At 38.6% G+C, this 72,089-nt stretch overlaps 1 protein-coding gene across 1 annotated transcript; it reads right to left on the bottom strand.

Moving 5' to 3' along the window:
* Positions 1 to 38,281: 38,281 nt before the first annotated feature.
* On the bottom strand, positions 38,282 to 64,867 carry MYOZ1 (myozenin 1). The gene is made up of 6 exons (XM_075842747.1): positions 64,714 to 64,867; positions 57,227 to 57,329; positions 54,239 to 54,429; positions 42,602 to 42,869; positions 41,193 to 41,370; positions 38,282 to 38,926 (listed from the first exon to the last, which is right to left on the bottom strand). The coding sequence occupies exons 2-6, from the start codon at positions 57,294 to 57,296 to the stop codon at positions 38,695 to 38,697; spliced, it is 939 nt and encodes a 312-aa protein (XP_075698862.1). The 5' UTR covers positions 57,297 to 57,329; positions 64,714 to 64,867; the 3' UTR covers positions 38,282 to 38,694.
* Between the last annotated feature and the right edge of the window lie 7,222 nt (positions 64,868 to 72,089).

The following is a 72,089-nucleotide window of genomic DNA, read 5'->3' as shown; positions in this document are numbered from 1 at the left end:
CTGACCTGGGCAGGTCGGCACCCATCCATGATTCACAGGTTGTGCGGCTGACATTGTATTTGGACTTTATCTATCTATCTATCTATCTATCTATCTATCTATCTATCTATCTATCTATCTATCTATCTATCTATCTATCTATCATCTATCTATCTATCTATCTAATCTATTTCTCTCTCTCTTTCTATCTCTATCTCATGATTTCTTTCTATCTCTATCCTCTTTATCTTATGATTTCTCTCTACCTATTTCATGATTTCTTTCCCTCTGTCTCATGATTTCTCTATATATCTATTTTTATCTTTATCTCTCTCTATCTCATGATTTATTTATATTTCTGTCTCTATCTATCACTATTTATATCTCATTATTTCTCTCTATCTCTCTCTCCCTCTCTATTTCTCTCTATCTCACTCTTTTCTCTCTCTCTCTCTCTCTCTCTCTCTTTCTATCTCTCCCTTTCTATCTCTAACTCTCTGTTTCTATCTCTCTATCTTTCTCTCTATCTATCATTTATCTATCTATCTATCTATCTATCTATCTATCTATCTATCTATCTATCTATCTATCTATCTATCTATCTATCTATCTATCTATCTATCTATCTATCTATTTCTCTCTTTCCATCACTATCTCATGATTTCTTTCTATCTCTATTCTCTTTATCTCATGATTTCTTTCTATCTCTATCTTCTATATCTCATGATTTTTCTTTCTTTCTTTCTCTCATTATTTCTCTATATCTCTTTCTATCTTTATCTCTATCTATCTCATTCTTTCTTTCTTTCTTTCTTTCTTTCTTTCTTTCTTTCTTTCTTTCTTTCTTTCTTTCTTTCTTTCTTTCTTTTTTTCCCTCATTATTTATCTCTATTGATCTTTCTGTCTATATCTCTCTCTCATGATTTCTCTCTATTCTATCTCTATTTCTCTCTATCTCATGATTTATTTATATTTCTGTCTTTATCACTGTCTATTTCTATCTCATGATTTCTCTCTATCTCTCTCTATCTCCATCTTTATCTCTCGATTTCTCTCTATCTCCCTGTCTATCTTTCTCTCCATTTTTCTATCTCTCCCTTTATATCTTTATCTATCTATCTATCTATCTATCTATCTATCTATCTATCTATCTATCTATCTATCTATCTATCTATCTATCTATCTATCTCCCCTACCCCCTCTCTCGCTATCTTTCTCCATCTCTCTCTATTTTTCTCTCTCTTTCCATCTCTCATTCCATCTCTATCTCATGATTTCTCTCTATCTCATGATTTTTCTCTCTTTTCCTCTATCTCTATCTTATGATTTCTATCTCTCTCTATCTCATAATTTTTCTCTACCTTTCTCTGTCTCATGATTTCTCTCTATCTCACTCTATTTTATGATTTTTCTCTATCTATCTCATGATTTCTCTTTATCTTTATTTCTCTTTCCATCTTGTGATTTTTCTCTATTCTCTATCTCTCTCTCTCTCTCTCTTTACCTCTCTATCTATATCTCTCTTTCTTTCTCTATTTCTATCTCATCATTTATTTCTATCTCTTTCTCTATCTTTCTTTCGCTATTTCTATCTGCTAAATTCTCTCTATCTCATGATTTCTCTCACTCTCATGATTTCTCTCTATCTCTATCTTTCTCTCTATCTCATGATTTCTCTCTCAATCTTTCTCTCTATCTCTATTTCTCTCTTTATCTCATTATTCCTCTCTATCTATATTTGTGTCTCTTTCTCTATCTCTACATATCTCTTTCTCTCTATCTGTCTCTGTCTCTATTGCTGTTTATCTCATGATTTCACTTTAGCTCTCTCTTTTTTTCTCTCTTTATCTCATAATTTATCTCTATCTCTCTCTATCAGGATTTTTCTTCTCTCTCTCTATCGCTATCTCTATCTCATGATCTCTCTTTATCTCTCTAACTTATGATTTTTTCTCTCTTTTTCTCTGTCCCTCCACCTATCTTATGATTTCCCTCTATCTCTCTCTATCTCACAATTTCTCTCTATCTCTCTGTCTAATGATTTCTCTCTCTATCTCACTCTATTTTATGATTTTTCTCTCTCTCATGATTTCTCTCGATCTTTATTTCTACTCTGTCGCTATATCTCTATCTCTTTCTCTCTCTGTCTCTCTATCACATGATTTCTCTTTATCTTTCTGTCTTTCTTATGCTTTCTCTTTCTCTGATTATTTCTCTCTATCTCTTTCTCTATTTCATGATTTCTCTCTATTTCTATCTTTATCTCATGATTTCTCTCTATCTTTTTCTGTCTCTAGCTATATTTTTATCTCTTTCTCTCTTTCTCTCTCTATCTCTCTCTCTGTCTCTATCGCTGTTTATTTCATGGTTTGTCTTTGGCTCTCTCTTTCTCTCTATCTCATAATTTGTCTCTCTATATTTATTTCTCTATAATGTGATTTCTCTCTCTATCTCTCTCTCTATCTCATGATTTCTCTTTATCTCTATCTCTCTCTATCTCATTATTTTTTTTCTATTTTTCTCTATCTTATGATTTCTCTTCCTATCTATCTCTCTCTATCTTATGATTTATCTCTCTCTCTCTCTCTATCTTTATCTCATGATTTATCTCTATCTCTCTCTGTTTTTCTCTATTTCATGATTTCTATCTCTCTCTATCTCATGAGTTAGCTTTAACTCTATCTCATTATTGCTCTTTATCTCATAATTTCTCTTTATCTCTATCTCTCTCTATCTTATGATTTCACTCTCTCTGATGATTTCTCTCTATCTCATGATTTCTTTCTATCTCTTTCTCTATCTGATCATTTCTCTCTATCTATCTCTATCTTATAAACAAAATAGAAAAAAGAGGCAGCACTCCAGTGTTCGTATCAAAAATAGAAAAGGTTTTTCATTCACCCATCAGTGAGAAAGGATAGCAAAGTTTCAGCTGCTCCATACCTGGAGGCTTGCACCCTGATACCCTTAAGGTTTATGTTCTGCTTTGCTGCCCATACTCTCTTTGGATATCTCTATCTTATGATTTCTTTCTCCCATAATTTCTTTATATCTCTATCTCATAATTTTTCTCTCTCTATCGATAGCTCTCTTTCTATATCTCTCTCTATTTCTATCTCATGATTTATTTCTACCTGTCTCTTTCTCTATTTCTATCTCATGATTTCTCTCTCTTTCTCATGATTTCTCTCCATCTCATGATTTCTCTCTATCTCTATCGCTATCTCTCTTTATCTCATGAGTTCTCTCTATCTATATTTTTATCTCTTTCTCTCCCTATCTCTCTCTCTGTCTCTATCGCTGTTTATCTCATGGTTTCTCTTTAGCTCTCTCTTTCTCTCTCTATCTCATAATTTCTCTCTCTCTATTTCTTTCTCTATAATGTAATTTCTCTATCTCTATTTATTTCTCTCTCTATCTCATGGTTTGTCTTTATCTCTATCTCGCTCTATCTCATTATTTTTTTCTATCTTTCTCTATCTTATAACTTCTCTCCCTTTCTATCTCTCTCTTACTTAGAATTTATCTCAATCTCTCTATTTATCTTATGATTTCTCTCTATCTCTCTCTGTCTTTCTCTATTTCATGATTTCTATCTCCTTCTCTCTCTATCTCATGATTTTGCTTTAACTCTATCTCATTATTGTTCTTTATCTCACGATTTCTCTTTATCTCTATCTCTCTTTATCTCATGATTTTTCTTTATCTCTATCTCTCTCTATCTTATAATTTCTCTCTCTCTGATGATTTCTCTCTATCTCTCTATCTCATTATTTCTTTCTATCTCTCCCTATCTTATGACTTTTCTCTATCTCTTTTTCTATTTCATGATTTCTCTCTATTTCTATCTCTATCTCTCTCTGTCTCTCTATTTCATAATTTCTTTCTATCACCCCTATCTGATTATTTATCTCTCTCTCTGTGATGATTTATCTCTCTCTATTTCTCTCCTTATCTCATTCATTTCTCTCTATCTTTATGTCTAACTCTCTCTCTAGCTCTATATCTCTATCTCTCTGTCTCTATCTCTTTTTATCTTATGATTTTTCTTTATCTCTTTATCTCCCTCTCTCATAATTTCTCTCTATCTCTCTATTTCTTTCCCTAGCTAATGATTTCTCTCTATCTCATGATTTCTCTTTCTCTCTATCTCTCTATATTATGATTTCTCTCTGATTTCTCTCTATCTCTCTATCTCATTATTTCACTCTATCTCTCATGATTTCTCTCTATCTCTCTCTCTATATCTTATGAGTTCGTTCTATCTCTATCTGTTTCTCTATTTCATGATTTCTCGCTATCTTTATCTCATGATTTCTCTCTATCTCCCTCCCTATTTCATGATTTCTTTCTTTCTCTATCTCATCATTTCCCTCTATAGCACTCCCTCGCTATCTTATGATTTCTCTCTATCTCATAATTTCTTTCTATCTCTATCTGATGATTTCTCTCTCTTTATAGCTCTCTTTCTATCTCTCTCTCTATTTCTATCATATGATTTATTTATATCTGTCTCTATCTCTCTTTCTCTACTTCTATCTCATGATTTCTCTCTTTCTCATTATTTCTCTCTATCTCATAATTTCTCTCTCTTTCTCATGATTTTTCTCTATCTCCATCGCTATCTCTCTCTTTCTCAGGATTTCTCACTTTATCTCATGATTTCTCTCTCTTTCTCATGATTTTTCTCTATCTCCATCGCTATCTCTCTCTATCTCAGGATTTCTCACTTTATCTCATGATTTCTCTCTCTATCTCTCTATCTCTATCGCTGTTTATCTGATGATTTCTCTTTAGCTCTCCTTTTCTCTCTATCTCATAATTTCTCTCTATCTTTCTATAATGATTTCTCTCTCTTTCTCGCTCTATCTCTCTCTGTCTCTATCGCTATTTATCTTATGATTTCTCTTTAACTCTCCTCTTTTCTCTCTATCTCTCTCATTTTCTCTAATGATTTCTCTATTTCTATCTTATGATTTCTCTCTTTCTCTCTGATGATTTCTCTCTATCTCTATCGCTCTATCATGATTTCTCTCTATCTTTTGATTTCTCTCTATCTCTTTCTCTATTTCATGATTTCTCTCTATTTCTATCTCTATTTCTCTTTCTATGTTTATCTCATGATTTCTCTCTATCTCTATCTGTCTTTCTCTATTTCATGATTACTTTCTATCTCTTTATCTGATAATTTCGCTTTCTATTTCTCTCTTTCTGCTCATTTCTCTCTAGCTCTATCTCTCTCTATCACATAATTTCTTTCTATCTCTAGCTCTTTCACTATCTCATGATTTCTCGCCCTCTTTAATTCTCTATCTCTATCTTTCTCTATCTCATGATTTCTCTCTATCTCTTTCTCTATTTCATAATGTTTCTCTATTTCTATCTCTATCTCTCTTTCTATCTATCTCATGATTTCTCTCTATCACTTGCTCTCAATGTCTCTATCTCTTTCACTCTCCCTCTACTTCATGATTTATTTCTATCTTTATCTCTCTATCTGATGATTTCTCTATCTCATGATCTCTCTCTATCTCGTGATTTCTCTCTCTCTCTATCTCATGATTTCTCTCTCTCTATCTCATGATTTCTCGCTATCTCTATCTTTCTCTCTATCTCATGATCTCTCTTTATCTCTCTCTATCCCTATCGCTATCTCTCTCTATCTCATGATATCTCGTTATCTCATAATTTCTCTCAATCTCTGTCTATCTCTCTCTATTTCTTTCTCTATCTCATGATTTCTCTCTCTATTTAGATTTCTATTTCTCACTCTTTCTCTCTATCTCTATGTCTCTATCTCATGATTTCTCTTCATCTCTATCTCATTATTTCTATATATCTCTATCTTATGATTTCCCTCTCTCTCTCTATTTCTCTCTCTATATTATGATTTATCTCTCTCTATCTTAGGATTTCTCTCTAACTCTTTCTGTGTTTCATGATTTCTCTCTATTTCTATCTCTATCTTTCTTTCTTTCTTTCTCTCTATCTTTATCTCATGATTTCTCTCTCTCTCTATTTTATTATTTCTTTCTATCTCTCTATCTGATCATTTCTCTCTTCCTCTCTCTGATCATTTCTGTCTATCTCTCTCTATCTCATGATTTCTCTCTCTATCGTATGATTTATCTCTATCTCATAATTTCTTTCTATCCCTATCTCTCTCTCTATCTCATAATTTCTCTCTATATGATTATTATCTGATCATTTATATATCTCTCTCTATCTCATGATTTCTCTCTCTATCTCTCCTTATCTCATTATTTCTCTCTCTCTATCTCATGTTTTCTCTCCATCTCTATCTATCTCTCTATATCATGATTTATCTCTATATCTATCTCACTTTCTATCTCACTCCCTCTATCTCATGATTTATTTATATCTCTGTCTCTTTCCCTCTCTCTATATTTCTATCTCATGATTTCTATCTATCTATCTATCTATCTATCTATCTATCTATCTATCTATCTATCTATCTATCTATCTATCTATCTATCTATCTATCTATCAATCTCATGATTTCTCAATCTCTATTTCGCTATCTTTATTTCTATCTTTCCCTCTATCTCTATATCTGACGATTTCTCCCTATCTCTATCTGTTTCTATGTTATAATTTTTCTCTATCTGTCTATTATGATTTCTCTCTCTATCTCTCTCTCGCTAATGATTTCTCTATCTCATGATTTCTCTCTAGCTCTTTTTCGATCTCATGTTTTCTTACTCTCTCTTTTTATCTCATTCTCTCTCTTGTGATTTATTTCTATCTATCTCTTTCACTCTCTATTTCTATCTCATGATTTCTCTATCTCATGATTTCTCTCTATCTCTCTTAATCTTTATCTCTCTATTTCTCTCTTTATCTCATGATTTCTCTATCTTTATTTCTATCACTTTCTCTTTCTATATTTTCCCCTCTCTCTCTGTCTCTATCTCTTTTTATCTCATTATTTATCTTTATCTCTCTCTCTCTATCTCAGAATTTCTCTCTATCCCTATCTCTCTCTATTTCTATCTCTATCTCGTTTTATTTCTATCTCTATCTCAGAATTTCTTTCTAGCCCTATCGCTCTCTATATCTCATGATTTTTCTCTTTCTGTGTCTCCTATCACTCTCTCTTTCTCTCTTTGTCTTATGATTTCTCTCTCTCTATCTCATGATTTCTCTCTATCTCTCTATCGCTATCTCTCCCTGTCTCTCTATTTCTTTCTCTATCTCATGATCTCTTTTTCTCTTTCTCTCTTTTTTTCTCTCTCTATCTCATGATTTCTCTCTATCTATCTTATCTCATGATTTGTCTTTATCTCTATCTCTATCTTATGATTTCTCTCTCTCTGATGATTTCTCTCTATCTCATAATTTCTCTCTATCTCCCTATCTCTATCTCATGATTTCTATCTATCTATCTATCTATCTATCTATCTATCTATCTATCTATCTATCTATCTATCTATCTATCTATCTATCTATCTATCTATCTATCATCTATCTATCTATCTATTTCTCTTTACCTCTATCTCTCTCTATTTCTTTCTCTATCTCATGATTTCTCTCTCTCTCTCTCTTTCTCTCTCTCTATCTCTCTATCCCATGATTTCTCTTTATCTCTCTATCTTATGATCTCTTTTTCTCTGATGATTACTTTCTATTTCTCTCTATCTTAAGATTTCTCTCTATCTCTTTTTCATGATTTCTCACTATCTTTATCTCATGATTTCTCTCTCTCTCTCCCTATTTCATGATTTCTTTCTTTCTCTATTTGATCGTTTCTCTCTAAAGCTCTCTCTCTGTCTCTATCGCGCTCTCTCTCTATGTGTTCACTTCTCTCTATCTCTCTCTATCTTATGATTTCTCTCTATCTCATAATTTCTTTCTATCTCTATCTCATGATTTCTCTCTCTTTCTATCTATATCTCTCTTTCTATCTCTCGCTCTCTATTTCTAGCTCATGATTTATTTCTATCTGTCTCTATCTCTTTTTCTCTATTTCTATATCATGATTTCTCTCTAACTCATAATTTCTCCCTCTTTCTCATGATTTTTCTCTATCTCTATTGCTATCTCTCTATGTCAAGATTTCTCTCTTTATTTCATGATTTCTTTCTATCTCTGCCTATCTCTCGCTCTTTCTCTCTCTATCTCATGATTTCTCTTTATCTCTCTCTCTTTCTCTCTCTCTCTATCTCATTATTTCTATCTATCTCTATCTTATGATTTCTCGCTCCATTTCTCTGTCTATCTTATGATTTCTCTCTCTATCTTATGATTTCTCTCTATCTCTTTCTGTGTTTCATGATGTCTCTCTATTTCTATCTCATGATTTCTTTCTCTCTCTATCTCATGATTTCTCTCTATCTTTCTCTCTATCTCATGATCTCTCTCTATCTCTCTCTATCCCTATCGCTATCTCTCTCTGTCTCATGATATCTCGTTATCTCATAATTTCTCTCAATCTCTGTCTATCTCTCTCTATTTCTTTCTCTATCTCATGATTTCTCTCTCTCTCTATTTATATTTCTCACTCTTTCTCTCTATCTCTATCTCATGATTCCTCTTCATCTCTATCTTATTATTTCTATATATCTCTATTTTATGATTTCCCTCTCTCTCTCTCTCTATTTCTCTCTCTATATTGTGATTTATCTCTCTCTATCTTAGGATTTCTCTCTAACTCTTTCTGTGTTTCATGATTTCTCTCTATTTCTATCTCTATCTTACTTTCTTTCTCTCTATCTTTATCTCATGATTTCTCTCTGTCTCTCTCTATTTTATTATTTCTTTCTATCTTTCTATCTCTCTATCTGATCATTTCTCTCTCTGTCTCTGATCATTTCTGTCTATCTCTATCTCAAGATTTCTCTCTCTATCGTATGATTTATCTCTATCTCATAATTTATTTCTATCCCTATCTCTCTCTATCTCATAATTTCTCTCTATATGATTATTTCTCTCTATATCTTTCTGTGTTTCATGATTTCTCTCTATTTCTATCTATCTTTCTCTCTATCTTTATCTCATGATTTCTCTCTCTCTATTTTATGATTTCTTTCTATCTGATCATTTATCTCTCTCTCTATCTCATGATTTCTCTCTCTACCTCTCCTTATCTCATTATTTCTCTCTCTCTATCTCATGTTTTCTCTCCATCTCTATCTATCTCTCTATATCATGATTTATCTCTATGTCTATCTCACTTTCTATCTCACTCCCTCTATCTCATGATTTATTTCTATCTCTGTCTCTTTCCCTCTCTCTCTATTTCTATCTCATGATTTCTATCTATCTATCTATCTATCTATCTATCTATCTATCTATCTATCTATCTATCTATCTATCAACCTCATGATTTCTCAATCTCTATTTCTCTATCTTTATTTCTATCCTTCCCTCTAACTCTATATCTGACGATTTCTCCCAATCTCTATCTCTTTCTATCTTATAATTTCTCTCTATCTGTCTATTATGATTTCTCTCTCTATCTCTCTCGCTAATGATTTCTCTATCTCTTTCTCTATCTCATGATTTCTCTCTCTCTTTTTCGATCTCATGTTTTCTTACTCTCTCTTTTTATCTCATTCTCTCTCTCGTGATTTATTTCTATCTGTCTCTTTCACTCTCTATTTCTATCTCATGCTTTCTCTATCTCATGATTTCTCTCTATCTCTCTTAATCTTTATCTCTCTATTTCTCTCTTTATCTCATGATTTCTCTTATCTTTATTTCTATCACTTTCTCTATCTCTATTTTCCCCCCTCCCTCTCTGTCTCTATCTCTTTTTATCTCATTATTTATCTTTATCTCTCTCTCTCTATCTCAGAATTTCTCTCTATCCCTATCTCTCTCTCTATTTCTATTTCTATCTCTCTTTATTTCTATCTCTTTCTAGCCCTATCGCTCTCTACATCTCATGATTTTTCTTTTTCTGTTTCTCCTATCTCTCTCTCTCTCTTTGTCTCATGATTTCTCTCTCTCTCTCTATCTCATGATTTCTCTCTATCGCTATCTCTCCCTATCTCTCTATTTCTTTCTCTATCTCATGATTTCTCTCTCTATCTCTTTTTCTCTTTCTCTCTTTTTTTCTCTCTCTCTATCTCATGATTTCTCTCTCTCTATCTCATGATTTCTCTCTATCTCTCTATCGCTGTCTCTCCCTATCTCTCTGTTTCTTTCTCTATCTCATGATTTCTCTCTCTATCTCTTTTTCTCTTTTTTCTCTCTCTCTATCTCATGATTTCTCTCTATCTATCTTATCTTATGATTTGTCTTTATCTCTATCTCTATCTTATGATTTCTCTCTCTCTGATGATTTCTCTCTATCTCATAATTTCTCTCTATCTCCCTATCTCTATCTCATGATTTCTATCTATCTATCTATCTATCTATCTATCTATCTATCTATCTATCTATCTATCTATCTATCTATCTATCTATTTCTCTTTACCTCTATCTCTCTCTATTTCTTTCTCTATCTCATGATTTCTCTCGCTATCTCTCTCTATATCCCATGATTTCTCTTTATCTCTCTATCTTATGATTTCTCTTTTTCTCTGATGATTTCTTTCTATTTCTCTCTATCTTAAGATTTCTCTCTATCTCTTTTTCATGATTTCTCGCTATCTTTATCTCATGATTTCTCTCTCTCTCCCTATTTCATTATTTCTTTCTTTCTCTATTTGATCATTTCTCTCTAAAGCTCTCTCTGTCTCTATCGCGCTCCCTCTCTCTCTATCTGATCACTTCTCTCTATCTCTCTCTATCTTATGATTTCTCTCTATCTCATAATTTTTTTCTATCTCTATCTCATTATTTCTCTCTCTTTCTATCTATATCTCTCTTTCTATCTCTCGCTCTCTATTTCTAGCTCATGATTTCTTTCTTTCTGTCTCTATCTCTTTTTCTCTATTTCTATATCATGATTTCTCTCTAACTCATAATTTCTCCCCCTTTCTCATGATTTTTCCCTATCTCTATCGCTATCTCTCTCTATGTCATGATTTCTCTCTTTATTTCACGATTTCTCTCTATCTCTGTCTATCTCTCGCTCTTTCTCTCTCTATCTCATGATTTCTCTTTATCTATCTCTTTCTCTCTCTCTCTCTATCTCATTATTCAATTCAATTCAATTCAAAGAAGCTTTATTGGCAGGACCAAATACATTATTTTCTATCTATCTCTATCTTATGATTTCTCTCTATCTCTTTCTGTGTTTCATGATGTCTCTCTATTTCTATCCCTATCTCACTTTCTCTCTATCTTTATCTCATGATTTCTCTCTCTCTCTATTTTATGATTTCTTTCTATCTCTCTATGCAATCATTTCTCTCTATATATCTCTCTCTCTATCTGATCATTTCTTTCTATCTCATTATTTTTCTCTATCTCATTATTTCGCTCTATCTTATAATTTCTCTTTCTATCTTATCATTTCTTTATCTCTCTCTATCGCTTTCTATATTCCATCATTTCTCACTATTCCTGTCTCTATCTCTCTCTCTTTTTCTCTATCTCATGAATTCTCTCTCTCCGTTCTCTCTCTATTTCATGATATCTTTCTATCTGATGATTTCTCTCTCTATCCCTCTTTATCTCATGATTCATATCTCTCACTTTCTCATGATTCCTCTCTCTCCCTCTCTATCTCTCTCTATCTCATGATTTCTCTCTCTATCTCTCTTTATCTCATGAATCCTCTCTCTCTCTATCTCATGATTTCTTTCTATATCTATCTCACTTTCTGTCTCATTCTTTCTATCTCATGATTTATTTCTATCTCTGTCTCTTTCTCTCTATTTCTAGCTCATGATTTCTATCTATCTCTCTAGCTCATGATTTCTCTATATATCTCTTTCACTATCTCTCTATCTCATGATTTCTCTCTATCTCTCTCAATCTCTCTTTCTCTATCTCTATTTCTCTCTTTATCTCATGATTTCTCTCTATTTATATCTATCTCTCTTTTGCTCTATCTCATGATTCCTCTCTATCTGTTTCTCGATCTCATGTTTTCTCTCTCTCTTTCTATTTCATTCTCTCTCTCATGATTTATTTCTATCTGTCTCTTTCTCTCTCTATTTCCATCTCATGATTTCTCTATCTCATGATTTCTCTCTCTCAATATGTATCTCTCTATTTCTCTTTATCTCATGATTTCTCTATCTTTATTTCTATCTCTTCCTCTATCTCTTTCCATCTATCTCTCTCTATCTCTTTCTATATTTCATGATTTCTCACTATTCCTGTCTCTATCTCTCTATCTCTATCTATCTCATGATTTCTCTCTATATCTATCTCACTTTCTAGCTCATTCTTTCTATCTCATTTATTTCTATCTCTGTCTCTCTCTATTTCTATCTCATGATTTCTATCTATCTCTCTATCTTATGATTTCTCTCTATCTCATGATTTCTCTATCTCTATATTTCTCTCTATCTCATGATTTCTCTATATCTCTCTCGCTCTATTTCTCTCTTTATCTCAGGATTTCTCTCTATTTATATCTCTATATCTCTTTCGCTCTATCTCATGATTCCTCTCTATCTCTTTCTCGATCTCATGTTTTCTCTCTCTCTTTCTATTTCATTCTCCTTCTCTTTCATGATTTATTTCTATCTGTCTCTTTCTCTCTCTTTTTCCATCTCATGATTTCTCTATTTCATGATTTCTCTCTCTCAATATTTATCTCTCTATTTCTCTTTATCTCATGATTTCTCTATCTTTATTTCTATCTCTTCCTCTATCTCTTTCCATCTTTCTCTCTCTATCACTTTCTATATTTCATGATTTCTCACTATTCCTGTCTCTATCTCTCTATCTCTCTCTAGATTTCTCTCTCTATCTCTCTTTATCTCATGATTCCTCTCTCTCTATCTCATGATTTCTCTCTATATCTATCTCACTTTCTATCTCGTGATTTATTTCTATCTCTGTCTCTCTCTATTTCTATCTCATGATTTCTATCTATCTCTCTATCTTATGATTTCTCTCTATCTCATGATTTCTCTATCTTTCTCTCTATCTCATGATTTCTCTATATCTCTCTATCACTATCTCTCTATCTCATGATTTCTCTCTTTCTCACTCTCTATTTCTCTCTTTATCTTATGATTTCTCTCTATTTATATCTCTATCTCTCTTTCGCTCTATCTCATGATTCCTCTCTATCTATTTCTCGATCTCATGTTTTCTCTCTCTCTCTCTATTTCCATCTCATGATTTCTCTATCTCATGATTTCTCTCTATCTCTCTCAATCTTTATCTCTCTATTTCTCTTTATCTCATGATTTTTCTATCTTTATTTCTATCTCTTTCTCTATCTCTTTCCATCTATCTCTCTCTGTCTCTATCTCTTTTTTTATCTAATTTCTTCTCTGTATCTATCTATCTATCTATCTATCTATCTATCTATCTATCTATCTATCTATCTATCTATCTATCTATCTATCTATCTATCTATCAATCTTCTCTTTCTTTCTCTATTTCATGGTTTCTCTTTATCTCTCTCTCTATCTCATAATTTCTCTTTATCCCTATCTCTCCCTATTTCTTTCTCTATCTCATGATCTATCTATCTATCTATCTATCTATCTATCTATCTATCTATCTATCTATCTATCTATCTATCTATCTATCTATCTATCTATCTATCTATCTATCTTCTCTTTAGCTCTATCTCTCTCTATTTCTTTCTCTATCTCATGATTTCTCTCTCTATCTCTATCTATCTCTCTATCCCATGATTTCTCTTTATCTCTCTATCTTATGATTTTGCTTTTTCTCTGATGATTTCTTTTTATTTCTCTCTATCTTAAGATTTCTCTCTATCTCTTTTTCATGATTTCTAGCTATCTTTATCTCATGATTTCTCTCTCTCTCTCTCTCTGCCTATTTCATGATTTCTTTCTTTCTCTATTTGATCAGTTCTCTCTAAAGCTCTTTCTCTGTCTCTATCGTGCGCGATCTTTCTCTCTATCTGATCACTTCTCTCTATCTTTATCTTATGATTTCTCTCTATCTCATAATTTCTTTCTATCTCTATCTCATGATTTCTCTCTCTCTTTCTATCTATATCTCTCTTTCTATCTCTCACTCTCTATTTCTAGCTCATGATTTATTTCTATCTGTCTCTATCTCTTTTTCTCTATTTCTATATCATGATTTCTCTCTATCTCATAATTTCTCCCTCTTTCTCATGATTTTTCTCTATCTCTATCGCTATCTATCTCTATGTCATGATTTCTCTCTTTATTTCATGATTTCTCTCTATCTCTGTCTATCTCTCGCTCTTTCTCTAGCTCATGATTTCTCTTTCTCTCTCTCTATCTCATTATTTCTATCTATCTCTATCTTATCATTTCTCTCTCCATTTCTCTGTCTATCTTATGATTTCTCTGTCTATCTTATGATTTCTCTCTATCTCTTTCTGTGTTTCATGATGTCTCTCTATTTCTCACTTTCTCTTTATCTCATGACTTCTCTCTCTCTATTTTATTATTTCTTTCTATCTCTCTATGCGATCATTTCTCTTTATATATCCCTCTCTCTATCTGATCATTTCTCTCTATCTCATTATTTCTCTCTATCTCTCTCTATCTCATTATTTTGCTCTATCTTATAATTTCTCTATCTCTTTCTATCTTATAATTTCTTTATCTCTCTCTATCTCTTTCTATATTCCATGATTTCTCACTATTCCTGTCTCTATCTCTCTCTTTTTCTCTATCTTATGAATTCTCTCTCTCCGCTCTCTCTCTATTTCATGATATCTTTCTATCTCTATCTCTCTATATCTGATGATTTTTCTCTCTATCCCTCTTTATCTCATGATTCATATCTCTCACTATCTCATGATTTCTCTCTCTCCGTCTCTATCTTTCTCTATCTCTCTTTATCTTGTGATTCCTTTCTCTCTCTATCTCATGATTTCTCTCTATATCTATCTCACTTTCTGTCTCATTCTTTCTATCTTGTGATTTATTTCTATCTCTGTCTTTCTCTCTATTTCTATCTCATGATTTCTATCTATCTCTCTATCTCATGATTTCTCTCTATCTCATGTTTTCTCTATCTTTCTCTCTATCTCGTGATTTCTCTATATCTCTCTATCACTATCTCTCTATCTCATGATTTCTCTCTGTTTCTCTCAATCTCTCTTTCTCTATCTCTATTTCTCTCTTTATCTCATGATTTCTCTCTATTTATATCTCTATCTCTCTTTCGCTCTATCTCATGATTCCTCTCTATCTCTTTCTCAATCTCATGTTTTCTCTCTCTCTTTCTATTTCATTCTCTCTCTCATGATTTATTTCTATCTGTCTCTTTCTCTCTCTGTTTCCATCTCATGATTTCTCTCTCTCAATATTTATCTCTCTATTTCTCTTTATCTCATGATTTCTCTATCATTATTTCTATCTCTTTCTCTATCTCTTTCCATCTGTCTCTCTCTATCTCTTTCTATATTTCATGATTTCTCACTATTCCTGTCTCTATCTCGGGGGTTTTCTTCGCCTTCCTTTGGATCATTGGGTTGTGGCTCTTACCTCAGGACCTTAGAATGTTGCTTGTCATTTTTGACACTTGCTGGACGGTCAGATTGGCTGTCACAAGAAGTTTACACTCCCCATTACCTGAATTAAGATTCACAACTCTCATTATTTAATAGAATAAAAAAGTCATTATCATTATGACACTTCTGCTTATTGGTAAAAACAACCGTCTCTCGTGTCATTATTCTTTGGAATTTTTCCATAACACAGGTACAATATAATAAAGAGCAGAGAGGCAGATTTATGTAAAGTAACGTTTCAAATACTAGTATAAAACAAAAGTTTGTCGCAAATTTTAAGACAAATATGACACGCGTCGATACTTGCATCATTTCTATGCCAGAAATCTGGCGTTACTCGATTGATAAATTCTCCCCAGAATCAATAGAGTTTGTAATCATCCATATTTTATTAACATCTGGAGTACAACCTAGTTAGTCCTCTCTCCAATATCCACCATGTCCTGCAGTTTAGAATGTCTGGACCAGGATTTCCACAATGAAATTTAAAGATAATGTGTATATGTTCTTCATAGATGGAGGATGGGACCTCAGATTTCTTTCCACTGCTGGACCTAAGAGCCTCAGTCTAACAGTGTAAAAACATAGTAGATAAGGTTGAAATCCATAGTTCTGCCAATTTCTTATGTTTTCAATTTTTGTCTTGAAATTTGGCTTGTTTAGCTTAAGCCTAAGTTTGACTATTGTGTCTCAGTATTTCTTTGTTATGCAAATGTATTTAAAACTTTTTGTTTTAATTCCTCACCATTTCCAAGATCTCTGCTTGCTGTCAGTAAATGGAAACATTTTTCTTTACATCGAGAGGTTACAATCCTGTACAGATGTAATACTGCTCTTATGTGAGAGGTGGATACAGTTCCATCTAGTTTAGTCAATTCTCTATTAACTAACACCTTAGTGACCAGCCTATATTTGGCTTTAATGACCAAGCATTTTTTTTTTAATTTTTCCATCGTCACATTCAAAAAGCAATAACGTTTTTATTTTTTAGTCGACATAGCTGTACGAGGACTTTATTTTGTATGAGGTTTTATTTTTTAATGACACCAATTTGAGGTACATATAATCTATTGATTAACATTTATTAGCTGAAATTTCGCTATTCTTTTTTTCATCTTAAATTTACGCCATTTCCCGTGTGATATAAATAACATAATAATGGTTTTTCCTGCGGGTCATCACGATTACAGCGATACCAAATTGATATTGTTTTTTTTATATTTTACGACTTTTGCTTTTTCTGTAAAAATATTTGTTTTTGTGTCACCATATTCTAAGAGCTAATACTTTTTTCTGTTTTAGCCGATGTAGCTATATGAGGGCTTATACTTATTAGTACCATTTTGGCATACATACGACTTTTAGATTTTTTATTTTTTTTTGTAAGGCGAACAGAAAGCAATTTTGGCAAAGTGGGTTGAATAGCATAATAGTTTTATCATACGGGTCATTACGTATGCGGCAACACCTATTATGTGTAGCTTTTTAATTTCTTTTTAGATTAAAAAAAAAAAAAAAAGGTCTCGTTCACATCAGCGTCTGGTTCCATTCATGTCATTTGGCTAGACCTTTCCATCGGAGGAACCCATGAACGGAAAGACAAACGGAAACTGACGGAAAGGTCTAACGGAACCCATGAATGGAACCCGATGCTGATGTGAACGAGGCCCAAAGCATTTTGTAGGGAGAAAAAGTGGGTTGTTATTTTTTTTCTTTTACTTGTTTTTATTACTTGTTTTTTAATTATTTATTATAAACTTTATTAATAACAATAATAAACATTTTTAATTTTTTTTTGTAACACTAAAGGGACTTTACTATGCGATCATTTGATCGCTTTTATAATACACTGCAATACTTTTGTGTTGCAGTGTATTATGCCTGTCAGTGTAAAACTGACAGGCATCTATTAGGCCATGCCTTTGGCAGGGCCTAATAGGCATTCACTGAAGGCAGACTTGAGCGCCTAGGTTAGGGCCCTGGCCCCATAAAAAGTAGGATAAAGAGCAAAGAACCACGGCACCACTTGGTGTGGATCAAAGAAGGTGGAGGTGAGAAATAGAGGAGATATATATGCTCACCGTGAGGCTGGGGTCCATGGGGTAGCTGCTGCCAGATCCGAGCCGGTTACCGAGGTGACCGCTTGGGTACGAAAGATGCAGGTAAAAACAAAAGGATCTATGTTGGCGCTGCTGCTTAATGTGGACAAGGTACAGATCCAGAAGATCAGTTTTGAGTTTTATAAACTGTTTAATTGCAACGCGTTTCAACGCCGAACTGGCGTTTTCATCAGGCATAGGGATACAGAAAAAAAGACACATGCTTATATATGGCCAGTTCAGACTAGACAATTAGGTAAAAAACCGCGAAAATACTTCAGCAGGTCAAAGTTCAGATGGAACGATCTATTGCAATGTCAGTATTAGTTTTAATACAAACACATGAATAAAAGGACAAATAAAAGTATATAAGTAATAAAAGACGGGATGTCACATCAAAGAGTGATTTTGGAACGGAGTAGATTAAAACATTGTGTAGTGTATACGGGACAGGCACCATTCTGTTGCTTATATCGTTAGCTAGTGTCATCGGGAGAGAGGGGTGAGCAAATTGTATCTGATTTTATTATTTGTTTGTTATGTTAGTTGTGTGTTGTGTTTGGGAAGTAAACGATTCAGTTTGATGGTTATATTGTTTACACGTTGCCTCGGAAACCAACTGTGTTACGTAAGCCGATGCGCTCCACACGAAGATGGAACGCATGGTGAACCGCATCGCGCGAGGGATCGTTGAGCTGCTCAGAGGGGACCATGAACAGAGAGCGTATCTGCTAAAAAGAAAAGAAAAGAGAAGATCGGGCGGAGGGTGAGAAAAATGAAGTACCATACGTGGATATGGACAAAATGCCTTGGTTAGTATGATGATTTGTTAATTGTAGGTGTTAGTTTGAGGGAACGCTGACCAGTGTTAAGGGGTAAGGATGGTTTTGTTAAGATGGTCCATACCTATATTCTTTAATGGTTGGTTTCGATATATGTGTGACTTGTGTACTTCTTACAGGAGGATTGAATATATTTCGGTTTAATGCGAGATGAAAACCGCAAATAGAAAAATGGGTTAATGTATAGTTGTTGCTAAAAGGACAGGATGAAGATTATTAGGGTGCTATTAGGAGATATGATGTCTTGATTTACATTGTGTACTAATATACAGACAATTTCATTGGTCTATGTGGCGTTATAGTTTTACATGGGTACCGAAGGGATCCAAGAGGTGTTTATTGTCGGATATTTTTTGGATATTATTCATTTTGGAGTCAGTCAATTAATTAGTCCAAAGATGACTCTGTGATGTCATTTAGACCCAAAGGGTGTAGTGTATTCATTTTAAAAATCCAGTAGTTTTCCCTTTGTTTTAATTTGCTGAATCTGTTTGGGACGTCAAAATTGATATGTTCTATGGGTGTGATTTTAATTTTATTAAATTGGCACTCATGCACTTGAGAAAAATGACGGGATATACTGTGTTTGAGGTAACCAGTGTTTACATTGAACCGTTGGTTGTTAACTCGGGTTCTTAAACATTGGGTGGTTCTTCCGATGTATTGCAACTGGCACGGGCACTCCAATAAGTAGATGACGTAGGAGCTGCCACAGTTGAGGAGAGTTTGAATTGTGAAGGTTTCGTTGGTGACTGTGGATGTGTAATCATATTTTTTGTGGCTGATGGAATTGCAGCAAAGGCAGCGTGAATGTCCACATTTGTAGGACCCTTTGAGGCTGGAGAGAAAATTTGCATGAGGTGTAGGATGTTTTTTCACTCTGCTAGGGGCCAAAATATTTTTGAGGGTTAGGGACCGTCTGAATGTGATATTTGGTTTATATGATAATGTGTCTTTTAGGTGCGGATCATTTTTTAGGATGTGCCAATGTTTGGAGAGGATGTTCCTAATTGTTTTATTGCCTCTGTTGTAGGTGGTGATGAAGTTGAGATTAGAGTTAGTAGTACCTGATTTGGAATTCTTGAGGGAGGGGTTTAGACAGGACATTTGTGTAAGTTCTGAAGCTTTTGATCGTGCGCCTTTTATAAGATTAGTGGGGAAACATTTGTCTTTGAATCTTTTTTCAAGGACTAAGCACTATTTGTTGAAGTCCTTATCAGTGCTACAATTTTTCCTTATCCTCCTGAATTGCCCAAAGGGTATATTTTTCAGCCAGGGGCGGTAGTGGGCACTTCTGAAGTCAATGTAGCTATTAACGTCTACTAGTTTGAAGTGTGTTCTCGTTATGAATTTATTGCTGACATTGTCGTAGTTGATGGTGAGATCTAAAAAGTCTATAGAGGTGGGGGAGAATGTATGTGTGAATGATAGGTCATAGTTGTTTTTATTTAGGGTTTCGATGAAGCGCACGGCTTCCTCCTCGGTGCCATTCCATATTATAAACAGGTCATCGATGTACCGTTTATATAGTAGTATGTTGTTTTTGTAGGGGTGTTCACCATGGATGTGTGTCTTTTCGAAGGATCCCATATACAAGTTTGCATAGGATGGTGCAAAACGGCTTCCCATTGCACACCCTTTTATCTGATGGTAAAAACTGCTGCCAGAGCTGAAAATATTGTGTTTGAGAATGAAGTCGATACAGTTTGTTAGGAAATCAACCTGGGGTTTAGAGATAGTGTTAATTGAGGAAAGGAATGAGCGGGCTACTTCTATACCTCTATCATGTGGGATGTTACTGTACAGTGTGGTTACGTCAATCCTGATATAGCAGCTGACTCTATAAGGTTCTGGTATTCAAGTATAATTATTAAATTATTTAATCTGTCACTACACACTTTAAGTAGCTCTGAACACAGCCTTTTGAATAGAGGCCTCTCCTTTTGCCCCACAGCTTCAACCAACAACTTCGAACTTTTCATGGACCTCAACAGGTTCAGGGATTCTCTAGTGACTGGTATAGTGCCAAAGGACTGGCGCAGGGCAAATATGGTGCCTATTTTCAAAAAGAGCTCTAGGTCTTCCCCGGGTAATTATAGACCAGTAAGCTAAACATACATCGTGGGGAAAATGTTTGAGGTGCTATTGAGGGACTATATACAGGAATATGTGACACAAAATAGTATTATAAGTGACAGCCAGCACGGTTTTACTAAGGACAGAAGTTGTCAAACTAACCTGATTTGTTTTTATGAAGAGGTGAGAAGAAGCCTAGACAGAGGGGCCGCTGTGGATATAGCGTTTTTGGACTTTCAAAGGCATTTGACACTGTCCCTCATAGACGTCTAATGGGTAAATTAAGGACTTTTAGAAAGTATAGTTTGTAATTGGATTGAGAATTGGCTCAAGGACCATATCCAGAGAGCTGTGGTCAATGATTCCTACTCTGAATGGTCCCCAGTTATAAGTGGTGTACCCCAGGGTTCAGTGGGGGACAGAAATAACTGAACTAAGCTCTTCAAGAACTCTAGGATGTAACCCATCTGGTCCCGGGGCCTTGTTTACATTTATTTTATTTTTATTTAGCTTGGACCATATCTACATTCATCCAATTCAGTATATCAACTGATATATTAACAGCACTGGCAGCGGCTACATCAGCCGCTCTTTCTTCTGTTGTATATACAGAGCTGAAGAACCCATTTAGTAACTCTGCCTTCTCTTGCCAACTCCGCATTACCACTATCTAGGGATCCTACATGTTTAGACCTTGGCTTTTTTGCATTTATATACACTATCGTTCAAAAGTTTGGAGTCACCCAGACAATTTTGTGTTTTCCATGAAAACTCACACTTATATTTATCAAATGAGCTGCAAAATGACGAGAAAATATAGTCAAGACATTGACAAGGTTAGAAATAATGATTTTTATTTGAAATAATAATTTTCTCCTTCAAACTTTGCTTTCGTCAAAGAATGCTCCATTTGCAGCAATTACAGCATTGCAGACCTTTGGCATTCTAGCTGTTAATTTGCTGAGGTAATCGGGAGAAATTTCACCCCATGCTTCCAGAAGGCTCTCCCACAAGTTGGATTGGCTTGATGGGCACTTCTTGCGTACCATACGGTCAAGCTGCTCCCACAACAGCTCTATGGGGTTGAGATCTGGTGATTGCACTGGCCACTCCATTACAGATAGAATACCAGCTGCCTGCTTCTTCCCTAAATAGTTCTTGCATAATTTGGAGGAGCGCTTTGGGTCATTGTTCTGTTGTAGGATGAAATTGGCTCCAATCAAGCGCTGTCCACAGGGTATGGCATGGCGTTGCAAAATGGAGTGATAGCCTTCCTTATTCAAAATCCCTTTTACCTTGTACAAATCTCCCACTTTACCAGCACCAAAGCAACCCCAGACCATCACATTACCTCCACCATGCTTGACAGATCGCGTCAGGCACTCTTCCAGCATCTTTTCAGTTGTTCTGCGTCTCACAAATGTTCTTCTGTGTGATCCAAACACCTCAAACTTCGATTCGTCTGTCCATAACACTTTTTTCCAATCTTCCTCTGTCCAATATCTGTGTGCTTTTGCCCATATTAATATTTTCCTTTTATTAACCAGTCTCAGATATGGCTTTTTCTTTGCCTCTCTGCCCTGAAGCCCAGCATCCCAGAGTCGCCTCTTCACTGTAGACGTTGACACTGGCGTTTTGCGGGTACTATTTAATGAAGCTGCCAGTTGAGGACCTGTGAGGCGTCTATTTCTCAAACTAGAGACTCTAATGTACTTGTCTTGTTGCTCAGTTGTGCAGCGGGGCCTCCCACTTCTCTTTCTACTCTGGTTAGAGCCTGTGTGTGCTGTCGTCTGAAGGGAGTAGTACACACCATTGTAGGAAATCTTCAGTTTCTTGGCAATTTCTCGCATGGAATAGCCTTCATTTCTAAGAACAAGAATAGACTGTCGAGTTTCACATGAAAGCTCTCTTTTTCTAGCCATTTTGAGAGTTTAAGCGAACCCACAAATGTAATGCTCCAGATTCTCAACTAGCTCAAAGGAAGGTCAGTTTTATAGCTCCTCTAAACAGCAAAACTGTTTACAGCGGTGCTAACATAATTGCACAAGGGTTTTCAAGTGTTTTCTAATCATCCATTAGCCTTCTAACACAGTTAGCAAACACAATGTACCATTAGAACACTGGAGTGATGGTTGCTGGAAATGGGCCTCTATACACCTATGTAGATATTGCATTAAAAACCAGACGTTTGCAGCTAGAATAGTCATTTAGCACATTAACAATGTATAGAGAGTATTTCTGATTAATTTAATGTTATCTTCATTGAAAAAAACTGTGCTTTTCTTTCAAAAATAAGGAAATTTCTAAGTGACCCTAAACTTTTGAACGGTAGTGTATATTCCTACGTACCTGTAGAGGTGCAGTTAAAAACCGCATCTAAAAAAAACGCATGTAGTTTTACCGTGATATGCCAGTTTTGTCATGCAGCAATTGGCCGCACTGTTTTCATAGTTGAAACATATATAAATGAGTGGCACATCTTCTGGAAGAAAGCAGCTACGTTTTTTAATCTCATAGTGTACCCTAGATTGACAGTGTAATGTAGTTATAAGGTGGATTAATATCTTCTGTTCTAGCAAGATGTCGATGATGGACTAAATTTTGCACTTACCGTATTTTTTGGACTATAAGACGTACTTTTTGTCCTAAAATCTGAGCTGCAATCTTGTGCTGCGTCTTATAGTCCGAATGCAAACAGCTGCCTGCATATGAAGAAGCAGGAGACTGAGCTCCGTGATTCAGAGGTCCTTGCAGTGCACTGTTATGGAAGCAGCTCTGATGTGTGTAAAAATATTGCTATTATCTGCACACTTAACAGTCACATCTTACACTCAAAATTCTGTAAAATATGACTGTTAAGTGAGCAAATATCAGACATTTGTACACATAGCATAGTAAATCTAGGCAGGTACTGATCTGCAAGTACCTTCTTGCCATGCCCCCTCCTCCTATGAATAGCAGCATCAACTCTAAAGCAGTGACCTGAGCAGCTTCATCCCCATTAACACTTACCTCTCCACTCCTCTGATGTCTGATGAGTTCAGGAGAGGGTGAGAGCACAATAGCTGCCAATATATTGTATCACTGTGGCTGGCATTGTATTGGGGCACTGTGGCTGGCATTGTGGTGGGGTACTGGATCTGTACCCTATCGCCTGAGAAATTTGCTGTTTGCACTGCAAATATGATGCTTTACCTTCACATCACCATTTTTGTCTCAGAGAAGAAAACACAAAAATGCTGTGTGTGTACCCAGCCTCTGATTACTGCTTTGCTGTGATCATTTTCCTCTGTCCAAATAGCTTTTATTGAGTCACTTTTCACAAACTCTCTCAATAGATTTTCTGGCCTTCATGTCAGTAAGCAACACTTGTCGCTCTTTCTAGTTGGGTGAATCTGCCTGGGGCTTTGCTAGTAGAGTTTTTAGTGAACAGACAAACACAGCAAACCGTGTATTAAACAATGAACATACAATACTTTCTGACCACCATGTGAATTATTTTCAGATTGCATGTCATTTTCGATGTCACATGGCATTTTATATATTTTAACCGGATCAATTTGTGAATAATCCCGGTAAGCCCAGTCTGATTAAGAACTGGATTTTCCTGCCTGCTATTTTGTGAGTGCAACATGAAAGCAAACATGGAAACAAGTAAATGCAGTGAGTGACTGATAGATAGAAATCTTTAATAAAATACATAATTACTTCCTCCATTTCTATAGCTTTAGTTGAATACTTGTGAATTTACTGTGCCTTTTCACATCATTACTATTTCATTATATGTGAGTAACATTCTCTAGGTAAAATCAATCACCCATTTAGCTAGTATTATAAGCAATTAAATATTATACTGTTAACTTCTTCAAAGTAAGGTGTATTAGAAAAATAGAGGCTGTACTAACCTATCTTTCATAGATTCCAGAATGGTATACCGGCTTAGTAATGCAGCAGTATATTCCATGCCTCTCATTTTCAATACAGGACCCCATTAAAGCTTGATGACAGCCCCAGTGTCCTTGCGATAGCAGCCATATTGGTTGTCATCAGAAACAGATGTGATATGGCTGAATAACACGTTCAACATCTATATAGAATGCAACAGCTCAAGGACCAAGGCTCAGACTAAACTAACATTGCAAATGCAACAGTCACAGTCCATAGGAATATATTGACAGTTGCGTGTACATGTGACTTTAATACATTATTCGTGCAATGTTTCTATTAAATTTTTTTTATCACAAATCATGGGGGGTGGGGGGGTGGGTGGAGCCGTATAGGCAAAGCCCTGGGTGGGCTGAGAGATGTGCAGTTTACAAAAAAACTAACTTCTGAAGCTTATGCATCACAGTGCAGTGCTATTGATCATCTATTCATAGCTACAGGTAGTTGGAAACTACATGTCACAGCACAAAGGAACAAACACAAGAGGGTTGGTGACTATATTGAACGAAACTTCAGTTTTCTATTCAAGCATAGTTGGCTGCTTATAAAAGATTCGGTTACCTATTTAGTTACATAGTACGGTTGAAAAAAGACATACGTCCATCAAGTTCTACTAAGGGATGGGAGAAATGGAAGGAATGGGAGAAATTATAGAGCTCTCTTTTTTGCCCCTTTTGATCCAGAGGAAGGTTTTAAAAAAAATAATAATAAATGATGTAAATAAATATAGAAATTACCCATAAGGCATTAACCAATCTTCCATAAAAAGGAAAAATTCCCTCCTGATCCCAAGTGGCAATCCGACTGTATCATTCTAGAAAATGATCTAAGCCTTTTTTGAAGCTATCAACTGTTCCTGCTGTGACCAGCTCCTGCGTAAGGCTATTCCACAGATTTACAGCTCTCACAGTAAAGAAGGAGATTGAAAATTTTTTCTCCAGACGGAGGGAGTGCCCCCTTGTTTTTTGAGGGGGTTTTATATGGAACAGATTTTCACTATATTTCTTGTATGGACCATTCATATATTTATTCAAGTTAACCATGTCCTTAGTTGTCTCTTTTCAAGGCTAAACAGGTTTAATTCTTTTAATCTTTCCCCATAACTTAGATTCTCCATGCCCCTTATTAGCTTTGTTGCTCTTCTTTGTATTTTTTCCAACTCCAGGGCATCCTTTCTATGAACTGGAGCCCAGAGCTGAACTGCATATTCTTGATGAGGCCTCACTAATGCTTTGTAAAGTGGTAATATTATATCCCTGTCCCCGAGTCCATGCCTCTTTCAATGCATGACAATATCTTGCTGGCCTTAGGAGCAGCTGATTGACATTTCATGTTGTTATTTTGTCTATGATCTAAAAGTACAACCAGATCCTTTCCAGCATGTGACTCTACTAGTTCAACTCCCCCTAGGACATATTGACTGTTTTATTATAATATAGCAGAAGAGCAGCAGACACACTGGTCCAGAACTACTAAGACTGACGTTTCATACTTTTTAGACTAAAAGACAGTCTTAGACTAAAGCCCTCTGGAGTAAGATTCGAGAAATTTATTAACAGGCGCACACCTCTTGTAAATTGTCCCATCTTGGGCTGTCTGTGCGCTACAAAGTGAAATCTAGAAACGAGCTGGTGTAGATTTCCACTATGATTTATACCAACTTCTGGTATAAGTTATACTAAATTTGTTGGAACGCGGGTGGTCCCGCCACCTTCCGCTAACCCACATCCACTTTTTTGAAAGTATGAAGAACGGCGACAAGGATACAAAGTCATAATACCATACTTGCCAACTCTCACAAAATATCTAGGAATAAGGGCAGTCCATCTGGTCTCCCTGAAAGAGAGGTGTCAAGTCTCCCAGTGCACTGCATTCTAAGTACTTACCTCTCCTCTTTTCGGCAGTCCTCTTAACTCCCTGATGCCTCCGCAGGGAAATTATCAGAACATCGTGTGCGGCGGCGCTAGGGAGCAAAGAGTGCTGCAGGAATGTGAAGAAGTGAGTATATTGAGTCTGGTCTAAGGTCTGTATTATTTTATGGGATCTGATCTGGGGTCTGTATTTATTTAGGTAGTCTGGTCTGGGGTCTGTATTTGTTTAGGTAGTCGGGTCTGGGGTCTGCGTTTGTTTAGGGAGCCTAGTCTGGAGTCTGTATTTATTTAGGTGTTTGGTTGTATTAGTTTAGGTGGTTTGGTTGGGGTTTGTATTGGTTTAATGTGTTTTGCCTGGGGTCTATACTTTTGGCTGAATGATAAAGGGGGGGTCATATGCACTATTTGTGATTCAGATGTTTTAGGTTGTGGGCATGCCATAAATTAAAGGGTGAGGCATATGTTAAAAAAAAATTATATAGCATGTTTCTTAATACATAACTTCTCAGCATCTCTCTGATGTCACCTCTCAAAAGTTGGCAAGTGTGTGTAATTCAGATCCTAAAATTCACCAATATTACGGCTGTCTGAAAATAGGCTGAGGCCACTCAAAGAGTTTTTGTAGCATGCAACTTTTTTAGCCCAGTATATGATCATATACTGAACATGGAGTTTAATCTATTCCTGTAGACTGAAGCTGTTGCCCAACCAAATGTTTTGTGTATCACCAATTTACTGTCCCTCCTTTTTTCGCTAGGGTTTCATATTGTTCAAAAAGCATCACACAAGATGCTCCCTGAATATTTTTTCGTTTCCTCTGATGATCAGAATGTAGATGAGGTAAACAGTAGTGTAGTTAGTCTTAGAATCCTAGAGGCTCTTATGTTTAAACCAGAAGTCAGTTTCTCTATGCAACCTTATGAGATTCTCAATGTAGTTCTCATAGCAGTTCATTGTGGGAGCCCGGATGACAATTACACAGTTGGAACTGATCTGTAATTTATGTTGTTTTCCCTATACATCTACAAAGTTGTTTTCAAAGCTCATTCAAACTTCTACTAATTTTGTAGTTTAATCTTAGGCCAAAATTGATGTAAAACCGGAAGATGTTTTTTTCTGCCCAAATCGCTTCTAAAAACGCAATATGACCACATCACGTAAATATACCCTAAGGTTACATGTCTGATGGCATAATGTAGATTAACTTCGGTTCAGATAAAACAAGCAGAATTTGGAATGAGCCTTGAAAGCAACTATGTAGACAAATAGGGAAAACAACATAAATGAAACAAAAGTCAATACATAAACAATAAAGCAAAGTATTTACAAAGTGACTCCACTTCTTTATTTACATTGTAACTGGGTAATTTTCTTAAAAGGTATAACTCTGCTTTAATAATCTCCATTTATTTTGTTAGTTATCTTAGAATTTAACAGCACCTGCCATTCCAGCCATTATTGCAGTGGGTCATCTCTTAGGTTATTAAAATATCATATGACTAACTCAAAGACAATTTATATCCAAGTAAACACATACTATACTATACTATACTTTACTATACTATATCAGTCAATGGTGTTCTCATGGCATCATTGTAAGTTCCTCCCAGTAACCTGCAAACTCACTTTACCTGGACACCCTTTTCCCAGTTTTCATGGTCAGCTCAATCCTCTGACTCACTATATTTTAATGGAAAGGTCGGGCACCACATGCAATGACATTTTGTGTCCATGAGAATGGCCAGGACAGGCCTATTACTGCTCCAGACATAAACTGCTACGTGGTTTATCAACTGTTAATCAACTTAAACATAAGTAGAAGGAAGAAGGAAAAGTCTGGCACTGTTGAACCAGTAAATATTTTGATTGGAGTATTTCAATGGCCTTTACTAATGGATCTCAGCAGTCAAATTGCTCCGGAGGTGCTCATCGACAAGTATAGCACAAACAACTTGATATCAACAGATAGAAAGTATCGAGGCACTCACCGACTTTGCAACAAATTTCTTTATTAATAAAGAAATTTGTTGCAAAGTCGGTGAGTGCCTCGATACTTTCTATCTGTTGTTAATCAACTTAAGACAGGTCAGAAAGTAGCACTTGTGAAGATGAGCTCGCAATTCCAAAGGGGTTCTCTAAGGCTGGGTTCACGCGACCTATTTTCAGACGTAAAAGAGGCGTATTATGCCTCGTTTTACGTCTGAAAATAGGGCTACAATACGTCGGCAAACATCTGCCCATTCATTTGAATGGGTTTGCCGATGTACTGTGCAGACGACCTGTCATTTACGCGTCGTCGTTTGACAGCTGTCAAACGACGACGCGTAAAAATACAGCCTCGTCAAAAGAAGTGCAGGACACTTATATACATTATATGCAGGACACTTCTTTCAGACGTAATTTGAGCCGTTCTTCATTGAACTCAATGAAGAGCAGCTCAAAATTTACGGCTGTCAGAGAAGCCTCGCAAAATGCGAGGAGGAGCATTTACGACTGAAACGAGGCAGCTGTTTTCTCCTGAAAACAATCTGTCTTTTCAGACGTAAATGCCTGCTATCGTGTGCACATACCCTAATGATGATATCCTCTATTCAAATGCCCTATTAGTGCATAAGGACCCTTTCTCTATCACCTGAACAGAGAGCCGCTATGCAATAGAGGCTCCCACTCTGGCGAACCTGGTCCATCCATGCATAATAATGATTCTTACAATAGCACAAACGATCAAGATCAACAATATTAAACCTTTGATCTTTGATTTGATCTTTGATCTTTTTCTTCATTCACCCTCGCCAATTATAGTAATACTGGAAAAGAGCATATTATGTGTATTTTAGTAAATACTAATAGCATTTCTGGAGCATCTTTCCTTGGTTGTGCCATTCCTTCTGAAAATGTATGGATAAATTGACATCTGGGTGTTACCATTACCCTGGCCAAATGGGTGTGCCCCTACACACTCTGGCACTATCCAATAAGTGAGGATTGTAGCATATTGACAAAGGGTATGGTAACATCCAGTTGTCAATGTATTCATACATTTTCCTGAGGAATAACAGAGGAACAACACAATGAGTTCTAAGTAAAGCTTCAGAATTGTTATTTCGAGGGCAATACAAGTATCTTTTTTAAGATGTAATATTCTTCCTTATTAACACTAAGCAAATATATCACAGGGGTTATACAGTGACAAAAAAATGTATGTCCTATCCTCACTTGAATGGGAGGAAGTTGTAATACTATGCTCCGCCACTACAAATCTGTCAGCGTTGTACAGTATGGAGCAATATAATTGATGATGGTGAAGCAGATCGGTGGGTATGCCAAGAGTTGGACCCCGTCTGATCAGATATCCTGAGGATAGGCCATCAGTTTTCTGGCACCGGACAACACCTTTAAGTTGGTCACAGTGCTGGATCGTTCATAACAAGTTTGAAATAATGTAGATATATTAATTTCTGTGAAAAGGTTGTTGAATGAGACGAGAGCTGGTAAAGGTCATGTAAAATAATTGCTGGAATGTAATTGGCCTCAGCTATTATAATAAATTATTAAGGCATTATGCAAATAAGCAGATCTAATTCTAAAGAATAGACTTGTGGGAAATGTCACAATCTTGGCAACCATTCAAGTTAATGCATTTTACTGTAATTTTCACTACAAGGGTGGCTAATTCGAATACCAACCCTGGGAAATAGCTTTAAAGTTTTGCAAATCTAGGCAAAGTCAACCTATGTGCTGGAAAGTCAAGTAATGTAAAGATATATCGGTACCATGATTAATGCTTGGTCCGCTCTAGTTTAAAAAAAAAAATTTGCTCTTTCATTTAATATTTTTGACAGGGGGGGTGTGGTGCTATCTACAGGGTGTGTGTGGCGCTATCTACAGGGGGATGTGCATGTTGCGCTATCTACATGGGGTATGTGTGGCACTATCCACAAGAGGCTGTCTGTGGCACTATCTACAAGGGGCTGTGTGTGGCACTATCTACAGAGGGAACTGTGGCACTCTCTACAGAGGTCACGGTGGCATTATCTACAGAGGGCACTGTCACATTATCTACAGAGGGCACTGTGGCATTATCTACAGAGGGCACTGTATATATGGGGGCACAAACTTGGGGCCTAACTTCTATATGGGGACATAAAGGGGCCTAACTTTTATATGGGGGCATAAAATGGGGGCCTAACTTCTATATGGGGGCATAAACAGGGCCTAACTTCTACATAGGGACACAAACTGTGTTCCTCTGCAATGGGGCCCATTAAGTCTGTATTGCCCAAGGGCCCACATAATACTGGAGCCGACCCTGCACCAATTATACAAAAACAACTTGGTAAGTGAAAGCATTACAAGCTGGCAGTTATGTCTCTGAAACCTAGAATGGCTGCACCCTCTATAAGTGAAGAAAGGCAGTGCAAAAGTGTTTGAGTGTGAGAGTGTGTCTTAGGGCTCATGCACAGAGCCATATTGAGGATCAATGTTGTACTGATATGTAATATAGCAATAAAGACTGCCATGGGCCCATACTGTATGTGCATGTTTTTTATTTCATACAGAGGCAAACAAAGTTTTTTTCTTATCGCTTCATATGAAATCTATACAGAATCTCATGCTGCTGTACAGACTCTGTGCACTTGAACTTGCCGTGAGCATGAATCCTAAGATGATAGATAGATAGATAGATAGATAGATAGATAGATAGATAGATAGATAGATAGATAGATAGATAGATAGATAGATAGATAGATAGATAGATAGATAGATAGATAGATAGATAGATAGATAGATAGATAGATAGACAAATGTCTAGCCGATAGCTTTCAGCCCTGATTTATCTATTTATTTGGCTCTGCTTAACATGTGTATAATGTCCATATACATAGGAACAGTTCTGTACCCTTTGCCTTCAAAAGAGAATCAATTCTTCTAAGCATACTTGCTGCAAAAAGTCATGGATTTTGTAGGATTATAGTCAGGTGTACGATTAACCAATTATACCAAACAGGTATGAAGGAAGAATTGATGCTGTTTTGAAGGCAAAAGTTGGGCGCACAAAATATTGTAATTACTGTTAAACATCGGCAGCTGGGCGGTGGAGCGGCAGCATATGAATACGCCGTTCTTTTTCTTACAATTGCTTGCATCGTGCTGCAACATTCAAAAGTTATCCAGGCTCTGTCACCAGATTATAAGTGCCCTATCTCCTACATAATCTGATCGGCGCTGTAATGTAGATAACAGCAGTGGTATTTATTTTGAAAAACGATCATTTTTGAGCAAGTTATGAACAATTTTAGATTTATGCTAATTAGTTTCTTAATGCCCAACTGGGCGTTTTTTAACTTTTGACCAAGTAGGCGTTGTAAAGAGAAGTGTATGACGCTGACCAATCAGTGACCAATCAGCGTCATATACTTCTCTCCATTCATGTCCATTTGTACTCAGCACAGTGAGATCTCGCTGTGCTGTCACATACACCCACATTAACTTTACTGAAGTGTCTTGAGAGTGAATAGACATGACCTTCAGCCAGGACGCGATGTCTATTCACACTCCCAACACTTTGGTTAAGTTTGTGTCGGACTTAATCACAGTACTGCGTGATCTTGCGAGATCACGCTGCTCTGCGAGTACAGTTAAACATGAATGAAGAGAAGTGTATGACGCTGGTTGGTCAGCGTCATACAATTCTCTTTACAATGCCCACTTGGTCAAAAGTAAAAAAACGATCAGTTGGCTATTGAGAAACTAATTAGCATAAATCGAAAATTGCTCATAACTTGCTCAAAAATTATAGTTTTTCAAAATAAAACACTGTTGTTATCTACATTACAGCGCCGATCAGATTATGTAGGAGGTAGGGCACTTATAATCTGATGAGCCTCTTTAATGACTAAATTATCAGACATGAGTGACAAACCACTGAAATCAGTGTGTCTATCACTACTTCATGCTGCCTTCAAAAAGGGCAGCATAAAGTCAGCAACAGGTTCGCCTTAAGCCCTGCCATTATTACTCTCCTGGCTGCCATAGCAACCCATCAGCACCCTGCGTTCACGTCATGGGTGGGCCAATGGGCTGTCAGAGGGTGGCTGCCTTCTCTGAATCCGCTTAGATGCCGATGTCACTATTGATAGCAGCATCTTGGTGGTTAAACAGCTGGCGTAATATTAAGTCAAGCTGCGGGAACTACTAGTTCCCATATAGTAATAGTAGAAAAACTCCCATATGACTCTGTGCTTGAAACCTGGTCATATAGGTGTTTAGAGTTTAAGAATACACCTATATGTTTTTACAGCTATCACAGAATATATTTGAGCAACATCCAAAGAAGCACTTTCAATTTACATGCAAAAGAAATGAGAAAAAAAATGTCATGTCTGGTTTTGTGCCAGAGTTAATTTATTGCCCATCAGCGTAGGTGGGGAAGCGTGCTTACATATCCTTCATCTTGTGCTGCTACATTTTCAGGAAATGTCATTGTGCAGTTATTTGCTAATAATGTGTCAATTTGTATGAATTTCCGTTTCATTTAGTGATAAAAGGAGTTTCCATCTGAAAACACAGATTGTATTTTCTAAAGTGTGACACATCCTGTGTAGGCGACTAGGAAAGGAAACCTTGAATAATTATTTTTCTTAACAGACAGCTAGACAGATGAAATATCAACTTATAAGACATTGCCAAAACACATGATTAAGTAGTGCGGTGAGTCTATATCAGGGTTCCTAATCTGTGAGGTGCCCCAAAGTTGCAAGGTGCTGGGGAGCCAGTCACAAGAGGAGGAATAAATGTAAGAAGGCCCTCAATTTGCTTGCTAAAAATAAGCAACAAGGTAAAAAGGCACTATATTTATGGCTGACACTGGGCTGTTTGGATTGCCCTATACTTGAGAATTATAGGAGACACTCGACAGTGTTGCTAGTACTTTATGTGCTGACTATATTCGATAGCGTGGCTGGCACCAATGTTGAACTGGGGTTTCTTGGACCCACCAGAGGAAATGATCCATAGATCTATTCAGAACATGTGCACGTCTACTTTTAATTGCATTTTCAACTTTATTGATATAAAGGACATATAGTCAATTAGCTGTAATAAGTTATTTGTAACTTACCCCATAAGAAAATGTGCATAGGGACAACTGATTAAAGTAAAGGTTGTCTTTTGCTGGAACTTTTTGGCCCAATTATTAGGTCAGAACAGGGCCCACCAGAGAATCCTCTGGTACATTGGTTGGCGATGCCTACCCTGGCTGGCACTGTATACGTATGTAGACTATAACAGACACTGGGCTGTACGGCTGGCTCTATATGTGGTCTCATAGATTGACATTACTGGGCACTATGGCTGATATCTCCAGTGCAAGTAACAGAACACAACGAAAAGACTGTATGGTCTGTGACACGGATCTCCCATTAAGTTGAACATGCTACTGAACCACCTCTACTACTGTTGACTGCAAATAGTCAACAGCACACGACCGTAAAAATTGTCCGTAATTGCGGACCGTAATTACAGACGCATTCATTTCTATGGCCGATGGACACCTTCCCGTATATTTACGGAAGGAATCCGTGCAGTAGAAACCTTCTGTAAAAAATAGGACATGTCCTATTTTTTTATTTTTACGGACCGTGTTCTCATACTTTATTATAGGGGCATGGCCCGCAAATGCGGAGGTCTGACTGAGGCCGGCCGTGCCCGTAATTATGGTCGTGTGCATGGGGCCTGAGTTGTTTTTTTTTCAGATACAGATTTTAATAACATTGTTGCCTCTGTTAGTGTTTATTGTAATGTAATCCTGAATTCAATAGCCAACTGAAAAATACATTGAGTAAGTGGAGTTCGACCACTGGTTAGTCCAAGTTTCACTATACTTTAGCTGCTGAATATATCATAGAAACATTTTGAGAAACCCTGTTTTATACTCATCGAATCTTTATGCCATATCACATTTCTCTACACAATTTCTCACAATCCAATGCGCATGCATAGCATGCCTCACAATCATGTGAAAATGTATAGTCTATTAAAAAAGGCCTGTCTGAGCTGATCTTCTAATACCTTAGTTCCTCTTGTGCGATTAAAATTTAGTTTTATTCCATAGTCAATGGTGGATCATCATTGGGCTTTTTGGGCTGCCGCCCGGGGCTTGAAGCTCCCGGGGGAACCCAAAGCCGTCCCAAGTACAATGCATTTTTGCCGTGATTTTGCTGCAAATTGAGGCAAAGAACGCAACAAAACGGCATTGTGTATATCCTGTAACGGACCTGCAGACATAAAGGTCACATGACCTTATGTCTGCAGTTCTTGTTACTGATTAGAGACCTGCTGGTCACATGACCGCAGCTCCTAGAACAGCAGCGAGAGAGAAGACCGTGAGATGAGCTGTGAGGTAAGTATAAGGGGATGATGGATTTGTTTAAGGGGTCTGTGTTTAGGGGGTCTGTATTTAGGTGGTTTGGGGTCTGTATTAGTTTAAGGGGTCTGTATTTAGGGGGTCTGTAGTAGTTTAAGGGGTCTGGTCTGGGGTCTGTATATTTAGGGGGTCTGGTCTGGGGTCTGTATTTTGGGTCTGGTCTGGGGTCTGTATTTAGGAGGTCTGGGGTCTATATTTAAGGGGTCTTGTCTGGGATCTGTATTAGTTTATGGGGTCTCTTTTTAGGGGACCTAGTCTGGGGTCTGTATTAGTTTAGGGGGTCAGGTCTGGGGTCTATATTTAGGGGTCTGGTCTGGGGTCTATTAGTTTATGGGGGTCTGTATTTAGGGGGACTGGTCTGGGGTCTGTATTAGTTTAGGGGGTCTGGTCTGGGGTCTGTATTAGTTTAGGGAGTCAGGTCTGGGGTCATTATTAGTTTAGGGGTCAGGTCTGGGCTCTCTATTTAGGCGTCTGGTCTGGGGTCTGTATTAGTTTATGGGGTCTGTATTTAGGGGCCTGGTCTGGGGTCTGTATTAGTTTAGGGGGTCAGGTCTGGGGTCTGTATTTAGGGTCTGGTCTGGCGTCTATTAGTTTAGGGGGTCTGTATTTAGGGGGACTGGTCTGGGGTCTGTATTAGTTTAGGTGGTTTGGTCTGGGTCCTGTATGATTTTAGGGAGTCAGGTCTGGGGTCATTATTAGTTTAGGGGGTCAGGTCTAGTGTCTGTGTTTAGGGGTCTGGTCTGGGGTCTGTATTCGTTTATGGGGTCTGTATTTAGGGGGTCTGGTTTGGGGTCTGTATTAATTTAGGAGGTCAGGTCTGGGGTCTGTATTTAGGGGTTTGGTCTAGGGTCTATTAGTTTATGGGGTCTGTATTTAGGGGGACTGGTTTGGGGTCTGTATTAGTTTAGGGGGTCTGGTCTGGGGTCTGTATTAGTTTAGGGAGTCAGGTTTGGGGGTCATTATTAGTTTAGGGGATCAGGTCTGGTGTCTGTTTTTAGGGGGTCTGGTCTGGGGTCTGTGTTAATTTAGAAGGTCAGGTTTTTGGTCTGTATTTAGGGGTCTGGTCTCTATGATTTTATGGGGACTGTATTTAGGGGGACTGGTCTGGGGTCTGTATTAGTTTAGGGGGTCTGATCTGGGGTCTGTATTAGTTTAGGGGGTCTGATCTGGGGTCTGTATTAGTTTAGGGAGTCAGGTCTGGGGTCATTATTAGTTTAGGGGGTCAGGTCTGGGGTCTGTATTTAGGGGTCTGGTCCGAGGTACAGTATGTATTTAGGATGCTTGTTCTGGGGTCTGTATTTATTTAGGGTGCTTGTTCTGTGGTTTGTATTTGTTTAGGGGGGTCTGGTCTGGGGACTGCAATAGTTTAGAAGGTCTGGGGTCTGTATGTATTCTAATTTATTAGTCTGAGTAAAAGGGCTTGTCTGGGCACATCGATAGATCACCAGTATGAAAAACTGGTCCATGCCCAGACAACCCCGTTAATGTATGGTCCTGGGCCTTGGTGTCTGAATTTTTGTGTTTCTATAGAGGCTGGAAATGGCTGCAGAAGATAGGAGCAAAGATGCCACACCAGGAGAAGTCGCCATACCGGTCTGTGTCAGATGTAGACGAAAAGCGAACGACTCCCATCAGAGAAGACATCACCTTTGAGTCACTGGATCTATAGAGCTTCTGTCCCATCTGCTGACATGTCTGTTGTAGAAAATCCTTGTATTCCACATAAAGTCTTTGTGTACCCAGGACTAATAGACAAATGCATGTTACCATTCCCACTGTCAAGAGGATGTGTCCCTACACAGTGTGATACAGTCAGCGATGGTTGGAGACTGTCAGTATGTAGGGACACAGCCCCTTGACAAGAGGAATCATAACACCCATTTGTCAATGCTCTCATGGAAAGGTGGTGTTCACTATAGACACGGCAGAGCGGAGGTACAGAAGGGGGCCCAAGTTTGTGGAATAGCCCCGGGCCTGTGATCTACTTAGTCCGCCACTGTCCATAGTTACTTAACCACACCACTCCCAGATGTTTGTAGTGACTTTGCTGTCTCCAGAGTTTGGCACTCTAGAGAGTGCCCATTATCCAGCGACTAGACAACTGCCAGGAAAAACCCCTCAAATAGACATCTATTCAGTTGTAATAATACTGCACGTAGCACTGTGCAGATATAAAGCCATACACAAGGTTGAGACCTATAAGAGTATAAGAGTGTTATTAGAGCTGGTGCTGTGAATACCTTGTCAACTGTGGGGCTTTTGAACTATCACGCTTCTGATCAAAGATATTGCTAAATATATATATATATATATATATATATATATATATATAGGCTTTAAATGTATGAAACATGCTTAATTCCCTTCCCAGTGTTTTTTTGATATTATTTTGTAAAGATCCAATAGCAGTGGCAATCATACGCATGTTTTACGAAATATGCCCATTAAGGCTTGTCCATGATGACTTTGTAAATTATATGACATCATAAGAAAAGTAATAATGACCTAATGTTTCCCACAAATTGACACCAATCACATTTCTACTCTATTTGAAAGGTTATAGACTAAAATATAACATTAGACTGTAACTGTCATACCTAACTTCCCTTTATAATGATGCACCATATCCCATAAATTAATCAGTTACATATAGGGTTGCCACCAAGTCGGTAGCCTGTCGGCCCAGCAGGTAAAAGTAATACATTTTTACAGGCAATAGCAAGTATCAATATTTTTGCATAATAAGACAGTTTGTGCACAGTCAGGTTACTTCTTATTTGGATTCGACACTCCAACTTTGTCCGGCTGTCCAGCCCTAGGAAAGTCATCAATGTCAGGAGCAGGTCAAGTGTGAGATTAACACTGGCATGAGATTGCAGTGGGCAAGGCAGTAGAGAGCTAGAGACACTCACATTTAGCAGACGGATATGTGCACACTGTCTGCCTCACAGCCTCGAAAGTCAAGAGTGGGTGGAGGTTGTCCTTCATGTCAAACAACAGATCTGCATCCCATCAATAAAAACCCAGACCGGGCCACAGATCAAAGCAGATATCGATTTGTCATATTAACTTATGGCGATGTCAACCAGACTGACAACCTTCACAGACCAACCATGGAGAGCAAGTCGCTCAGAAAGCAGCTGTCTAAAATCCCTAATGTAGGGCCAGCTTTAGTTACAGGGAGTCATTGTCTGTCTCAGGCTCCCAGACCTATAGTAAGTGGAAAATCAAACTTCACATGTGTCGGTTCTTTGATGTTTTTTCTTTGAGAGTTGCATAAAATCGCATAAAAAAAAGTTACAAAATTGGCATAAGTACATACACCCTGGACCTGGCCAGTAGTTTTGGATGGAAAATGTGGCAACCCTAGTTACCATTATTGGCACACAACAAGCCCCCTTTCTGTACCCTTTGAAGGTCCTATAAAACAAAGACTACATGATTCTGTAGACACTGTATGTGTTTATTCAGTTACACTAACGAAAAATTGTAAATCAAGAGTATGGATTTTGATTAGATAGGTTACATTATAATGTTACATTTTACTTTTTGCCACAGTGCATAAAGCATTAAGCGTTCATTGCCTTCTACTAGCTGTCTTTTTACATTTTCTTAATTCTCTCTTACGAAAACTTTTAAACTTTTCCTGTTTTCCATTAAACAAAACCATCACAGAGAGCTATAGTTTACATCAACATACATAGGGAAGCCTGGCTGCTTTAAACAGAGCACATTAGGTTGTGGCATTGATGTGAGCTGTGCCATTGGCTGATAAGTAGTCACAGCTTATTGCACATTTCCTAATGAGGTTTGGTGGCCACTGGAACAGGTCATATCTGTAAATTGTCATACACCTACAGGCTACAGATTTTTTTCATCCTGGATATTCAAGGCTTTAGAGTTCTTCTGTTTCACCATCAACGGGCACATTAAGTTCAATGTTGTAGTGTGTACCATCACCCGATCCCAACCATCCAATTGGTGTCTTGTTGAAGGATGGTCTGTTGTTGACATTAGTGTTGAAGACAGTTTCAGGCTCCGCTTCTACTGGGCCAGCATCAAATTCAGGCATCTGGAAAGTCATCAGTTTTGACGCTTTTTCATATCCTCCATAAGGCATTGCTGACCTGAAAAAGGGAATAACCATAACTGGTGAGATAAGAGATAGTAGACATTTTTAGCATCAATATGAATACACAGAAAATGTATTCATACCAATCGTCAAGGCTTTCAGGAGAACTTTTATGATTGTTATATTCTAAAGGTCAATGTGCCTAAAAGGCTTATGATAAAAATCTCTAGCTGGAAGGCACCAACTCCCCTGTTGATCCTTTTTTGCCCTTTTATCTACTCAAACATCCACTATTCAGTATTTTATGAGCCGCTTTCAGGTGCAAACGTGTGTACTTGGAAAAGAGAGAAACTCCAGTAACCGCATAGTAGATAGAAGTCAAAAACGAACTTTTAATGAAAAAAAAAATGATAAAAACCACATGTGCATGTATGAAAAATGTAAGAAAACGCGTTTCGGACACCCTGTGTGTCCTTAGTCATAGCCGATGGTGAGGCTGTGTAGCAAAAAGCCCCTTTGACAAGGGGAATGGTAACACCCCGTTGTCTATTTATTCATAATAACATAAATAACAGAGGAACGTCCCAATGCAGAGTTCTAAGAAAATATTTTCCAGAATAGTTATTTTATGGGGAATACATTTTTTCTAAAATAGACATGTCAGGAGAGGTGACAGGTCCTCTTTAACAAAACTGCACTCATTAAAAATTATTCCTTAGGAATTTTGACGGACTTCCTAATGAATAATATTAATAGAATAATGGACAACTTCAAAATATATAATCAAAGCAGATGTTTATTAATCTGACAGTAATACAAAGGGAAATTGTAGAACTTTTACCTAATGTTAAAAAATCTTACTCAGTTTTAGATGCTTATACTTATTCGTATTATTCTTATTAATATTGTGCTAGATTTTTTTATTATTGTATGATCAATGCAACTTCTGTCTAGAGTTTGTGTGTTCTACCCATGTTTGCTCTCGTTGCCTCCCACACCCCAAATACATACTGATAAGTTGATTGGTTTCATACTAAATTGGGCATAGTGTATCTGATATAGGTAAATTAGATTGTGATACCCATTGGGGACAGGAACAGATGTGAATGGTAACAATCTCTGTACAGTGTTGCAGAATATGTTGGCACTATATATGCAACAGGTGATAGTAAATATATTATTTGTTTCAACAAGAGAGACTATTCCCATAACTGCCCAAGTGAGATTTAGGCCTCATTTACACGAGCGTAATATACGCGCGTGCGACGCGCGTGCTTTTCACGCGTGTCGTACGCACCTATATTACTCTATGGGGCAGTGCAGACGATGCGTGAATTTTGCGCAGCGCGAGTGCGTTGCGAAAAACTCACGACATGTTCTATAATCGTGTGTTTTTCGCGCATCACGCACCCATTGAAGTCAATGGGTGCGTGAAAACCACGAAGGTCGCACAGAAGCACTTCCGTGCTAACTGCGTGATTCGCGCAAGAGCTGTCAAACTGAATGTAAACAGAAAAGCACCACGTGCTTTTCTGTTTACAAACATCCGAACGGAGTGTCTTAGACATGAGCGAACCGAACTTTACCGGGTTCGGCCGAACTAGTTTTGACCGAACCCGGCAGGCGACAGTCACTGTGCAGGGTGCTGAAAGAGTTAAACTGTTTCAGCACCCTGGACAGTGACTTCTGATCCCAATATACGTGAACGTGTAAAAAAAAAAAAAGTTCTGACTTACCGATAACTCCCGGCTTCTTCCTCCAGTCTGACCTCCCGGGATGACAATTCAGTCCAAGTGACAGCTGCAGCCAATCACAAGCCAAGCACAGGCTGCAGCGGTCACATGGACTGCCGCGTCATCCAGGGAGGTGGGGCCAGATGTCAAGAGAGGCGCGTCACCAAGGACGCGTCACCAAGGCAACGGCCGGGAAGTTCTCGGTAAGTACGAACCTCTTTTTTTTTAAACAGGTTACTCGATATGGTGATCGGAATGCACTGTCGAGGGTGCTGAAAGAGTTACTGCCGATCAGTTAACTTTTTCAGCACCATGGACAGTGACTGACGTCGACTAGCCTCATCTCTATGATGGCGGCTGCGCGAAAATCACGCAGCCGCGCATCATACACGGATGACACACGGATCTGTCAAGTGCCTTTTGCGCACGCAAAACGCTGCATTTTTTGCGCGCGCAAAACGCATACGCTCGTGTAAATGAGGCCTTACAGTGTGGTCAGTAACTCAACCTTGATGATCTCAGTGGCCAATATCCAATGATACTTGAGCTGTTCTGGAAAAAAAAATAGAACTTTTGATAGGTACTTACCTGTTGAATGATTTATAATTGCAAAGTTCGGCCTTGTTACCAAAATCCAATAAGTTAATGCTTAAATTTGTTGCTTGCTGAGGATTAATTCCCAAAGCTTTCTCCCAGGGAGAGAGGTAGGTCTTAATGACAGTGATCTGCTTCCCACCTTCTCCTCCTGGTTGGCTAGACTGACCATCTGAAATTATACATTGAGTAGAAAAAGCCAAAAAGTCTTCAACCAGAAATTGAGTTGTGTACACAGTGCACGGTATTATGCATGCAATATGTGTATTTTCTTATTGTGACCATTATTTCAGGTTGCCAGGAAAAGAGGGTTAGTAGGACATATACTGAAGGAGACAATACATTAGATCAAATGGAAGCAAAAGACCAAATTAATAGGTAGGATTAGAAAATCTGAGGCAGTATGTTGCACATAAATCTCAAGTTGGACATGAAAAACCAAAAATAGGATATTTTTTCACAATTCTGTCAGTCGCCATAGGAAGCAGTCAACAAGCTTATGGTCAGACACATTCCTAACAGCTTAGCTGAACTTTTATAATAAAGTCTGACAGGAAGTCTTCCTATATCAGAAGACTGTAAAGTGCCTGTTGTAAAGACTGCATGTCCTATAGTACAAGCCCTGTGAATATATTGAGCCAGCAAGGAATACTAGGGTGTCAGAGCCTAACAACTGCAGAATTGTGAATGCACCTCTAGAATATAACGTAGGCTGTAAGTCAGGAACCGTTCAAGGTAACTAATACAATGCATTGACAAAGTCACTTATTATGTAGAATAATCCAACATGTAAACTGTAAAATACTGTTAAAGGGTGGACATATGTTTTATATATCATGATTGATTCAAATGACAATGTATTATTTCATAAATCGCTGATCCTTCTAATGTTTTGTTATGTTTGTATCCAGTAATATGAATGCAGTTTGGTCACTTTGTGTTGCCATGTTTGCCATACGGGAATATTACACTGAACTTTTGAATCCTAGCCTTCCTGCTATTAATCCATGTTCTTAATAATGGTATGCGTGCATAGGTAAACTAAACTCTTATGCTTATGTTAAAATTCAAGGTATTATATAATGCAATTCTATTCTCAGAAATGTTTTAGTATGGGGAGTTAAAGACCTTCACATAGTTTGCCAATTTTCCTCATGGATCAATTTTTTTGCTGCTGTCAATAAGTTAAAAAGCTGGAGAAGTTAATTTGAACTTAAAAAAGTGATCTTTGCTTGATCACATAGCTCCAATGTATTGGCATGCACTTTCATTAGGAAGTCAATCTATAATTTGCTCATTTTAAATTAAATTGCAATTCAATTCCTTGTACCATACCATTACTGGACACATTTGAATCCGTTATGAATTACCAAACCTTTTTAGGTTTATTTTTAAATAATAACCTTGTCCTCCTGCACCATCGACACCTCCGCTGCCCCCTTGTCCTCCACTGCCACCGGTGCCTTGCTGACCTCCTGCAGCACCTTTGCTTCCTGGTTTTGGTGGAGGAACAGGTGGGTGTTGGCCTCCAGGCCCATGTTTTCCTCCAGACAGACTAGACACAAATTGACCACTGCCTTGTATTAATCCATAACCGCCTCCTCCAACACCTGCTTGTCCACCGACACCTATCTGACCCCCAACAGATGGTATAAACTTCTGGAAGTGGTCCTACAGAAGACATAAAAAAATAACCATTGACTGTTCTCTCTTTAAACCCTGATTAACACCTATCTGTCATAGATTTCTTTTCACACCAGCACTCCGAGTGGTCTTAAATATGAATTGAAAGTTGGTATATCACATTTAAAAAAAAAAAAATACAATGATCTCAATGATATAATTGAAGACCTTTCAGCAACACAATCCATGATGTTGCTTACACGTTTCTTACAAATGTGCCTCATGTGTTATATGTACTTTTCCATAGGACTGCAGCTAAACTTAGTTAAACTTGAGTTATCTAAACCATTTAAAAAAAATCTATTTCTGTCAGTACCGATTCCTTTGGAAGCATGTTAAAAAACAGTACCCCCCTCCAATCAGCAGAATGAAAGGGCCATGGCACTTGCTAGAGTGCCACTGTACCTTCACTGCAGTAACCGCACAGCATCTTCCATACCCATGTAGTTTTGTCTAGTACTAAAGCTCAGCCTTTTTCAAATGATTGGGGATAAGAAATGGCCATATTATTAGACACAGCCACATAAGAGCAGATCTGTGTCGGGTACTGGACTCCAGGTATTCTTTCTCTTGACAGGACCCAATCCCGTTCTTGGAATGGTACGTATATGGCAATCTGAATGCAGCCTAAAGTTGGTTCTTACCTATGTTATATGTCGTTTGTTAGTCAAAGGCCCAAGAGAGAGTGGTATTCTGTTATACAGGTATAATCACCAGAAAGAGGTGGTCTTGTTGGAGTGATGATCTCACACAATTGCATTAGAGTGGGAACCAGCAATCTAGATTTTAAATATTCAATGTGTATTTATATAATCAAAGAAGATCTTGCAGCACTCCGGTGGAAGATAAGAAAATGTGATTTATTCAGTCAACATCAGACAGTGCAACGTTTCAGTCCTACAATAGGACCTCTCTCAAGCCTATTGCAGGACTGAAACATTGCACTGTCTGATGTTGACTGAATAAATCACATTTTCTTATCTTCTGCCGGAGTGCTGCAAGATCTTCTTTGAATACTTTATTTAGTCCGAGGATCATAGTGCCTCCCACACAGTATAATGCCAAATAGCTGCCCCTACACAGTATAATGCCCTCTAGCTGCCACTATAGAGTATAATGTCCCCATAGATGCCACTATACAGTATAATGCCCCCATAGATGCACCCTTACAGTATAAAACCAACACAGATGTCCCCATACAGTATAATGCCCACAGAGATTGCCCCCATAGATGCACCCATACAGTATAAAGCCAACACAGATGTCCCCACGCAGTATAATGCCCACACAGATGCTCTCATACAATAGAATGCCCACACAGATGCTCTCATACAATAGAATGCCCACACAGATGCCCCCATGTAGTATAATGCCCAAACAAATTCCCCCATGCAGCATAATGCCCCCATAGCTGCCCCTATACAGTATAATGCCCCCATACAGTATAATGCCCACACAGATGCCTTCATACAGCTTAATGCCCCAAAAGCTGCCCCATACAGTATAATGCCCCCATAGCTGCCCCCATACAGTATAATGCCCCCTAGCTCCCCTTATACAGTATAATGCCTCATAGTTGCACCATACGGTAAAATGCCCCCACAGCTGGCCCATACAGTATAAAGCCCCTATAGCTTCCCCCTACAGTATAATGCCCCTTAGCTGTCACAATACAGTATAATGCCACCACAGCTGCCCCATACATTGTGTGCACAATTATTAGGCAAGTGAGTATTTTGTCCATATCATCATTTTTATGTATATTTTCCAACTCCAAGCTGTATAAACTTGACTTCTTATTGGATTGGCGCATATCAGGTGATGTGTATTTGTGTAATGAGGGAGAGTTTGGCCTATATCAAGGTGTGCAGAATTATTAGGCAGCTTCTTTTCCTCTGGCAAAATGGGCCAAAAAAGAGATTTAACTGACTCTGAAAAGTCAAAAATTGTTCAAAGTCTTTCAGAGGGATACAGTACTCTTAAAATTGCTAAGATATTGGGACGTGATCGCAGAGCCATCAAAAGTTTAGTTGCAAATATTCAACAGGATAGCAAGAAACGTGTTGAGAAAAAAACCGCAAATTAACCGCTAAAGATTTGAGGAGAATCAGACGTGAAGTGACCAGGAACCCATTATCCTCCAGTGCTGTCATATTCCGGATCTGCAACCTCCCTGAATTCCCCAGAAGTACAAGGTGTTCAGTGCTCAGGGACACGGCCAAGGTAAGGAAGCCTGAAACCCAACCACCACTGAACAAGACACAGAAGATGAAACGTCAAGACTGGGCAAAGAAATATCTGAAGACAGATTTTTCAAAGGTTTTATGGACTGATGAGATGAGAGTGACTCTTGACGGACTAGATGGATGGGCCAATGGGTGGATAAGTAATGGGCACAGAGCTTCACAAGGTGGAGGTGGGGCATTGCTATGGACTAGTATTATTAAAGATTAGCTAGTTGGACCTTTTTGTGTTGAAGAAGGGCTAAAAATCAATTCCCAAACCTACTGCCAGTTTTTAGAAGACACATCAAGCAGTGGTACAGTAAAAAGTCTGCAGCTTTCAAGAAAACCATCATTTTTTTGCAGGACAATGCTCCATCGTATGCATCGTGGTACTCCACTGCATGGCTAGCCAGTAAAGGCCTTAAAGGTGAAAGAATAATGACATGGCCCCCTTCCTCACCTGACCTAAACCCTATTGAGAACTTGTGGGCCCTGCTTAAACGGCAGATTTATGGTGAAGGAAAACAGTCCACCCCTCTGATCAGTGTCTGGGGGCTGTGGTTTCTGTTGCACAAAAAGTTGATCGGCAACAGAAAGAAACTGACAGACTCCATGGATGGGAGGCTTATCACTGTTATTGAAAAGAAGGGTGGCTATATTGGTCACTGATTTTTTTTTTTTTTTTACATGTCAGAATTGTTTATTTGTAATTTTTGAGTTGTTTGTTTATTATTCTGAATTTAACAGATGAAAATAAACACGTGAGATGGGAAAATTTTCCTTTTTCATTTTGTTACATAATAATTCTGCACACTAATAGCTGCCCAATAATTCTGCACACATAGATATTCTCAGAAGAAAGCCAAAACCTCACTTATACTTTCTTAAATATTCAGGTTTGAGGTTTATTAACATTTTGGATTGACCGACAGCCCTGTAGTTGTTCAATAATAAAATGAATCCTCAAAACACAACTTGCCTAATAATTGTGCACAGAGTGTACAGTATAATGCCCCTATAGCTTCCCCCATACAGTATAATACCCCCATAGCTGCCCCTATACAGTGTAATGCCCCCTTAACTGCCCCCATACAGTAAAATGCCCCCTTAACTGCCCCTAGTGCCAGTACCCACATATAAAGTGCCAGTGCCCTTGTAGATAGTGCCACAGTGCCCATGTAAATAGTGCTCATGTAGATAGTGCCTTTGGGACTCCCTCTAGGAGCGGAATACCCAGCCAGAGCATAGGCCGGAGATTCTGCTACTAGAGGGAAGCCCTGATATCAATGTCTATAAATGGATAGTGACGTCAGGGGCTACTCCTGGAGCGGAATCCCCTGCCAGAGCTTTACCGACGCTCTGGCCGGAGATTCCCCTCCAGGAGTAGTCCCTGACGTCAATGCCCATATATGGACAGTGATGTCAAGGGCTCCCCGGGCACAGCGCTTAAAGTAGCGCTGTGCCCGGGGAGTTCTCTGCGAGCAGAGGAGCTCCCTCTGAAATAATGCTGAAATAGGGAGCTGATGGTTCCCTGCTTCAGCATTGGGTTCAACTGTATCTGCGTTCTGAGGATGCAGATACAGTTGACAGTGGGACACTGCCCGGTATCTGGGACAGTCCTGCTAAATATGGGCTGGTTAGGAGGTATGTATATATGTTTTACTCCCTATCTATCTATCTATCTATCTATCTATCTATCTATCTATCTATCTATCTATCTATCTATCTATCTATCTATCTATCTATCTATCTATCTATCTATCTATCTATCTATCTATCTATCTATCTCATACAGCACAATATTGTTAGATGATTGCTTTATCTGTAAGTGACCTATAAACTAGTATTTTGTCACAGACAGTGTAAGTACATGCTCTGCAGAGAAAATCTGTAAACCAGCTCCTACAACAGCTGTTCCAAAGGCTAAATATAGACAGAAATGTAAGAAGTAAAAACCAGGAGACTCACTGGGATTATATAACCCTGTGTGCTTGGAGGCTTAAAGAGCAAAACAGACCTTACCCATGAGAGATAAGGAAAGGTTCACTGGGCAAATAGCCTCCACGTAGCACCGGCAATGCTGTTAATATTCTGTTTAGCCTAATGTGGTTTAACCCCTAATATTCTGATTATTTATAGAATATGGGATTAGATTGAATAAAATAATCCAACACATATTTGCATCATGAAATAAATGAGATGGTCTCCCCTAAAAGCAATTCTTCTAGGAGATAACAGCTCCATACATACAGCATCTAATAAAGTATGTCAGAAAAAAATCTCTGTATGCCTCCATATGATATCAGAGGCATACAAATGTACAGTAAAGACTTCACACGCCTCTGTGAAAGCCCTACAAAACAGAGCTGTAATATGGCCATGTGAATGAGGCCTAAACCTGAGACTGGGAGTAGATCAGGAAAAATGTTTGTAGATACCAAGTTTCTATAAACTTCATTTATGTGTAACCAAACATGAACCTACTTAATCGTTCCCTACATATATCCAAATATTTTTACCTCTTCATTTTTTTTGTTACTTTTCAGATCAAACTGTTCTCTATTTCTGAAAACATGTTATATGGAAAATACTTAGTAGAATGTTAATTATAATATATATATCTCTAAAGTTAAACAGGTCCATACTTGTAGAGTTTTACTTTTTTTTTCTTTGCCGAAGGGGGCGGGGGAGATGATTGAGGATGCCATATGTGTTTCTATTTCCACCATGCTGTTGAACTGTCTCCGAAAGCATTGCAAAAGCTCTTCTAAATGTTGCTTTCTCTAAGCAACAGATGTCAGTAAAGTTAGACAACTCTCAAGCAGGACTTGTGGTCACAGACCAAAACTTAGTCTCTAGGCAAAACACATGCTTCAATAGTTATCAAAACAAAATGCCATTGCCTAATATGCTCTATGAGTACTATCACTATTGTGCCGTATCACAGACCCACCCTTCATTGCCAACCGTAGGCTTTTTCCTCTCACATGGGTGCTAGTAATCACATTAAAATGTGGTCTGAAGGGCTTCTAAACTTGTTTAAATCACACTAAATATCGTATGTAAACACCAGACCACCACACCTATAAGAGCTAGTTAGACATCTCATTCCAAAACCATGGGAGTTAATATGGAGTTGGGCCCCCTTTTGCAACTTTTACAGCCTCCACTCTTCTGGGAAGGCTTTCCACAAGATTTTGGAGTGTCTGTGGGAGATTGTGACCATTCATTCAGATTTGTGAGGTCTTACACTGATGTTGGACGAGAAGGTCTGGATTTACAATCTGCTTTCCAATTCAAGATGTTTGATGGGGTTGAGGTGAGGGGCTCTGTGCAGCCACTCAAGTTCCTCCACACCAAACCCATCATGCCATGTCTTTATGGACCTTGCTAAAACAGAAAAGAGACTTTTCCGTTCCACAAAATTGGAGACATAAAATTGTCTAAAATGTATTTATATGCCACAGCATTAATATTATCCATTACTGGAAATAAGGGACCTATCCCACATCCTCACATATAGCCCCAAACCATTATCTTTCCTCCACCAAATTGTACAGTAGGCACTATGCATTTCGATAGGTAGGGTTCTCTTGCCATCCGCCAAACCCAGATTCGTCTATCGGAGTTCCAGATATTGAAACATGATTCATCACTCCAGAGAACATGTTTCTACTGCTCCAGAGTACAGAGGCGGCATGTTTTTCACCACTCTAGCTGATACTTGGCAATACGCATGGTGATCATAGACTTGTGCAGCTGCCCAACCATGGAAACCCATTTCATGAAGCTCCCGATGCACAGTTATTGTGCAAAGTGGTGCATGTACTATGTAGAGAATGATGTAATAGAGGATAAAGATTTTTACATGCTATGCACTTCTGCAATCGACGCCCCGCTCTGTGAGTTACTCCTAGAAACTTCCACTTTACAATAATAGCAGTTACAGGTGACCTGGGCAGATCTAGCGATCAAAAATTTCACAAACTGAATACTGGCAAAGGTGGAAACCTATGGCCTTTAAAGTCACAGAGCTCTTCAGTGCCCATACCACTACCAATGTTTATCTATGGAGATTACATGGCTTTGTGCTTGATTTTTTGCACCTGTTTGCAATGGATGAGGCTGAAAAACCTAAACTCAATAATTAGGAGGGGTGTCCACATACTTTTGGCCATATGGTGTACTCTAGACCCACGCTATTTTTTGCCCCATGTTAGGCATATATGTCTGTATACCAAGAAAAAAAGTATATAGATATATTTTGTTCTGTACCCATAGGCTTGTCTATTGAGCAAACACATGACAAATGTGTGCCCTTTTGACATACATTTGGCAGGTTTATGTCTGGATCTAGGGCCTGCCTTAGTGGTGTGTGACCGGTGCGAGTGCACAAAGCGCTGCACCCTCCCAGAATGTAGGGGGCGCCACTGAGCTCTGCCTCTGCTGTGACCTCTTATACACACGGAGGAAACAAGAGCCGAGGAGCAAGAGCGGAGGTGGAAGCTCCCCCCACAGCCCATCCTGCAAGAAGCCTGTGATCCCATCAGCCAGGATGGTAAGTGCCTATGTGTGTCTATGTGACTCTGTGTTTTTGTGTGTATATGTTCCAGTATGTGTGTGTATATGTGTATATATGTCTCTGTGTCTTTATGCCTGTATATATTATGTTCCTTTTATGTATTTGTATATGTTCCTGCCAGTGTATTTATGTGTGTGTGTGTGTGTGTGTGTGTGTGTGTATACAGTATTTGTATGCATGTCTATATATTTACCTTTATGTATGTACATATTCCAGAATGTGTATGTATATATTTGCCTGTTTGTCTAAATATGTCCCTCTATGTATGTACAATACTTATGTTCCAGTATGTGCTTGTATATATATGTGTTTCATTTTTGGTTTGTGGAGGGCAGCAATAGAGTATCCCGCACAGGGCGCCATCTAACCTAAGGCCGGCCCTGTCTGGGTCTCTTTCTTTTTTACAGTACTGAAAACTATAGACTTCTGCACTGCTCAAAATAATCAAATAACCGCAAAAATATATGGTTAGGAAGTGTTCTTTACTGTGGATTCCACGAAGCCCTGGGGCTTAGTTCATTTGGGTTCCATGGACTCCTTCCTTGTAATGGCAGTGGTCTACATTTATACATATTATGAGTATTTTAGGTTTCTTAGTAAGGTATATACATTTTTTTACAGTAGCATAAATTTGCTTCACTTTTTACAGAAAAACTAAATTGTATACCTCAATTGTTGTCTTGACTTTAGCGTGAGCCTAAATTGTGTGTTTCATTGAATATGAATGTATATCATAAAATATCGGCATGGAAGTTAATGTGTTGGTATATGTGCCTTTATTGCTATCCTGTATTATTGTACTTTGAGGTTTCTTTACGGTTACTTACTATAGTATAGACATACAGGTTGGTAGTGTCTGGACAGATTTTGAACACGAGCTTAAAGCTCCAGAGCCTTGATACAAGAGTATAGTGCTGCTGTATATAAATATATTATGCTGCAGTGAATTTATATACACTATAAACATGAAATATTAATTTAGCAAGTCAACTCTGTCTAGTGGGACTTCATAATTGTGCTATTGCACTAAGACAGTGACTCTGGTTTCTACAACTCCAATTCAGTTTTACAGACAGTGACCAAACATTTGCGGCCTCCCTTACATTGTGGGCTATGTCTAGAATTGGCCCTTTCTTGATTTCCATGGGCCCTTCCACTACTGAGTATGATCGAAACACAGTCACAGATCACAATGAATGACAAATAATGATCATTAATGGTGGAGATATGATGATAATGACTCTATTTTCTTTTATGACTACTTTATCACACTTATCTCCAGTTCTAAGAATCTACAGAACATTTGCATTTATATGTAGTCATTAAAGGGGTTGTCCAGTCCCTAAAAAATGATGACCTATCCTCAGTGCATAGTGGGAGCTCATATGACAATTAACCATTTGAGGATGCAGCCTATGTCGGCCTTCAGGAGGCAGCGCTTTTTTTCCATTTTTCCATTGTCGTATTTCGAGAGCCATAATTTTTAGGTTTTTCCATTCACATAGCCGTATGAGGGCTTTTTTTTTTTGCAGGATGAGTTATATGTTTCAATCTGATGTACCTATTACTCTTTATATTCTCACTGGATATTTATTTTATTATAAATGCGTCAAATATGTATATATGTTTATTTCTTCCACTATTTTTGTACTATAAGTTTATTTTTAATGGGAAAAAATGGAGAGCTTATAGGCATATACATATGGCAGATGTGGGGGCCTTTGTTAGGCCTTAACTACCATGATAACCCATGACCATGCCGATAGGGTGAAGAGAGAGCGCTTTCCCTCTGTCTAACCCCTTAGATGCTGCTGTCACTATTGACCGCTGCATCTAAGGGGTTAAATTGCCGGGATCTGACTTATCTAAAAATTCAGACGTTACAGCGTGGAACTTCCCCTTCATGTCCCTTGCTGCTCACACTGTGAATTACCGAAACACTTGTAGCGGCGGTTCACAGTATTACAGCCTTCTCCTATTCACTTAAATCGGAGAAGGTTGTAATACTGTAAATCACCGCTAATGCTGTGTTGACGATTCACAGTATGAACAGTGACCGGAATGAAGGGGAAGCAGCACTTGTCAGCCCCCGACCGATCAGATATTGATGGCCTATTCTGAGGATAAGCCATCAATTTTTAGGGACTGGACAACCCCTCTGGGTTCACTCTCTTGGCCCCTCATCTTGAAGAAGATAAAGCCCGTCCGTCCTACTTTTGGTGGTCTGGGTAGGGTCAGTTTATATTTCTTTCACGCAGCCTGGCAGGGACAAGGTCTTTGAGGGCAGTTATAATGCAGGCCCTTGGGGGACCATCATGGTGCTCCCCAGGTATGGGGGAGATTTAAATAGAAGAAGTAGGATGGATGGTTTCTGGGTTGGGTGTGGTTACAGTATCACTGGCACATTTGTCAACCCCCTAGTTGCTGAAGTGCACCGGTGATATAGTATCTATATACTGTCAAAAAGTAATGCCTCTCAAAGACCTTGGATCCTGTCAATTGCTTTGCACTATTTTGTATTTGGTATTTATTTTACGAAGATATAAGTTATTTATTGTTGTTTTAATATGTTGTATTTTTAAATAAAAGAGACTGCTGTGGCATACATATTCCACGTCACTCAATGTCTCGAGTATTTATTCGGGTAAGAGTAAAAGATCAGATTTGAGGTGGTAAGTCTGGTTTTAGAGGTTGGTTGGCGACTCACAGGTCATGCTTTTATTGTGCAAAAGTAGTAAAATATAACCCTGTACATATCTGATATTGATGTAAACAAAAAAATTACTGCCTCCTGAAGGCCAAAGTAGGCTGCATCCTCAAGTGGCTAATAGTCATATGAGCTCCCACAGTGCACTTCTAATATTTAAAATTTAGTTTTCTCTCTAAATTTGAAATTTAAACATCCTAAGGCCCCTTACAGATCACATTCTGCCATATGTTTATTGTATATGTCAGGAAAGCTTCCGAGGCACACAATAAATGTGTCCATAAGGCTCCATTAGCCTTACAGAGGCCAAAATAGTGTATTTTTGGCCTCCATCAGGCTGGTATATGTCAGTATACCTTTTTTTAAGGATGGAATAGTGTCGACTATGTTATTTCATTCTGAGAAATTCCACAAAACATTGTATACCAATGGGTGCGTGAAAATCACGCACACCACATGGAAGCACTTCAGTGGGACGCGCGTTATTCGCGCAACAGCAGTCAAAAGTATGTTTGGGAACAGAAAAGCACCACGTGCTTTTCTGTTTACAAACATCCAAACAGAGTGTCATAATGATGGCGGCTGCGCGAAAATCACACAGCCGCACATCCTATGTGATGACTCACGGAGCTGTTAAGTGCCTTTTGCGCACGCAAAACTCTGCGTTTTTTGCGTGCGCAAAACGCACACGCTCGTGTAAATCCCCCCTAAGGTGTGTGCTCTGGAGAGGTTAGGAGTTAAAAATGCAAAACCCTTTCACCATTAACATCTCAGGTACAATTGTTGCATTCACTTCTTTAGGCCCCATGCACACAAACTTATTTTTTCCCGTCCGTAAATACTGGCGTAAATACAGGTCCTTTGTCATCCGTATTCCACCAGTATTTACGGACCTGTGCAGATAAATAAGGGTCAGTTGTCACCCGTATTCCACCCGTATTTACGGACCCGGTTTCTCTGCTATATTGCACTGCACTAATCTGCAGCCCCTTCTCTCTATCAGTGCTGGATAGAGAGAAGGGGCAGCCCTTCCAGGCATAGTTTCCGCAGCAGAATGCAGCGATTGTAGGTAAAAGAAGTTCATACGTACCCCGGCCGTTGTCTTGGTGACACGTCCCTCTTGACATCCAGTCCGATCTCCCTGGATGATGCGGCAGTCCATGTGACCGCTACATCCTGTTAATGGCGGCAGCGGTCACACAGGCTGAATTGTTGTCCCAGGAGGCCGGACTGGAGGAAGAAGCAGGGAGTTCTGGGTAAGTATTAACTTTTTTATGTTACGGGTTTGTGAAGTTAACATTAGACATCTACACTTACTGTCCAGGGGTAGTCACTGTCCAGGGTGCTGAAAGAGTTATTGCCGATCAGTGCAGCCCCTTCTCTCTATCCCACACTGATCGTTTAACTCTTTCAGCACCCTGGACAGTGACTATCCCTGACGTCGCCTCTAGCAACACTCCCGTAATTACGGGTGCACGCACGTAGCCACCCGTAATTATTGGAGACCCATAGACTTCTATGGGCCTGCCTGTGCCGTAATTACCGACTGAAATAGGACATGTTCTATATTTTTCAACGGCCCGGGCACCTTTCGGTAAGCAAACGGGAAGGTACTCGTGGCCAATAGAAGTCTATGGGCTCGTAATTACAGGCCGTAATTACGTATATTTTTACGCTTGTGTTCATGAGGCCTTACCTGGTTCTTTCCAAAACTGCAACTTAAATGTGGGAGTTTCCAGCTACATGTTTGTTATTCATTCTTTCTATTCAAATGGAAAGTATCAAATCCAGGGCTGTGATACCACAATGATATGACAAACATGTTAGTTCTTCATCAACTTACCAATGAATTGTCAGTGAACACATCAGGATTGTTCTCATAGATGAATTTTTCCACTCTCTTTTGACGAAGTTTAAACATCTTGGAGCCCTTATTGCTTAATAAAGATAGCTCCTCAAGCATAATATCCCTGGGAACACTGATCTTCTTCCCTAAATTTAGACTGGAGACATCCTGCTCTCCTTCTCCTGAAACTAAAAACAATATTAATATGTTAAGCACTTTTGTTATTTAAAAAAAAAATAATGATACATTTGCATATATTAAATACACCACAGGATAGGTGATAATTATCTGATCACTGGGAGCCCCACCGCTGGGACCCACACTGATCACGAGAACGAGAGTACTCAATCCCCTGTCCCTCCTCACTGCACAACCCGCAGTGAGATGGAGCTTGAATGTAGCGGTGGCCAAGCATGTTCCCACTGCTCCATTCAATGTCCTCTTCACTGCAGTAGAGTGGTATCACCTATTCTGTGGAGCATTTAAAACATGTTTTGGAGTTGTATATGTAGATATGCTTGTCAATTCAGTAGAGATTAATTTGTCATTTAAAGGGGTTTGCCCATCATAGAAAGTAATGGCATATCTGTAAGATACGCCATTACTTTTTGATCGGTGGGGGATCCCCACAAATCTTGAGAACATAGGGGCCACTGCATTGGTTTAGCTCTACAGTCCCTTCGCAGGTGGCCGGAGTGTAGATGTGCAGGGAAAGGTAAAGACCCAAAACATAAAGGTTATATACAACATTTCTGGCTGCACAGCATCTGATACACATCTACAGCTACCTAAGGCCTCATGAACACGACCGTGCCCGTAATTACGACCCGGACGTTTTTACGGCCGTGCTCCCATTATAAAGTATAGCAGCACGGCCCGTAAAATAAAAAAATAGGACATGTTCTATATTTTTCAACGGCACGGGCACCTTCCCGTAAGCAAACGGGAAGGTACCCTTGGCCAATAGAAGTCTATGGGCCCATGATTACGGACCGTAATTACGGGTGTTTTTACGTTCGTGTGCATGGGGCCTTAGGGTATGTTTACACAGAGGAATTTTGAGGCAGATTTTGACCTGCCTGCACTTTTCTTAAGCGTTTTTTTGCAGCGTTTTTGACCCACGGCCATTGAGGGCAGCGGGCAAAAAACGCAGCAAAAACACTTTCTCTGCCTCCTATTGTCAATAGGTTAGAGATGGAAACGCGGAATGAAAGAACATGATGCATCTTTTTCCTGCAAGGGTTCTTTTCTGCTCGCGGGATAAAACGCCTCTGCCTCCCAATTAAATCAATAGAAGGCGATTTGGGGCATTTCTTTTGCGCGGTTTCCAACACGTTTCTGACGCGGTTTCCGCATCAAAAACAGCGCCAAAAAACTCAGTGTGAACTAGGCCTGAAGAGGAATTGAGATTTTTTTTTTGTGTGTGTTGGACTTTAGACTATAAACTTTACTGTTTCAGACTACATCTCCTGCTTCATAGAATGTCCTGTTAAATTATTGTAAAACAAGCTTTTATGTCGCGTACCCCTCAATTGGAAACATAACGCATACATTTAGGCCATTTGATCTTAGCTTTGCTATTCTTAGTACCCCTATGGCCACAAAGTATAACCCCTTAGTGACCACTAATACGCCTTTTTACGTCGGTCACTAATGGGCTTTAGGCTAGGCTGACGCCTTTTCACGTCAGCCTAGTCTAAGTCCTGCACGGGTCTCCCGTGCAGGCAGGAGCCGGGGCTCTGCTGTCTGATGACAGCTGAGCTCCTGCTCCAACGCCCGCGATCGAAGTTTACTTCGATCGCGGCCGTTTAACCCGTTAAATGCCGCCGTCAATAGCGACCGCGGCATTTAACTTTGTTTACAGAGGGAGTGTGCGCTCCCTCTGTCACCCATCGGCGGCCCGCGAATGCAATCGCGGGTCTCCGATGGGGTGTCATGGCAGCCGGGGGCTTGATAAAAGCCCCCAGGTCTGCCCTGGACATATTCCTGTTAGGACGCGCCGGAGGCACGTCCTAACAGATTGCCTGTCAGATTTACACTGACAGGCAATAATGCTCTGGTATACGAAGTATACCAGAGCATTATAGCAGCGATCGGAAGATCGCACAGTAAAGTCCCCTAGTGGGACTAATAAAATTAGTAATCAAAGTGAAATAAATATTATTAATAAAAAGTACAGTAAAAAAAATAAATAAAACCATTTTTTTCCATAAAAAGTGGTTTTATTTAGTAAAAGTGTAAAAAAAAAAAAAAAGTACACATATGTGGTATCGCCGCGACCGTAATGACTCCATTAATAAAGTTAATATGTAATTTAAACCGCAAAGTGAACACCGTAAAAAAAAAACGCAAAAAAACATGGCGAAATTGCCATTTTTTTCCATTGCCCCCCAAACAAGTAATAATAAAAATGAATCAATATGTCCCATGCACCCCAAAACAGTACCATTCAAAACTACGTCTTGTCCCGCAGAAAACAAGCCCAAAAAATCACTACATTGATGGAAAAATAAAAAAATTACGGCTCTTGGAAAGCGACGATGCAAAAGCAAATAATTTTAGTTCAAAAGTGTTTTTATTGTGCAAAAGTCGTAAAACATAAAAAAACCTCTACATATGTGGTATCGCCGTAATCGTACCGACCCATAGAATAAAGGTAACATGTTATTTACGTCGCATAGTGAACGGCGTCAATTTAAAAACGCATAGAACAATGGTGAAATTTCAGGTTTTTTTTATAATCTCCCCCTAAAAGGTTAATAAAAGTTAATATAAAAATTATATGTACCCAAAAATGGTGCCATTAAAAAGCACAACTAATCCCGCAAAAAACAAGTCCTCATACAGCTATGTAGACGAAAAAATAAAAACGTTATAGCTCTTTGAATGCGACTATAGAAAAACGAATAAAATAGCTTAGTCATTAGGGCCTAAAATGGGCTGGTCACTAAGGGGATAAATAATAGAAAGTATATATGTACTCACAGTTTAGCTCCATGATGATTTTTGTTGCCTTTTTCCTCTTGTTTGGTGCTGGAGTTCCAGATAATGGCATTTTAGCAGATACTTTAATAGGTTTTGTGTTTTTCTGTTAATAGAGATACATTTTGTATTAATTGCAAAGAAACACTCAGTAATGCATTTACAAGTTATCCATTTTTTCCCAGACATTTCAACTTTTTGAGCTGTTTCAATAACTCTATGCAGATATGAAGAGTTATATTGATTCATACGGTACCCAAGTGTGCGTAGCCTATGTTCTAGCACCATCTTCAATAAATAAGTTACAGGTGTTGTCCATGATTAGATAAAAGGATCTGTTTATTCTCCAAAAATACGTTTGTACATGGGTTGTGTCTGGTGTTGCGGCTTTTTTCCATTCAAGTGAATTGGCAAAAAGCTTTCACTTGCAAAAATCATTTAGCACCTTTGTGTCTTAAATTCAGAGAAAACTTGACAGTAATTCCTTGTTTTATTCATTATATCCTTGCTGTAATAGAAATCAGCTCACCATGCACTGACTTCCTGCTGGACTTCTGCTGCTGCTGGACTTATTATAACATTATTAATATAAAGATCAAGATCATGGATACTGAACACTGGAAAAAAATCTACTATCTGAATATAAATGTAAGTTGAATCTCCTTTTTTTATGCTCCTTACTGCCTCAGAAGCAACAAATTATTATATTATCCTATACATCATTTTAAGTAGACTATTTAGAGAGCAAAGTGTGGGACAGCAGAAGAATTGATGTCTTAGAACTTTTGAGAAAACCTTTAACAACAAGTAAATCAATCTCAAATGATCACACTTAGGCCCCCTGCACACGACCGTGACTACAGGCACCCCCACCCGCATTTGTGGGCCGTGCTCCTGTTATAAAGTATGGGAGCACGGTCTGTAAAAGCAAAAAATAGGACATGTCCTATCTTTTGCGGAGCCTTTCTACGGCCCGTACACCTTCCCGTCATGGGAATATACGGGAAGGTGTCCATGGGCAATAGAAATGAATGGGTCCGTAATTATGGTCCATAATTTTGGATCGTAATTATGGACGAATTATACGGTTGTGTGCATGGGGCCTAAGGCCATATATACCATAGAAGCAGCCCATTTGGCTGCTATAAGGCCTTTGGTAAAAGGGGGTCCAGACCTGTTTAATCTCATCTCCTTTGCTATTAGGTGGCAATAATATATATATATATATATATATATATATATAAACTACCCCTCTCTAGAGGAACTGTATTGTTAGAAAACAAGAAAACAAGGGGGTGGAAAGTTGGAGCAAAGATTAAAATGGGGCTTCCTTCTAGTGCTGGCTACATCTAGGACACCCCTAACCACCTTAGGTAGAAGCCCTTGGTGCTTGTTTGCCCCCCAACTTTTTTACATAATTTTTGGATTGATTTCCTTCACCAGGGGCCAGCAACCTGTGGTACCGGTGCCATAGCCAGCGCTTCATTATGCACTTGGTGGCGCTGATCGCCAGGAGAGCGAGGAGAGATTTATTGTGTTTGTCACTGCTGAACACTTGGCAAAAACACAATGCAGCACTGCTCTCTCTCTCCTAGTGTTCAGCTTTGCCAAGCGCATTATAAAGTGCTGCTCTCTCCCGGTGATCAGCGCCGCAAGGACAAGTCCGTAACCACTCTGTAAAAGAAAAAGTAAGAAAAGTTGATAGCTCCTTTTATGCACCCCCCCCAAGCCAGTGTTCAGTAGCCGCTAATAGTAGATCCCCATGGGTCCATTTAGGACGGCCACCAGGGGCGGAGGCTCCCGGGGGGCCCATGGTTCGCTCCAAAGAATAAAGTCACAATAGGACTCAATACCTTTGGACGCATATACAATTTACAGCACTGGCGAGGCAAGGAAACCATCGGTGGCACTATCTACAGGGGGATGTGTGACACTATCTACAGTTAGTGTGTGGCTTTATCTACAGGGGGCTGTGTGGCACTATCTTTAGGGGGGGTGTGGCGCTATACACAGTGTGTGGCACTATGTACAGGGATGTGGCACTATCTACAGGGGGCTGCGTGGAACTATCTACAGGAGGGATGTGGAACTATCTACAGGGGGCTGTGTGGCACTATCTACACGGGGCTGTGTGTCACTATCTACAGGGGCTGTGTGGCACTATAACAGGGGACTGTGTGGCACTATTACAGGGGGCTGTGTGGCACTATCTGCAGGGGGCTGTGTGGCACTATCTTCAGGTTGTGTGTGGCACTATCTACAGGGGGGAGTGGCACTAACTACGGGAGCTTGTGTGGCACGATCTAGAGTGTGTTGTGTGGTACTATCTACAGTGGGCAGTGTGGCGCTATCTACATAGGCAGCATGGCGCTATCTACATGGGCAGCATGGTGCTATCTACATGGACAGTGTGGTACTACCTACAGGGGCAATTTGGCACTATCTACTAGGGGCATTGTCACTATCTACAGGGGGCAGTGTGTGGCAACAATTCCACAAAAGGTCTTTGTGTAGTCCAGGACTAATAGAAAAATGGGCGTTACCATTCCCATTGTCAGGAGGATGTGTCCCTCCAAAGTGTGATACTGTCTCCGATGGTTGGAGACTGTCAGTATGTAGGGAAACAGCCCTTTAACAAAGGGAATCGTAACACACATTTGCCAATGTTCACACTGAAAATGAGGTGATTATAGTAATAGCGCAGCAGGACGGCGGGGAAAAAGGGGCCCCCCTCCTAGGTGCCACACACAGCCCCCTTATAGATATTGCCCCCTGTAGACAGTGATATACAGCCCCACCTGTAGACAGTGTCACACCCCACTTGTAGATAGCGCCCCCACCTCCCCCTTGCATATAGTGCTACACAGCCATTTGTATATAGTGCCACACAGCCCCCCTTGCATATAGTGCTACACAGCCATTTGTATATAGTGCCACACAGCCCTCCCCTTGTATATAGTGCCACACAGCCCTCCCCTTGTATATAGTGCCACACATCCCCCTGTAGATAGTGCCAGACAGACCCCTGTAGATTGTGCCACACAGCCCTCCCCCTTGTAAATAGTGCCGTACAGCCCCCCTAGTAGATACTGCCACACAGCCCCCTAATTAGTGCCACACAGCTCCCCCTTGTGTATAGTGCCACACAGTCCCCCATATATATAGCGCCACCCTGCTCCCCCCTTTTTTATAGTGCCACCCTGTTCCCCCTTGTATATAGTGCCACCCTGCTCCCCCTTATATATAGCGCCACCCTGCTCCCCCCTTTTTTATAGTGCTACCCTGCTCCCCCCTTGTATATAGTGCCACCCTTCTCACTTGTATATGGTGCCACACAGCCCCCCCCAAAAAAACATATTGTACTTACTGTGCCCCGTTCCCACGACGGACAGAGCGCTGCACAGGGACACATGCGCAGACCAGCGTGATGCAGTTACATCATCACGGGCCTGCAGCCTATAATATTCATTTGTATATATGTCCAGAGGATGCAGATACAAGTGAATGTGGCTGTCGCTAGCACCGCGGCCCCCTCCGGTGCTAGCGACGTCATCGGGCATGTCGGGACAGTGCCACCCAGCCCATAAATGTTAGGGGCCAGGTGGCGCAGTCTCTGTAGTGGCGTCGCTAACGCTGTAGCAGCCATAATGTCTGCTAGTGGTGCCACCGGGCAAGGGGGGGCCGCGTCGGCAGGCGGCACGAGCCCCCTCATGCCGCGGGCCCTGTAGCAGCCACTACTGCTGCTACAGCGGTAGTTACGCCATTGTATCTTATGCGACTTTCATTTTTACATAGCACACTGAGTACTTCATAATTATTATTTTTTTATCGGCACGCCATACAAAAAAGGTTGTCTACTCCGCCTTACACCCTTGTTTGATAACATTGTAGGGCCTGTACAGGTTCTCCCCACATATTAAAATGAGGGAATCAGCAAACTTCAATTGGGCCCCTTCTTTCCAGGAGCCCCTAGCAGACGCATGGGCTACCCCTATGATACATATGTCATATGCTGCCATAATCCTTATCTTTCTTTCTCTTTGGCATTAATTTTCATCATATCCTCCGTGTGTATTTGTGCATATGTTTATTGATAGACCTGCATTGTATATTTCAGCTTTCTTGGCTCTTTTTTGCAGGGTCACAAGACCAGAACAAGGGCAAAGAGGTGATAGTTATAATCTTTATGATTCTGATCCATTGTTATAGCACCATTAATGTCTTCCCATTTCTGTAGCCAACCTGGATAAACCCACAAACTTAATACAATCTTATTCTTAGTTTTCTTAAAAATATTTGCTCTTTTTTTGTGCAGCACAATTCTAATTATAAGTTTACGTAAAGTTTTAAGACAGCTCTTGAAATCCTTAAACTTAGCCTTCCCATCCAGTTTATAATTATCCTGGCATATTTTTACATTTTGTAATTTGAAGTCCTGCCTTTAACCCCTTCCAGACATCCACCATATATGTACGGTAGAAGTGGGAAGGAAAAGTAGGGAGCTGGCTCACGAACAGAGCCTGCTCCATACGCAGCAGGTGTCGGTTATTTATTACAGCCAAAACCGACCGACCAAGATCTGAGAAAACTCAGATCCCAGCCTTGAATCATTTAGAGGCCAATAGTAACCATGGCATCTAAGCTGTTAGACAAAGGAAGGCCATCTGTCACCCCATTAGTCCCCCTGCGACGTGATCACTAGGTGCCGATGGGTTATAAATGGCAGACAGAGGACTAATGAAGGCCCCCAGATCTGCCATGTTAGTCCTCCTATTGAAGGCCCCCAGGTCTGCCATGTTAGTGCTTTTAGTCATCCATGTTAGTCCTTCTGGGCAGGGCTTAAGTAGAGACAATTAAAAGCACAATACACTGCAATACATAAGTATGTGCTGCAGATTTTCCGTCTGGATTTTCGGACGAAAAATCCACAGCAGAAAATAGAAGCAGCAAAATGGATGAGAATTCCCCATTGAATTCAATGAAAAAGAAGAAATCAGCAAGCAAATCCTAGTGTCACGGATTACCTGCGGATTTGCAGCAAAATCCACAAGTCCTAGCTTAAAATAAGTTTAAAATGAATAAAGCTCTATTCTCACCTCCCCTAGGGCTCCCGTGGCAATACTTCCAGGGCAACCGCCTCTTTACACCCGCCTCCAGCGATGTTATGTTGACATGTGACTGCTGCTGTCAATCACACAGCTCCGCTGTTGTCCATAGGGAAATCTATACCAAAATCTGCATGATTTGTGATGGCTTTACCATTGTGTATTTCCCTGCAGCTTTCTGCGGATTTGCTGTGGAAATTTTCTGCAGCAAATACACTACGTGTGAATGTAGTCTACGTTGGCTGTGTGCATGATATGTACTGTAAGGGCACAGCCAGACGTGGCAGTGTTTTTCTGCTGCAAATGTTGGTGCAGATTTGGGGCAATTACCCAACGAATCTGCACCAACATTTGCATATTTGACAGGTATTTCAGGCGTTGCCGAAAAGACAGCGGACATGCCACAGATTTCAGTTTTTGCATTACAAAGGCTGAAATCCGCAGTGAAATTCTGCTTCTTCTCCGCAACAGTAAGTGCATGCTGCGGAGGGAAAATTCCACACCGCAGCCTATGGTCCTACCTTCCCTAAAAATGTATTGAAACAACCTTAAAAAACGGACGCAGGAAAATTCCACAGCAATTCCGCCACGTCTAGCCGTGCCCTAATACTATCAGCAAGGCTTTTCCTCTAAGGCACCCTTAAGTTAAATAACTTAAATTACATTGACGTGATATCTTGGCATTACAGATAAATAGGGCATATGATACTTACTTAACAGGAAAGCACAAAATGCAATTATCTTAACCTAGTTAGGAAGATCAGTCAGAACAAATAAAAATGTATTCATTTGGTGCCCTATGAACCAGCTGTTTAATCTTAAACTTCCCATATACATTAGATAGAGAATGGCAGAAATGCTGCTATTTGATATTACATAAAATCATTAGTACCAACGATCCCCAGACCGAAATGAACGAGCAGGAGTCACCTTTTCACAAAAATGTGATAAAGTGACAAACAATTGATTTTGTCACAGATTTGCTGCTCAATGAAAAAACACTGCCATTACAAAACTACACGTTAAATACCCTTTTTAAATACAGAACCATAATGTCGTTTTCCATTTCAATAACATGCAGTATCTATCTTGTTTCAAATGCTGTCATATTAGAGAATATCAGCGTATTTTTGTATTAATTAAAATTAATGCACCTCTAATGGAGTCCCTGTAAATACATTTGCTGAGCTTTTGAACTATAGGTAATACGTTACATTTTCACATTCTACTATATTCTTTTTTTTTTACTGAACAAACCATGTGAAGATCCCTCAGTGTTGAAAAACACAGACTTCAAATGAGACAAACACTCAGAATACATTTTTTCAGCTCTGGACAATATAAAAGTCATGTCTGGCACGTACATGTCTTAAAATGTTACCAGAAACCCATGATTTTTTAAATGATTTTTTTTATTACTGTCAAAGGATATAAACAGAATTTTTATAAAACATATCACAAAGTTAAACTCTATGAAATTTTTAATACAATGTTTAGTATTAGTTGTAGAAAATGAGGGAATGCAATAAAACTAATACAAAAAGGAGTAATAATATATAATTTAAAAAAAAAAGTTAATCTCTAATGAACATTCTTTAAATGCCATATATAAGTATGTCAAGAAACTGTCAGGGGTTGGTTGACCAATACCTAACACTAACTGCCCAGCCAAGACCTCAAGGGTAGCCAGTAATATTATCCTGCCTTAATGTGATCTGTATGGCCATAAAAAGACTCATGCTAAATGTTACATTGTTACTTGTGTAGGATCAGACCAATTGGCCTATGATGAAAGTCGAATAATGAACAAACCCAAACAATGCCTTCCACATAAAAAAACAACATTGATATTATTATTAAAGTTCTAGTTTCACATTGATTTATTATTGACTTTGAAAACGAAAAGTTTTTACAAAAGGTAACTTCTCAAATACCGTCTTTATTTTTGCCAGATATCTGCAAAGTTCCCAGACAAGTCAATAACTAAATTGAAAAGTTCTTGTGTTGTAAATATCATAAAATTTTTGGCATCAGCTCTAAGGTACAAGATGTAAGTTTCAACAAGACATTAAAAGGTCTAAGGTACAGAGTCGGGAGCCAGCCTAGTAAAAATCTCTGAAGGGTTCTTACGTTACTCAAAGAGTATTTGGCTGCAGTCTATATTCATCTCATTCTCGAGAGGTTAGCCCTGCTGCCTCAGCAGTATTCCCTTGCATGCAGCTCCAATTTCAGCACAAATATTTCATGACTTATAAATAAAAGTTATTCTCTTCATACTGTGTTATACTATATAAAAAAATATATTAAAATTTTGTTATTTTGCAGAATTTCTTTCCTGTACCCTCACAGCTGATATTCAGTCATAAGAGCCATAATAATCCATACCTTGGAGAAGAAATTGAGAGCTCAGTGTAATGGTCTTCTTCTTTAATAGCTGACGTAATCTGAATGTCCTTTTTTTGTTAGATTCTCTCTTGGTTTCTTGGGGTTCTCTATTGGAGAGAGCAGCAGCAGCAGAAAGAAGGACGTGTGTACTGGGGTGTCTGCACAGCACAAAGTGCTGATGCAAAGTGCAGTATATTTGACTCTTGGATGTTGCTTGCAGTGGCATCCTGAAGTTTATTAATAGTAAAAGGAGCAAGGGGGATCTCAGATGGCAAGAGCACAGAAGAGGAAAGGCAAAAAGGTGGATCTCAGCAGTCCTGAAGTCCATTAAATCTCAGTTTATACGGTGACGTAAATCAGATCCAAGCATGTAATGCTTTATTCTCGGTTGGATAAATGGTTTATAAAATAAGACGTAAATCTTCAATGAAGAAGTGTATGATGGCAACAAACTCATTTTGTTTACTGGATATATTAATGTCAGTGGGATTGAGATTATTCACATGTCCACTTCTACAGTTTGCTTAATGATAACTGTGGCAAGTACATTGATTTACGTAGGTCATCTCAATAACTTCCTGTCTGTTCTTGTCAAACATAACATTACTTGGAAGGTGTTATTTTATGTAGACAACCCCTGTCCATATGCCCCATTAGAGCACATAAATGTCATTCAGCAAAACGTCGCACCTATGAGCCAGAATGGCTTTATACAACTTCGGCAGACCTTTGCTGTTATAACAGGTGTAAAAAAGGTGTTGTCATCATTAAACGCCTTTAATCTGATAATATGCATGGTTCCTATTAGATTTCCTATTTTATGTTGGCTTTGGGTATATGCTTAAAGAAGCTAAAGTTCTACATTTTATATCATTTTCCTATTTTATTTGCATTAGCAGATACAGATGTAGCATCCTTTATCTTGACTTTTAACGCTTAATCTTTGACTTTTAAAGATTATGTAGGAGATTGGGCACTTATAATCTGGTGACAGAACCTCTTTAAATACACAGTGGCAAGAAACTTTAACTTGACTTTTTAAATGGCCTTTTAATGGCTTTTGTTGTATAATATCACGCTGCAGCAAGATAAACTGTGCTAGATCTGTATGCTCTTCTTAAAAACTGGAGCTGAACGCACTGGCTGGTTCATAGACACATAGGTTGAAAAAAGACACAGGTCCATCAAGTTCAACATTTATCAATCAATTACCAGTCATTCATTGGCTGATTAATTATAACCCTCAATGCCATTTGTCAGTAAATAATAATCTGGTCTTTTTTTAAATGCTGACACAGTATCTGCCATTACTACCTCTTGTGGTATGGCATTCCATAATTTGACTACTCTAACTGTAAAGAACCCTTTCCTATATTGATGTCTGAAATGTCTTTCTTCCACATGCAAATAATGTCCCCTGGTCCTTTGTAAATCTTTGGATTATGTGTTAGTTCTCTGTATTGACCACACATATCCCCACACATACATGTTAAAAAGTAAAAAACAAAAATTCTAGCCTTTTTATTGTAAGACATACCACCCATCCCTTTTAATAATATAGTTGCCCGCCTTTGAACCCTCTCAAGCTCTCCTATAACCTTTTTACAATTTGGAGCCCAAAACTGAACTCCATATTCAAGATGTGGCTGCTCACTTTTACTTGAGGGAATTAAAAAGTTTAACTCCTGGATGATATCCGTCATATTTTTATAGCTATATATACATATATATATATATATATATATATATATATATATATATATATATATCCAAGAAGAAAATTCAGCAGCACTCCGATAATCCAGGTGAAAAAGTGAAGTTTATTGTGCCAACATGGCAAATGCAACGTTTCCGTCCCACCTTGGGACCTTTCTCAAGCATAGTGATACATACACATTCAGTGGTTTATATAGTGTGTATCTAATATGCATAATCAATCTCATTAGAATAATGGGGCTGACATATACATCTCAAAAAAGCATGATAAAGACAAGAAAAGAGTATCTGAACACCATAAATCGATACATATTGTGAAACAGTGAGTTGATATTAAAAACAACATAAAACATACATGGTTTATGCAAGAAAAGACATAATTACATTTATCGCAATATTCAGCAGCTGGGTAGGAATTAGAGACTGCACGACCACTAGCCAATCAAAGAGCAGGTATCTGATTGTTGGTTGACGTATGAAGCCTGTCATTCACAGCCAATATCTGTCCGGCTCCAGTGTGCATGCGTCGGATCAGTCCGGACAGGAAATGACGTCTCGCTTTAGTAACTAAGATACCGAACGTTTGGTAAACAGAATCTCCTCAGCACTCAATTGTAAGTAAGAGATCAGTATAAACCGGAAATGACGTATCGCTCAAGGAACTAAAATATTGATCGCTGATAAACAGCAAACCATCGAGCGAACGATTGTATATAACATGGATTAGACGATCGTGCATTGTGTCTGTAATCAGCATCTAAAGGGTAAATATACCAAAGGATTATATATATATATATATATATATATATATATACACATGGAACGGGTGGTATAAAAGCACATAACTATTCATAAACCAAAAGAATCATTTATAACAACAAATAAATAAGTAAATAAATAAATAAACAGATAGAGTCCACACGAGGAAGGAGGGACCCTGATCACATGATGTGTTCAGCGGTACCCACCATTCAGGTTCGTGGGAAAAAACGCACACACCTGTCGTGTACGCGGTCCAATCCACATCCCCTATGACTCGTGTAACAGACTCAAAGAACTTTAAAATAATAAAAACAAAAATAAAGGAAAAGAAATGTACTATTAATACAACCCTACCATAGAATAAAAAGAAAATATATGGAATATCAAATATACTGATTACCAGACACAGTGAGTAATTTGTGATACATGAATCTTTGACATAATTTTTAATAATATTTTTTCTATTATAGATAAACATGGGACTGCAGGACCACTTCAGACCATTTATATTGATATTACGTCAAATCAATATAAGCTATATTTATGATATGAATATGGAGGAATTATGAATTGTTATCTTACTCACTGTGTCTGGTAATCAGTATATTTGATATTCCATATATTTTCTTTTTATTCTATGGTAGGGTTGTATTAATAGTACATTTATTTTCCTTTATTTTTGTTTTTATTATTTTAAAGTTCTTTGAGTCTGTTACACGAGTCATAGGGGATGTGGATTGGACCGTGTACACGACAGGTGTGTGCGTTTTTTCCCACGAACCTGAATGGTGGGTACCACTGAACGCGTCATGTGATCAGGGTCCCTCCTTCCTCGTGTGGACTCTATCTGTTTATTTATTTATTTACTTATTTATTTGTTGTTATAAATGATTCTTTTGGTTTATGAATATTTATGTGCTTTTATACCACCCGTTCCATGTGTATATATATATATATATAATCCTTTGGTATATTTACCCTTTAGATGCTGATTACAGACACAATGCGCGATCGTCTAATCCATGTTATATACAATCGTTCGCTCGATGGTTTGCTGTTTATCAGCGATCGATATTTTAGTTCCTTGAGCGATACGTCATTTCCGGTTTATACTGATCTCTTACTTACAATTGAGTGCTGAGGAGATTCTGTTTACCAAACGTTCAGTATCTTAGTTACTAAAGCGAGACGTCATTTCCTGTCCGGACTGATCCGACGCATGCGCACTGGAGCCGGACAGATATTGGCTGTGAATGACAGGCTTCATACGTCAACCAACAATCAGATACCTGCTCTTTGATTGGCTAGTGGTCGTGCAGTCTCTAATTCCTACCCAGCTGCTGAATATTGCGATTTATGTAATTATGTCTTTTCTTGCATAAACCATGTATGTTTTATGTTGTTTTTAATATCAACTCACTGTTTCACAATATGTATCGATTTATGGTGTTCAGATACTCTTTTCTTGTCTTTATCATGCTGTTTTGAGATGTATATGTCAGCCCTATTATTCTAATGAGATTGATTATGCATATTAGATACACACTATATAAACCACTGAATGTGTATGTATCACTATGCTTGAGAAAGGTCCCAAGGTGGGACGGAAACGTTGCATTTGCCATGTTGGCACAATAAACTTCACTTTTTCACCTGGATTATCGGAGTGCTGCTGAATTTTCTTCTTGGATATTGGTATGGTCTGTGGATCGGGACTATCAGCTGGCACCCTTTATTACTTGATCTCGTATTTGGAAACAGAGTGCTGTTGTCTTTCTACTGGTATATATATATATAAAAGAAAGTCCCACAGCACTCCGTAGTAGTGAAAAAATGGTGGTTTATTAAGCCAGCACAAGCTGCAATGTTTCCGTCCTGCTATAGGACCTTTATCAAGCCCTAGTTGGAATATGGACTGGTTTGAGCTTAAGCTATATTTGTTTCATTTTTTTCAGAAATATTTAATTGAAGGTTTGGTTTGATACAGGTGACATGGTAGCCAATCCAAAAATTGTCAACAGCGAATTCAGCCTTGACAAGTTTGGATTACGCAATAAGAGTAATTTCCAGCCACCGGGCATGGAGCACCCTATTGAGACGTTTGTGACATTGATTAAAATGGATATTGATAAGTAAATAAGAATTGTTTTTTTACATCCCAATCCTACCACGGGTGAAATGCTTGCAATTGAAGAGTTGGTCCATAACCATGACCTCACCATCAAGCCTGGTGACAAGGGTGGTGCGGTCGTGGTTATGGACACTGCCACGTATATGGAGAAAGCATTTAGACAATTACAGGACAGAAGTGTTTACAGGGTACTGTCTTCTGACCCTAAAATTGACTTCAGTAGGAGGATTACATCTTTAGTGGATCAGGCTTATGATAATGGTCTTATAGATCTTGCCCTTAAAAGGTTCCTTATCATGGAACATCCGAAAATGCCTTATCTATACTTATTGCCCAAGATACATAAAAGCTTGGTTAAGCCCCCAGGTCATCCCATTGTATCGGTTGGGGAGGCTCTCTATTGAATAACATAGCTATCTTTGTAGATAGGACACTTCGAGATTTTGCCATCAACACCAGATCGTACATAAGGGACACCTCTGAATTCATTACTAAATTGAAACAAGTGGCACCACCTCAGGGAGCATACTTGGTTTCCGTTGATGTGGTATCACTTTATACCTCTATTCAACACCATAGAGGCATCAAATCGGTCAGACGCAGACTAGTTACATCTACATATAGTGCATCATGTTGTGAATTGATTATATCTCTCTTGGATTTGATTCTTACTTCAAATTATTATTCATTCGATAACAAAAATGCACAGCCATCGGCTCTAACATGGCGCCTACTTACGCCAACATTTTTGTGGACATGATGGAGGAGATGTCGCTCTATTTATCCCACCACTTCTCTCATGTTTTGAGGTGGTGGCGATACATAGACGACATCTTACTCATCTGGACGGATTCCAGAGAATCTCTACATGAGTTTCACACCTTTTTGAATCACATAGATTCAGATATTCAGTTCACTATCATATACTCCACCACTACCATCTAATTTCTGGATGTTTTGGTGGATATTAGAGACAATGTGTTTCAAACTAGTCTCTATACTAAACAGACCGATCGCAATACTTTACTTAGATTTGACAGTTGTCATCCCAAGAAAATGGTACGGTCTCTCCCACATAGTCAAATGCTTAGAGCAAGACGTATAGTATAGTTCATGACAGTGTCAAATTAGATCAGACTCTGAATCAGATGGTTGTTAATTTTTCCCAGAGGGGTTATCCGAGGAAATTATTACGTACATGTATACATGTAGAGACAAGATTTCATCCACTCCTAAGGACAGGGTGTGTGACGATGCAAAAGCACTTAAACAACATGATCGTATCCCATTTGTTACAACATATAATGATTTGAGTGGAGAGGTGTCGAGAATTGTTTACAAACTTTGGGGTATTATACAAAATAGCTACAAACACATTGAGTAATTTAAGAACAAACCTCTCATGTCATACAGACGCCCACAGAACAGAATTTACGGGACAAACTGGTCAATAATTTAGTCAGCAAAACACAAGTGACAGACCAACAAACACTACTAAGACCCAGAAAAATGGGAAATTTTCCTTGTTTACATTGCGTCAACTGCCGCTTTATGTGCAAGGGGAAAGTTTTTTCACATCCTGTTACCCATAAACAATACAAAATAAAACAATTTCTCACCTGTGACACTTGGTGGGTTATTTATGTGCTCTGGTGCCCTTGTTTACTCTTATATATGGGTGAAACCACCTGTGATTTCAAGACCCGTTTTAACAACCATAGGCCCTCCATTTGTAAAAAGTGATGTGATTTGCCAGTTTAAAAACACTTCTGTGATTTTGGGCAGTCTGAGAAAGATTTGAGGTTCATGATTCTTGAACACATCCCAATTCCCTACAGGGGTGGAGACAGACATAGACTTTTACACAAATGTGAACTTAAATGCATACATTTATTGGATTCTTTAAAACCAAGGGGTCTTAACATTGAATTTAATGTGGCGAGATTAAATTAATAATTACAGGGCCTTTGATCTATTTGGTGTCTTTGCGGTGTCCTCTTCGATGAATGTATATATACACACATGCATTTATTTTCATGTGGTTTGTAATACATGTTATATAATAATTTTTGGTGTTTCACTTTGTGATAATCTTTTGGGTATCATTATGTTTTTGAGATAATCAGTTGAACATCGTGACCACTCACCATCATTGTCTTTATTGTGGTACAATAACATGTGTTTATATCTGCTTGACTAATCCAGCTTTTTTAGTGTTGTATAAGATGATCTGTCTTCAAAAAAAATGTTTTCCTTTTTGGATTTAAATGCACATAATATAGTTCAGATGGACTATATGGTTTCCGTTGACTATGTCAGCAGTATTAATATAACTATAGCATCTGCACTGTCATGTTTAACAGTGCTCCATTCTTTATGAATGACAGGTTATTGAAACAGATTTGGCATCTCTTTATTGTATACATTAGTCTGGCAGATACTGATGTTAGGGCCTGTTCACATCACCGTTCGCTTTCCGTTCTGGGTTTCCGTCTGAGGTTTTCGTCGGGTGAAGCCCGCAACGGAAAGTGAAAGTGAAACCACAGCTTCCACCGTTGATATCAATGCAGGTTTCCGTTTTTCCGACGGAATCAATAGTGCTGATTCCGTCGTTAAAACGGAAACCTGCCGGAATGGTGACGAACGGAAATCACTAGCGATGTTTACGTCACCATTGATATCAATGGGGTCTGAAACGGAAGCTGTGGTTTCACTTTCACTTTCCGTTGCGGCGTTCACCCGACGGAAACCTCAGACGTAACCCCGG

This window comes from Rhinoderma darwinii, chromosome 11, assembly GCF_050947455.1.
Source record: "Rhinoderma darwinii isolate aRhiDar2 chromosome 11, aRhiDar2.hap1, whole genome shotgun sequence".
NCBI lineage: Eukaryota > Metazoa > Chordata > Amphibia > Anura > Rhinodermatidae > Rhinoderma > Rhinoderma darwinii.
This window is presented reverse-complemented; position numbering and strand designations above follow the sequence as displayed.

Coding starts and splice junctions, on each gene's coding strand:
- MYOZ1 (XM_075842747.1), bottom strand. CDS start 57,296: ATGCCATTATCTGGAACTCCAGCACCAAACAAGAGGAAAAAGGCAACA. Junction 54,430..57,226: donor AATCATCATGGAGCTAAACT/GTGAGTACATAT, acceptor TATTGTTTTTAG/TTTCAGGAGAAGGAGAGCAG. Junction 42,870..54,238: donor TGTTCACTGACAATTCATTG/GTAAGTTGATGA, acceptor TGTCTTCTGTAG/GACCACTTCCAGAAGTTTAT.